Source organism: Phaseolus vulgaris, chromosome 4, assembly GCF_000499845.2.
Source record: "Phaseolus vulgaris cultivar G19833 chromosome 4, P. vulgaris v2.0, whole genome shotgun sequence".
Taxonomy (NCBI): Eukaryota; Viridiplantae; Streptophyta; class Magnoliopsida; order Fabales; family Fabaceae; genus Phaseolus; species Phaseolus vulgaris.
In genome coordinates, this window is record NC_023756.2 from 38874697 (window position 1) to 38937359 (window position 62663).

The 62663-nt window shown below is 32.5% G+C and overlaps 3 protein-coding genes and 1 pseudogene across 17 annotated transcripts in view; 1 reads left to right on the forward strand and 3 right to left on the reverse strand.

Annotated features, from left to right (window-relative positions):
* Nucleotides 1-6845, forward strand: part of LOC137837603 (mitogen-activated protein kinase kinase kinase YODA-like) — a 7633-nt gene extending 788 nt beyond the window's left edge. Inside the window, exons 2-12 of the mRNA XM_068646635.1 lie at nucleotides 530-1281; nucleotides 1655-2392; nucleotides 2507-2594; nucleotides 2732-2794; nucleotides 3024-3184; nucleotides 3300-3375; nucleotides 3759-3818; nucleotides 3910-4017; nucleotides 4187-4432; nucleotides 5383-5474; nucleotides 5577-6845. Coding sequence (XP_068502736.1) covers nucleotides 731-1281; nucleotides 1655-2392; nucleotides 2507-2594; nucleotides 2732-2794; nucleotides 3024-3184; nucleotides 3300-3375; nucleotides 3759-3818; nucleotides 3910-4017; nucleotides 4187-4432; nucleotides 5383-5474; nucleotides 5577-6084 — 2691 coding nt within the window. The 5' untranslated portion in view covers nucleotides 530-730 and the 3' untranslated portion in view covers nucleotides 6085-6845. The remainder of the gene's footprint in view (nucleotides 1-529; nucleotides 1282-1654; nucleotides 2393-2506; nucleotides 2595-2731; nucleotides 2795-3023; nucleotides 3185-3299; nucleotides 3376-3758; nucleotides 3819-3909; nucleotides 4018-4186; nucleotides 4433-5382; nucleotides 5475-5576) is intronic.
* A 2146-nt stretch (nucleotides 6846-8991) lies between these two features.
* Nucleotides 8992-17086, reverse strand: LOC137837604 (short-chain dehydrogenase TIC 32, chloroplastic-like). Of its 14 annotated transcripts, none has more exons than XM_068646640.1 (8): nucleotides 16872-17086; nucleotides 15896-16127; nucleotides 15654-15733; nucleotides 15199-15352; nucleotides 14713-14809; nucleotides 12732-12819; nucleotides 11077-11136; nucleotides 8992-9326 (listed from the first exon to the last, which is right to left on the reverse strand). In XM_068646640.1, the coding sequence occupies exons 1-8, from the start codon at nucleotides 16975-16977 to the stop codon at nucleotides 9253-9255; spliced, it is 891 nt and encodes a 296-aa protein (XP_068502741.1). In that variant the 5' UTR covers nucleotides 16978-17086; the 3' UTR covers nucleotides 8992-9252. The 14 variants fall into 14 exon arrangements, with proteins under 14 accessions (XP_068502741.1, XP_068502742.1, XP_068502748.1 ...); XM_068646641.1 differs by having other exon boundaries at nucleotides 14731-14809; nucleotides 16872-17083; XM_068646647.1 differs by having other exon boundaries at nucleotides 11040-11136; nucleotides 14731-14809; nucleotides 16872-17083.
* Nucleotides 17087-24116: 7030 nt separating this feature from the next.
* Nucleotides 24117-27062, reverse strand: LOC137837606 (thioredoxin-like protein HCF164, chloroplastic; annotated as a pseudogene).
* A 4108-nt stretch (nucleotides 27063-31170) lies between these two features.
* Nucleotides 31171-51889, reverse strand: LOC137837607 (short-chain dehydrogenase TIC 32, chloroplastic-like). Of its 2 annotated transcripts, XM_068646651.1 has the most exons (9): nucleotides 51396-51889; nucleotides 49193-49417; nucleotides 46607-46838; nucleotides 46391-46470; nucleotides 46031-46184; nucleotides 42083-42161; nucleotides 33485-33569; nucleotides 31787-31854; nucleotides 31171-31601 (listed from the first exon to the last, which is right to left on the reverse strand). In XM_068646651.1, exons 2-9 carry the CDS (start codon nucleotides 49296-49298, stop codon nucleotides 31434-31436), a joined length of 972 nt encoding a protein of 323 aa, XP_068502752.1. In that variant the 5' UTR covers nucleotides 49299-49417; nucleotides 51396-51889; the 3' UTR covers nucleotides 31171-31433. The 2 variants fall into 2 exon arrangements, with proteins under 2 accessions (XP_068502752.1, XP_068502753.1); XM_068646652.1 differs by lacking the exon at nucleotides 31787-31854 and having other exon boundaries at nucleotides 51396-51851.
* Nucleotides 51890-62663: the final 10774 nt, after the last annotated feature.

The following is a 62663-nucleotide window of genomic DNA, read 5'->3' on the forward strand; positions in this document are numbered from 1 at the left end:
CTGATGTGAAGTAGTGGATGTTGTTGTCTAACTAATGCCTTAAAGTTTCGGAGAGTTTTAGAATCTGCATTCAAGATTTGTACGGCAAATGATGTCACGTTGCATTAGTCTATACTGATTAGGAATAGGAAGGTTAGAGGTGTTTAGACTTGACTATATTGCACTGATACAGTATTAGGTTTTGGGCTTGAGATTCTGGGGCCCAAGGGTTTGCTGATGGAATTATTGATTTTTGTTAGTTAATATGTTGTTGTGTTGGATCCGGTGTAAGATGTTTCTCTATCCGAACACCTGTTGACCAACTTATTGGAAAAAGTTGATAGTTAGTTATAGGGCATAAACTAGAGAATCGTTGGATTGTTAGTTTATGATATCATCTTTTGGAAATATATCATTCAGGAGAGTGTTGTCATAGTTTTACTGGTTAAGATTAGATGCATATGTAGAAGAGTTTGGATTCAATATGTACAAAAGTTGTGAAAATATTGATTTTACAGTGATTGAGTATATGTGTTATTCTTTGTTGCAGGGTTTTGGAACCATTCAGTCCATAATTTCTATCTCAGACTCTGTAGTACTGCTTTCGGAATTATTGGATTCTTCATTTGATAGGGTTTTGGTCGGATTGTAATGTGTGTAACTCCAGATAGTGACTTGAAGTGATAGATATTTCAAACTATCAATGGAATTAATTTAAGAAACTTGTTTACGGCCTATACAAATTGCAAATATGCCTACATGGTGGGGGAAATCATCATCAAAAGAAACCAAGAAGAAAGCAAATAAGGAAAGTTTTATCAATACATTTCACCGAAAATTTAAAATCCCATCTGAAAGTAAATCCAGCAGTAGATCTGGAGGATCTCATAGACAATGCAATGATTCAATTTCTGAGAAAGGGGCTCAGTCTCCTCTTGAATCAAGATCTCCTTCACCTTCCAAAGTGGCAAGGTGTCAAAGTTTTGCTGAAAGGCCTCATGCTCAGCCACTACCACTTCCTGTCCTGCACCCATCAAATATAAGCCGAGCAGATTCTGAAATTAGCATATCAGCTAAATCAAGACTTGAAAAAGGCTCCAAACCATCATTGTTTCCACTACCAAAACCAGCATGCATGCGTGGTAGGCTGAACCCTGCCGATTTGGATGGAGATCTGGTCACTGCGTCAGTCTCTAGTGAGAGCTCTGCTGACAGTGATGAGCCAGTGGACTCTCGCAATCGTAGTCCTTTGGCAACAGACTGTGAAAATGGGACTAGAACTGCTGCAGGAAGTCCTTCCAGGTATACTCTACAAGCATTAACTATAACGTGCTTCAAGATTGCATATTTTGTTGCATATGCATGCCTAGGTTGTGTATTTTTAGACGTAGAGAATAGATAGATATAGTTGGTTCATGGCATGTTATCAAAGTCTCAGTTCAATCTTTGCTGCCCCATTCTATGAAAAAGTTGAATTTCAGCACAAGGTAGGGGGCCAAGGAATTATCCATGCATGAAGTTCAATGGTATATGAGGGTGTATTGGAGATATAACATAAAACCATTCTTGATTCATCCTCTTAAGCTTAAGCTTTGGGATGGCTAGTTCATGAAATTTATGATTACTAGCAACTAATTTTATTTTACTCATTTTGGATGTTGGCCTTTTTATGAAGCTCGATGCCCAAGGATCTATCATCTACTGTTTCCCAAATAAATTCAAGAGAAACCAAAAAACCGGCAAACATTCTGGGTAATCACATGTCTTCTACTTCACCAAAACGGAGGCCTTTAAGCAACCATGTTTCAAATTTGCAGATTCCTCCTCATGGTGCCTTCTGCAGTGCACCTGATAGTTCCAAATCAAGTCCATCAAGAAGTCCGTTGAGAGTATTTGGCACAGAAAAGGTGTTGAACTCTGCCTTTTGGGCTGGAAAGCCGTATTCGGAGATCAATTTAGGTGGATCTGGGCACTGCTCAAGTCCAGGTTCTGGTCACAATTCTGGACATAATTCAATGGGAGGGGACATGTCAGGACAGTTATTTTGGCAACCTAGCAGGGGTAGCCCCGAATATTCTCCTGTACCTAGTCCCAGAATGACTAGCCCTGGACCTAGCTCTAGAATTCAGAGTGGTGCTGTTACACCTATTCATCCTAGAGCTGGGGGAACACCCAATGAATCACAGACAGGACGGGTTGATGATGGAAAACAACAGAGTCATCGTTTGCCCCTTCCTCCTTTAGCAGTGACCAATACTTTACCTTTCTCTCATTCAAATTCTGCAGCAACTTCTCCATCCATGCCAAGAAGTCCAGGAAGAGCAGATAATCCAATAAGCCCTGGATCACGTTGGAAAAAAGGAAAACTGCTTGGCAGAGGCACATTTGGACATGTTTTTGTTGGCTTTAATAAGTATGAGTTTTACCTATTATTCTTGATTCTACTTTAAAGATTTTTTTTTCTACTTTTAAATCCACTAATATAGGCATCTTATACATTGGTTGGTTAAAATATTTTCATGTTTAGGGAAAGTGGTGAAATGTGTGCTATGAAAGAGGTGACTCTGTTTTCAGATGATGCCAAATCTAAAGAAAGTGCTAAGCAATTAATGCAGGTAAATAAATATCCTTTTTTGACCCTGGAAGTATTTTGTTGAATGTGTAATCCTTATTCTCTTTGGAAATACATTTGTTTCTATTTCTGTTTCAAATTTAGTGTAACTTTGAAAAGCTAACTCCTAGATTCTCACAGGAAATTACCTTATTAAGTCGATTGCGGCATTCAAATATTGTGCAGTATTATGGTTCTGAAACAGTAAGTTCTCCATTTCCTTTTTTGTTTGCAGTCTGTTTATATTAGCTACTTGTAAGTGATCATGATTTATTTTGGGTTTTTGTTCCTAATTTCTAATGCTTGCATGATCATCTAGTTACAAGATTATTAGTTGGTTTATATATTTACCTAACACCATAATATTGGAAACTTGTCTACAGTTTGTCCTTTTAGTCTACTTATAGGTGCTGATGAATCATCCCTTAAACAGGTAGGTGACAAACTTTACATATATCTGGAGTATGTCGCTGGAGGCTCCATATATAAACTTCTTCAAGAGTATGGACAATTTGGTGAACTAGCTATTCGTAGTTTTACTCAACAAATTTTGTCAGGACTTGCTTATTTACATGCTAAAAATACTGTCCACAGGTGAAATAAGTCACATTCCTTTTTGAAACTTTAATTATACCAATGATTTATAATGACTAGCTTTCTCTGCTTCTGAGTTCTGATATCTATCACTTAAATTGCTTTTCTTGTAAAGGGACATCAAAGGAGCAAATATACTGGTAGATACTAATGGTCGGGTTAAGTTGGCAGACTTTGGCATGGCAAAGCATGTAAGCTTGAGGATAAAAGTTATCCTGTTTATTTGCTTTTAAGCTAATTGTAGGATATGAAAAATTGGTTTCTGTTGCTTGTGAAATTATGTATAAAGATTTAAAACTTCCTAATTCACTTATTCAAGAGAGTTTCTAATTTCAGTGAGGTTTTTTTCATGTTTCTTTCTTGTACTTTTTTACCGTTTTTTGGAAGATATCTTTCCTGTCCCACCTCCTACCAGTTTATCATGCATGACTTCAACTTGAAAAAAGATCTCTAAGAATCCAGAAGACATTGTTTTCCTGCTTAATTGCCATTTGATATCACATCTAGTATATATAATTGCAAGTTTGCATGATCCATCCTGTTCTCCCATCTATTAACCTGCATATTTTTGCAGATAACAGGGCAATCATGTCCATTATCATTCAAGGGAAGCCCCTATTGGATGGCTCCTGAGGTAGTAATGTTTTCTGTTAGTTTCAGTACTTTATAGGTTCAATTACATCTTGCTTTTGATGACATGATTGCTTGTCGTTCTGATATTTTAGGTTATCAAAAACTCCAATGGTTGCAACCTTGCTGTTGATATATGGAGCCTAGGATGCACAGTTTTGGAAATGGCCACAACTAAACCTCCTTGGAGTCAGTTTGAAGGGGTTAGTAATTTTTGTCAATATATTGGAACTTTTAGCTAGTTTTTTTATATTCCATTTCCCCCCTATTATTTTATTTAAGTTTGTTATTTTCATTTATAAAAGCGTTGATGATATTTCTTGTATTTATGTGTTGACTTGATGTTTATTGTCTTTGCATGTTAAAAAAAAGGTTGCTGCCATGTTCAAGATTGGTAATAGCAAGGAACTCCCAACAATCCCGGATCACCTATCTAGTGAGGGAAAGGATTTTGTTAGGAAATGCCTACAACGGAATCCACACAATCGCCCTTCTGCAAGTGAATTATTGGACCACCCTTTTGTGAAACATGCTGCACCTTTAGAAAGACCTATTCTGGGTCCTGATGCTTCTTCAGACCCAGCTGTATCTGGGATCACACAGGGAGCTACAGCTCTGGTAGGGAAGCTACTGCCAACATTAATCACATAAAAAAATTGTGTATTTTCATATTAGTGTGTGGGATTGCCTGTTTCTCTTGCATTCCATATCATGCATGTGTTAAATATTTGTGTCCCCTTATTCCCCATTGCGTATGATAGGAATAAAATGCGAAGCCATCTCCTCTCCTACTTGAAAATGCTGACATTTTTGTGCACTTCATGCATTCAAATTCCTTGTTTGATGAATCATTTTTCTTGGTATAGATAGTGGCCTTTTATAGGATCTGCTTGGATAAACTTTTCCATAACTTCTGGTAGAAAAGTATTAGGAAAAATGGAATAAAAACTTTTCCCTCCCTCTCCCTTTGGCATCCACCAATATATGTCGTTGTCTTGGTAATATGACTGGTCAAACTCTAAATGGTCTTTTTTCAGCTGATAAATTTCTATTTTGGAATCATGACTTAATAATAACTTAGACTTTTTTATGTTACTGTTTGGAGAAAAGGATTCATATTCTTGTTGATTTTTTATGTTACTATATGGAGAAAAGGATTCATATTCTTGTTGAAATGTGTAAGATTTCCATTAATGCTTCATCCTGTCATTGATTCCCTTGGAAGTAGAGAATAAAAAAGACAGGGCTAGGTATAGACAACTAGAGAAACGGTACAAAACCATTTACTTTCTGCAAACTGTAAGATAGATTTTTTCCATTAACATGAAGTAAAGTACACGGAGGTTGGAGGGGAGACGAACTACAGATGAAGAATGTTGTCGTCAGAAGAATTGTGGTTACGATTTCCTACAAGCAAAATAAATTTTCTTATCTGGGTGTTAATTCGAACTATATTTCAATTGTATAATATTGGAAAATTTTGCTGTCATAATGGAATGATCTTTGAAGTTTTCTTTTATGGTTTCTTGTCTATCCTTGTAATTATTGTGGTTGTGATACATTTTCAGGGTATTGGACAAGGAAGGAATCCCTCTACATTGGATTCAGATAGACTTTCCCGTCATTCTTCTAGGTTTTTGAAAACTAATCCTCATGCAAGGTCTCTCTCTCTCTCTCTATCTCCCACCCTCACACACACACTGCACACACAAGGTTGCTGACCATTCCTATGATGATCTGAAATTACTTTATCAATCTACAGTGAAATCCATATTCCGAGGAATATATCCTGTCCTGTCTCACCCATTGGAAGCCCACTTTTGAGGCCAAGATCTCCGCAGCATATGAATGGTAGAATGTCTCCCTCTCCTATATCCAGCCCTCGGACTGCTTCTGGTGCATCCACACCTCTCAACGGTGGTAGTGGTGCCATTCCATTTAGTAATCACTTGGTTTACATTCAAGAGGGTCTTGGAAACTTGCCAAAGTCCTCAAATGGTGTCTACATTATTGGCCCTAATCATCATGACTTGAACGTTGACATTTTTCGAGGAATGCAACAGACGTCTCACATTACATCAGAACCGGTTCCAAGTGAAAGTGATGTTCTGGGGAGGCAGTTTGCACGGTCTCCTCGTAGCGAGCCATATGATGTTCAATCAGTCTTGGCTGATCGAGTTTGTCGGCAGCTGCTGGGGGATAATGTGAAAATCAACCCATCCCTTGATCTAAATCCCAATTCTTTGCTCAGCTGGGCTAATGGGTTATGACATGGGGCATTATCCTTGGCCCACCTCTGTGAGCAAATCTTTGAAGTTTATCAGAATGATCCATTCATTGTTCTATTTGCTGAGGAAGTAATTGTAAAATAGGGAGCCAAAGCATAGGAGAATCAATGTAATAAATTTTGATCGGAGAATAGGGGAGCTGAGGCACATTATTCCATCTTGCATGGTTTCTCCCTCAGGCATATGGAGTTCAGAACCTTTCAGGTGAAGTGCCAAACTAAGCCATAGGATGAAAATTCTTGACATTTTGATTTGTCTATATCAACCGAAGCAAATGCTCACTTGTTGCAAAGAGGAGCTTATGTTTGAATGTAGAATTTTCAAGATACAGCATCAGTGCGTGGATTTCTCTCTGGTGTCTGAAATATGAGAAATGATAGGTTTAATGTTAACATTAGCTCAAGGAATGAATTTTTCTAATCACATGTATGCAGTTCCTTCAGTTAAAGAATTCATGCAATGACAACTGTATCTTTTGGAACATCATATAGATGCAAAAATAGTGAAATTGGTGCAAAATTTAGCTTCTAGACTATTTTTTGGGAGGTGATATTGCTGTACAGAATATGGGAGACTGTATTGTGATTCTGCATTTGTTGATGGGAAGCCAAGGATTTGTAAAACCCATATATCTCTTGACTGCATGCTCAGATGTACTAATGTCATTAAATCCTTCTGCTGGATTTATTTTGTACATTATTTTTTGAAGTAAAAATTGAAGATGTGTTTCGATATTCTCTCAACTGGTTTATGCAGTACTTATCTAATATGGTTATTCTTTCTAATATTATTTTCCCTGTAGTGATTTATCTATTAAAATCATGTTTAAGTTACGAAAATTTTCAAATAAAATCTTTATAACTTTTAATTGGAATCCTGAATAGAAAAAGGAAGTCTTTTGAACAATTTGAGAACTTTCAATTAAGTTCTTAAACTATTTTTTTAATTGGAATCCTATATTAAAAAGTTAAGTTCATTGGATTAGTAAAAGTCTTTTTAAAACCACAAAAATGTTAATGTTAAGATTTTAAAGATCACAGGGATTCAATTAAAAACAATTATATGTTCAAGGTTGTAATGAAAACAAATTTTAATATAAGCTTATTTAAAAAATTCGAATGGTTCAGGAACATTGTTATTTAACTTAAAATGTTACAATTTGTATCGAAATTATTTTAATATTTTCTTCGAGTTTGATTGGATTGCATTTATACCGAGGTACGTACTCATACTCGACCGCTTCTTCCTGCACCTAAGCCACCTCCATAAATTTTAAAATTTCTAAAATTACCTATTAGTAATGGTTTATACCTAATTAAAAACTCAAAAATTACAACTTCTAAATTATAAAATTACCTATTAGTAATGGTTTATACCTAATTAAAAACTTAAAAATTAGAACTTCTAAATTACATAATTTGAAACCTATTTAACAGTTCACAATTACCGGATTATGTAATTCAAAAACTATTTAAAAAAATAAACCTACCATATTACATAATCCAAAACTAAAAAATTACCACTTTCAGATTATGTAATCCAAAACCTATTTAACAACTAACAAAGTCGGATTACATAATTTGGAATTTATTTCAGAAAATAAACCCACCAAATTCGTAATCCAAAACCTATTTAACAACGACCAATATCGGATTATTTAATTTGGAATTTATTGAAACTTTAAACCCTACCGGATTACGTAATTCAGAAGACAAAAGTTACAACTTTTGGATTACATAATTCATAACCTATTTAACAACAAACAATATCGGATTACATAATCTAGAACTTATTTAAAAAATAAATCTACCGGATTGCGTAATCCGAAATCTAACTAAACGCTCACTGGATTACGTAATTTGAAACCTATTTAATAATTTAAAACTACCAGATTACTTTATTTCCACCAAATTCAAATTAAAAAGAAAAACCATTTAAACTACTAACATAGTGTTTGGAAGAGAAATGGGATGAGAGGTTTAGGCAAGAGAGGATGTGGATAATTTTTTTTTCCTAAAACTCCTTTTTTTAGAATACATTTTTGAATTAAGAAAAATTCTTTTTTGGAATGTATTTTTAGATTTTGTGTTATGGGTTTTCTTTTCCATATTTTTTTTTATTTTAGAATTTATTTTTTTAGCATGAAATTTTAATTTTTAAATTGTATTTTTCAATTCTAGATTTTTAAATCCTGAATAGGGGATAAATTTGGAAAATTTAAAAGGTAATAAGGTACAAGTTCAAATTAGTATGGTCCAAGAAGAATTTGCCTCATTTTTATTGATTTACTGATTGATCCCTTATCAAAACCATGCAAAAAAAAAGAAGAAAAGAATAGAACTTTCCTTTCCAATGACTTGCAACCTCCAACAATGAACCACCCTATTAATTTCATGCTGTAAAATTGAATAAAATTACTTGCTTGTAGAGATACTTGTAATTTGAAAAAAAAAATATAGATTCCAATATATAAGACTTTCTAAAAGGGATGATGGGAGCCTTATTATTAGTGCAAAAGAATATGTTCAGCAATAACATGATTAATTCTCAAATGTGCACACCACAGACAAAGTTGCGTTACTTTTAAGCCATGTGATTCCGCAGGTAATTGATCTTGAGCCTGACATAAACCATTAGTTAATTGAAATTGGAGCATAATCAGACATGTCACATTAAGTCTAGCTATGATAAATTATGATCTGAGGTTTTGTATCTAACATGTTCAATTTCTATCCATAAAATAAAATTAATCAGATGTTAATTAATTAAGCGTAGTTATCATTTGGTGCTTCTTTCTCTCTTTTGACTGTCATGTTGTGGGATCATTCACTTCCTAGTTGTAAGATATTTGAGTTACTCACAGAAAAAACAACAATAAAAAACAGCAAATAACTGTAACAAAAAACACAATCAAATACATATCACCTACAAAAGTGCAGTTTATTTAGAGACAAGATCAGATTACAAGTATATCTCAATTCGGTAATGAGGTACTGTACAAGGGAAAACTCTAGTAGTGATTTTTAATGGATCATTGTCCCTATTGGTTAGGTAACATAATATCAAGATTTGACCAAATTTGAGCTATGTTCCCACAGTTTCCTTGCCAGCTCTGGATCAGCTGCTTGTGAACTTGCTTCAGCTAAGTTACTATCTCCAAAGTAACGGCCAGTCAACCCTTTCAATTGTGGATGCAATGCAACGTAACATGTAGTTGCTGCTCCCTATGTTCAGAGGAAAAAATGTATATTAGGTGATACCAGCTACCAAGAAAAACCATACTACTCTAAGAAAACTATATGAAAAAACAAACATTTTGCCTTTTTCATTTCCACAACTGGTCATATAAAGGCCTGAATACATTATTCCTACAAACCAGTCAAACCCATCTGTCCATTTTGGGTAATAGAAAAGATTTCTAGCAAACAACTCATGGTGTAGGGCTAATATAGTCCTTTAGTGAAGTGGGCATAAATATACTCCAAATTGGTCTATTATGAGTGCCAAGTCCACTAACAAGACTACCTCCATGACAATAACCAGTCCTCAAGTTGATAGAAGGTCAATAGTGTGAGGTGGGAACGCCTTGAGAGGGCCAATAGGGGTAGATTGGATTGGGATTAAGTTATGCCATGGTTGGGATTGGGCTAGATTTTTGTGTGTGGATAGAAACGTAAGGGAGGTTATGAGACTATTGGGTGGGTGGTGGATAGAAACCCAGTTGGACTCTAGAGTAAGAAGAGTTGTCCAACTGAGAGGTGAGGATCCCTAAAATAAATGTCAGGAAGTAAGTCTTTATTGAGAATTTATCTATTGCATTGAGAAATGAAAAAAAGATTGTGTGTAAAATATCTTATTTCTCAATATGTTTGCACTAACAATCTTTCTACTAAACATTGAGACTTATTGGTTGTCACAAAAATTCCTGTCTCAGCCTAAGAAGCCATGAAAGTGAACAATAGACTCAAATCATGAGAGGAGATGAATGCATTAGAAAGAAACTCAACATGAGATTGTTAACAAATCAAGAGGCAAGAGGGTTGTAGGACGTATGTTTCTTGGAGAAAGTCTAGTAGCATATATATAAGCAAAAAACAAGATAAAGTATTTCATTCTAGTACAGAAGTTAAATTTCAAATCTTTGCTCAAAGTGTATGAAAGACTTTGGATGAAAATCATACTAGATAACTTTAAAATAAAGGATGACATCCTTATGCAATTTATTATGATAACAAGTCAATTATGAGCATTGTCTACAATCCATAACAATGGGATAGACTCAAACATAATATTGACACAGAGGTCTTGTGGTTAGAACCCATTTCCCAACAAGACTTGAACATTTTTACTGAGAGGCTTCCCTAGGGAAAATTCCAGGATCTTCCAGGTATATTGGGAATGATCAATATTCATTTACCAACTTGAAGGTAAGTGTTAGAAATAGTGGATTATTAGGATAAAAATCTCTCCAATATCTCCCAAGTGATTAGGAGAATATATTTTTAGAATCTTTTCATTCATTTTGACCTACTTTTATTTCCTCAATTTGAAGAGTTTGATTATTACAAATATAGATGATAGGAATGTAATTGGTATGGTTGTTATCAATAAAATAATTCTTTGTTTTCTTACATGGTTCAAGTGGAACCAAATAATTAATTAAACCAATTAAAAGAAGCTTTTAGGAGTTGTAACCATTTTCATAAGTAGTTTATAAGGTCTAGCCAATTTCCTTGTACTTGTTTACCAGAAAATTGTGCTGTATTAAATTGTAATCTTATAAGGGAGAACTGGACAAACCAGTCTCAACAAAGATTTTTCCTAGTGATAACAAAATAGAGTTTGTCTCTCTTTTTCTTTGGATATAAAATATAATACATTCAAATTTCCTCCACCTTTTTTTATTATTTCATGTAAGTAATAATAGTTTACCTCACCTAGTCAGATAAGGCTTTATTGTTGGGTTTCAAATACCTAATCCGTTTACCTGCTGAATATTTTTCATCACATATTTACCAAGTAGACCAACAACCACTGCATAAAATAGGAGCAAGCTGTCAATATAACAAGCTAAACAACAACATGCATGCATATCTTCAGATCTAAAGAAAAAAGCAGGCAACACCATCATATGTGATATATTTAAGATAAGGCATGATATACAAATATAAATTAGTGAATAGTGTCATGGGGCCTAAACCAACCTGTTCCACCCCCTCCCCGTGTCCTAACATCAAATGATAACCACATGACCATGTTTTTGACAGGTGAAATTAGTTAGTTTGGTCATCTCCTAATCTATACAGTTTTCAGTATCAGACCCAACTAGTAAATGTATATTAAGAAGAAAGGTGTTGGAGATCCCACATGAACTAGAGATTAGAGTCTTTCATTGTATATAAGTGGGTACAAACATCAACCTCATGAGCCGGTTTTATGGGTTGAGTTAGGCTTAAAGTCCACTTCGTATTATGGTATCAGAGTTATTTCGAGCCTATCCGAGCGAGTATTTGTTGGGTTTATAAGGCCACCCACTATCGGGCCGCTATCGGACCACCCATAATATATAGTCACACGCACGAGTTGACAGTCTCGGCGTGAGGGAGGTGTGTTGGAGATCTCACATCGACTAGAGATTAGAGTCTTTCATTGTATATAAGTGGGTGCAAACCTTAACCTCATGAGCCGGTTTTATGGGGTTGAGTTAGGCTTAAAGTCCACTTCGTAATAAAAGGTAATGAGAAAGATGAATCTTATGTATTTTATGAAATTAAGAAGAATGTACAGCGACACTGCGATTCTGTTTATAAAGATTTTACACTCAAAAAAAGGTTTAATTGATCGTTTGATCCCTATACTATACCTGTGTCAATTTTTCGTTTTAATCCCCATATTTAATCCCTATATAAACATTTTCTTTAATATTTAAGTCATTGTTATCAGTTTTCTGGTGGTGTAAGACTGCCTCAAAATGAAGTCATAAACACTAAAAAAATTGCTCATAAAGGGAGTAAAATACAGAGATGTTAGGTATAGAAACTAAAACAAAAAGTTGACCGAGGAATATAACAAAAGATTAATTAAACCTAGAAGAAATAAGTAAGAACTGGCCTAAAGTGTCAACTGAGCCAGCCTCCATTAGTTAGGTCTGTCAGATAGTCTTTAGTTTCTCTCAAATAAATAGAAATAAAAATGTAATTGAAGGCCATGGTTAGAGTTAGTTTTGGGTGGGACAGACCATACTCAAATTCTAGGAACAATATTTATAATTCACTAAGATCTTCTTTAGGAACCTGCTGTTTCAAGAAGAGGGTATAATAATAAAGATTTCTTCTCTTTATTTGTTCCATACTGTCATGCTAGATTCATAACAGCTGACATATCTGCACACAGTTTGTCACCTAACCTAAGAACTGAATTAATGGATGCTTGACAAAGGGTTATGATGGAAACCTCAATAGATATAGAAATGTTTTTTTTATTATCTTGGACCTAATCAGAAAGATTTTAGCCTAAACGGGAGAACCTAAAAATTGAAGTAAAACTATATGGACCAAAAATGTAATATAACATGTAGTGTCAGATGTAGTTTTCACGTACAGATAAAGCACCAAAGTAAAAGGAGTTACCATCTATTAAACTGTGATAACGAAATAGATTGGTGGCAATTGGTCCTGGGCTAATTGAGTTTGCAGTTATCTTTGTGCCCTCTTCCTGCTGCAAGTAAACACCAAGTAGCATGGTGACTGCTCTATTGTATGTCGATTTAAACTTTTGACAGTGATGATACTTTCAGAAATAAGAAAATGTTTTTTCAAAATAACAGAAACAGGTGCAACTTGTGATTTGGAAAAACCTCATAGATTTTGTTTATGATTCACTACTAATCTAAACAGATATGCTCATGGATGTACATGAATTATTTAGTAAACTATCATGCGGAACATCTTATTTAGCCTAGGACATCTTGACCTATGTATATAACTAATTCTTATTCAGGGACTTGACATAAGGCACCAAACATGTCATTAACCACTTACACCATATCATATTCTCCACAAAATCATCCATATGTATTTTGTTTGAGTTGTGACACAGGTGCATTCATATATATTCTTCTGGCTTAGATCATTTAGTGCGTGAAGCAAACAATTCACGGGGCAGACTAGCAGTTAGATCATGCATAAACTAGAGGTAAAGCCAAGTTGAGACTTATGTTATATCACATGAGCTCATTTTACATGTCAAATCAAAATCAGAAACGTACATAAAGAAAATAAAAATTGAAGCCACCAAGGCTGCATCCTCCCTCCATTTTGAGGTTTGGGGAGTGTTGAATGCATGCAAACTTGCTCCTATGAGCATAGAGGCTACTTCTATCAATTGTTGTTATGCTAAGGTTCACCCTCCCATCCCCATTTACAACCTAACTGATGTACAATAGTAAGAAACTCACTTATGCTTTGTTTGAATTGGATGATAGAAAGTGAGAGTGAAAAATGAAGGAAACAATAGTGGAAAGAGAGTGAAAATAAATAGAACGTAAAATATATTTATTTATTATTAATAATTTTATTTTCTTTTGTTTATTATTTTAATTTTATTTATTTTATTATAGTAAATAAAAATAAAAATACTAATAAAATCTCAACGATATAATTGATTATGTCTCGCTCATCGGTTTTCACAACTTTTTGGCCCTTGAAACATACATAGTGTAAAAAAAGTCTTTTAACATTTAAACAAATCACAAAAATGGTCTTGCCAAAAATAAAATGTCAAGAAAAGGTTGCCTAACCGAAAGAAAGTAAATGGCCTTCTAGCATAAGAAGCATTAATGGGAAAACTCTTAATTTGCTCTAAAGACAAGCCAGTTTTAAAAAGTCAAGTCAAAGAGTCCAGACCAACCAAATCATTGCTACATTCCAAGGTCCAAGCAACCTAACAGCCAGCTAAAAAGCACCCACTTCTATAGGCTAAGATCTTATATGTTGCATAACCCATTTTTTAACAAACTTGCAATGTCAAAGAGGAAGATAATTCTACCTTGTATTGTTCAAAGACAAAAAAGCTCACAAGTTACAACACAGAATTTGTCTCTCCTTACATACAGCAATAAAGCTTTAAGGTGTTATCTAAACAAAAAATGCACTGCATAACAAGTTTGAGTGAGCCAGAAAGAACCTTTTCAAGCTGAACTCAACCTTGTCATCACACTATCCTCATTACCCTCAAAATCACCACAATCCTAGCACACGGTTGAAAGAGATTGACACCTTCCTCATAAAAAGTGGCATTCACCTCTGGTCATTAATATCAGAGTGATACGAAATAAGAGAAAAGGTAACTTGTTTATCAATAAACACCCTGAGGAAAATATCTTACAATCCCCAACTCCAGTTTAACCACTCTTAAACTGTTCTTACATATGATAATTGCTTATTACAAACTGTTGGTTTCAGTAGTCCATCTCCACAACCATTTTCTTGATAATCTAGTCCCCTCACTCCTGCCTCCCTCCTCTCATGTTTTCTTTATTTTGCTGGGTAAATAAACAGAATAATAAATACAGAAAAAGACTACTAGAAGAAATAACACATAATCAATAACCTCAACTAAGTTGGTCACCTTAAGCCGTCTGGCAAGCTCATTGGCATGCAAAACATTGGCAAGCTTTGACTGCCCATATGCAGACAAACTATTATACCTGTACATTGATAAGAAAAAAAAATATTGATCACTTAATATAAGTTTGGATGGAGGGGGGTTTGGAGGGAAAGCAAATGAATGACTACTTTTTCAATTCAATTTAACTTAAGATTTTATTATTTGAACATTTTTAAAATAGAAAAACTAAAATTAGATATTACTATGCAATGCTATACTTTTACTTATTTTCATAAAAAAAATAGTTTTACCAAATTTATAGATGAAAAATTAATCCCCTCTTTCCCTCCAAAACCCCTCCATTCCAACATATCATTAGTTTCAGAAACAATTAGTAATTACCAATGAAAAGGGGGTGAGCTGAGGGGATAACATAAAGCTAAAAACTGTCAACAGTACTAAACTTTATGCCATTAAACATATTGTTACCCTGATTCATCATTAATTTTATCAAATCTAATCCCTTCAGGATATGATAATTTATGACGTCTTGATGAGACATTCACGATCCTTCCCTCCTTCCTTTGTTCAATAGCAGTCTGTTTCATTGTTTCAAGCAATAAGTTTGTCAAAAGAAAATGACCTGCAAGGAGGGACCCATATATCTCAAATCCCCTAGTAAAGGAATAAGGTAAAATATTTATGTAAACAACTCAATTCTATACTATAAATAATTTCAGGTAAAAAAATGAAATGAAATTGATAGAATTTACAAAATTCATAAATTTTTTAAATTATCAAATTGAGATAGGGAAGTATACTCAGTATCTTTTTACATGACAATTTGAAACAATTATTGTTTTAAGCCCAATGAGTATAACAATCTATCAAATTCAATATTTGTGTGTGTATTTTCTTTGGACAGTTTAAGATGAGATTCTGACCTATATGGTTTGTTGCAAATTGTAATTCTATGTTGTCTTTGGAAAGCTTGAATGGTGTTGCCATGATTCCTGCATTATTACTTTGAATAGAAACTTAATTTTCAGTGTATGCAAATACAACAGCTTACGTTGAAATTTACCATCTTGCAATCTTCAAGCAAACAGCATTTTGATGAATGGTTAAAGTCACACAGAACACCAAAACATCCATTCAAAAAGTACATATGACAGTAGTAACATACACAAGTATATTTAGAGGAAGACCACAGGATTTGAATTGTGCTGCAAATTTCCTAACTGATTCCAGTGAGCTAAGGTCCAGCTCCATCATGCCAATTTTTGCAGTTGGGTTATCTCTTAGTATCGTTTCCTTGATCTCCGCACCAGCTGCCATATTTCTGATCCCCATAACAACATGGACACCGCGTAATGCAAGAACACGTGCAGTTTCAACACCAATTCCACTAGTTGCCCCTGCAATAACATGTATCACACAATGATAACAAGTCACTTGCCTAAAAAGACACAAAAAAAAAGGACAAAAATTACCATAAATTGAGCACCATGATGATGAATTAATTCCGCCAACATGTATTTCCCAAATCTACAACAACATACTTGACACAGCCACTCAACTAAATAGCAATAGATAAAAATGCAATAACTTTTTCATCCTTATCCGCAACCACAATTGTAGCCGCAACATCAAGGTTTCTGGGGTTTGGTCACAACTACAACTATGATAGCATCCACCCGCATTTTATTCACAAATTTTCACAATATCAAGGATTCTGACCAAACCGCTCAATGATTCTGGAAAAACCACCACTGCAACCGTAATTGACAACGTTGTTGACAAAACATAGGAGCATAATTCTCCAACACTCATTCAATACATGCAAAACCATGCAAACATGTCTCAAGCATAATCATCAAGACAAAAAGTGTGACGTTCTGTTCAATAACCATCAAGAGAATAAACCTATAGCATTTCATGATCTTCTTCCACTCTGTTCTCATTCTAAACAAAACAAAAATCCCAACCTAAAAGGTTGAAATATGGAAACATATTGGTTGAAAACAATATACCCATTTAAATAAAGTTTACATTTTTAAAAGGGCAAACTTCCATCTCATATGAACAACAATCCAATGATGAGTAAATTAAGGAAGAACAGAACAAATAAAGGACACCCATTTCCATTAGTCACGATTAACCTGTAACAATGGCAGTGAGGTGAGAGGCATCAATCCCTTGAGTAACTTCCTCAGCAGTAGAAGAAGCTGAGAATCCTGAAGGTCCTTTTCTTCCCAACCACCACATTATTTTCTCTTATCCTTCTCCCAAGTGAAGCTTTAATTTCATATTGTGTTGCGTTTCACTTTAATTTCTCACTTCAATCAAAATCCTACTTCGCAAAATCGTGTTCATTTTACCTACAAGAACAAAATAAACGTCTTTGAAAAATTCTGAATTATTACAAAAGATAATTATTTTATATCTTCACATAAAATACTAAATTTTTGAAGAAAATATAACATTAAATGAGATTTTTAACTAAGGTTTAATTTAACTTTTTACAGCACATTTTGTCATCTTTCTGTGAATTTTGTTACCAAATTATGAAATTTACATACTCTACTAATTAATTTTTTAAATTTTATGCATTTTGTTACCCAAACTTATATAGTCTGAATTGTTTGAGTGTTTATTAAACGTGTAAGACATTTTCAATTTGTTTCTTAAAAATTAATAAATTAAGAATAAGTTCTTGAAAGATTTATTTGTTACATAGAGTCTATACGATCAAAATGTCAACAAAATTCATGAGCTAGAACCAACTCGTGGGCTATTTTTAAAGTAAAATCTATTTAAAATTAAAATAAAAAAGTCACTTAAAGAAGATCTTTATACATATAAAAATATTTATTTAATTCAAATTCAAATTCAAACCTAGTATGAGAAAATCGATTAGGTTAGACCGACATCATCTTAAGCTGGTTGAGATGTGTCCATGTCAAGTTGAGTCAAGTCAAGTTTAAGTTAGGTCAAGACGAATCAGGTTTAGGTCATGTCAAGATGGATCGTATTTAGTTGAACTTGATCCAGTCTAGGTCTGCTCGAGTTTAGCCTCACCCAAGTCATGTCAAGTCAAGCTAAGCATGGGTTGAGACAAGTTAGGTTGAACAAAGTCTAATTTTGGCCAGGTCAAGTCAGGTTAAGACGAGTTGAGTCGAGTTGAGCTCATGTTAGCCTGAGTTGAGTTTGGTCCACCTTAGGTTGAGTAGATTTGGGCCACATTGAGCCAAGTTGAGTTGGGCCCAATTCGAACCGAGTCAAGTTGATCCCACATCGAGTCGAGTAGAGTTGGGCTAACATCAAGACGAGTTAAACCTATGTCGGATGTGGTCGTGTCTGTTGAACAAGGTGCTTTGATGTCTCAAAATCCAAGTGGAAAACTTGAAAACCTTGCTGATGTGTGTGTTGTTTAATTGTTTGAAACTTGTTAATTCACTTCTTAAGATGATCCAAGGTCAATTGAATCTTTACCTTTTTGAAAAGATGGATTTTCTAAAAGGGTGTGAAAATTGAAATGTCGAATCAAATGGTTGTTTGACATTTAATGGTTTTTAAAATGGTTTGGAAAAGCTTAGCTTTGTTTAGGCTTTGTTATCAAACAGATTCAACCGGTTGTTTCGATAAATCAACTACTTGTTTTTGTGAAAACCTTAACAAAATTCTGTTAAGTGGTTTTAATTTGTCTTAGATTTAATTACCTTATTCATCTCTACATTTGGGGACAATATTCAATTTAGTACACTGATTTTAAAAAAAATCAATTTGGTCCCTATGTTTTTTAAAATGTATCAAAATTGGTCATTTCCGTTAAATCTCACCTTATGGCGTCAAGTGTTGCTTATGTGGCAGAAAGAGTGTTTATGTGACAGCGAAAGATGTTTATGTGGCAGAGAAAGATGTTTATGTGGAGAGAAAGGTGAGATTGAAAGTTATTATTATTATTCTTATTCTTATTCTTATTCTTATTATATTATTATTATTATTATCGTTATTACCTCTCTCTCCACATAAACATCTCACTCTGCCACATAAACATTTTCTCTGCCACATAAGTAACATTTGACGTCGCAAGGTGGGACTTAACGAAAAGGACCAATTTGGATACATTTAAAAAACATAGGAACCAAATTGATTTTTTTTTAAAACCATTGTACTAAAGTGAATATTTACCCCAAATTTAGGGACGGATAAGGTAATTAAATCTTTGTTTTAAATGATTCCAATAACTTCTGATTTTTGATTTAACTGATTTGACCATTTGATTCGAGTATATAAAGGTTTTTTTACGCTCCTACGCATTAACTAAGAAAGAGAGATCAATCAAAAACGTTTTTCAAGATTTCAAAAGCTTTGGATCATCTCAAGTGTGTGGAATAGAATTGAGTTTTGTACTTTTAAAATTTAAGCTTTGATTTACCCAGGTGTATTCTATTCCTCTTCTTCTTCATTGTATTTTTGTATTGAAGTGTAAGGCAATTTCAGAAGGTAGTTTTGGAAACTGTGTTGGATTGCCAAAGAGTGGTGTGTGTTTTGAAGGGTTCAAGATCATCACTCTTGGTGTGTGTTTTGTAATCTAGAATTGATTACATATTGAATTTTCAATGGTTAGCTGAGGACTGGATGTAGCTCTTGGTTAAGAGTGAACCAGTATAAACATCTTGTGTGATTCTCTCTATCCCTACACTCATAAATTGTTTTAACATTGTTTTTCAATTTTGTTGGTATAAACAATCGGTTGTTTCGTGAAAACAACTCGTTGATTTTTTGGAATCAAACTTAAAACAATTTTTTTGTTGGTTGAACAAAATTTTCAATTAATTGATTCTTCATAGCTTTTAACTTTACCTTCAATCTTTGCGAAAATATTCCAAAAACAATTCACCTCCTCTTGTTTAGGTCTCTAATTCTAACAATTGACATCAGGAGCTGAGTTCTTGAAAGTCACCCAAGTTTTCGATCCTAAAACCTTTTTAAAATGGTTGAAAAACTACCATTTCGGGAGGGTGCTTCTATAAACATGCAACCTTTGTTTTGTGGACTGAACTATCAATTTTGGAAGGTTAGAATGAAAATATTTGTTGAATCGATTGATAGAGGAATCTGGGATGCTATTGTAAATGACCCTTTTGTACCAAAATTTGAAAAATATGATGTTTTAATTGAATAACCTTGGTCCCAATGGACTAAGAGTGAAAGTAAAAGAACTCAATATGATTGCATTGGAGAAAACATTATCACTTCTGCTTTGAATTCTGATAAGTTTTTCAGGGTCTCAAAATGTGCTTCTACAAAAGAGATGTGGGACATCCTTGAGGTTACCCATGAAGACACCACTGATGTAAAGAGAGCAAGGAAGCATGCTCTGATTCAAGAATATGAAATGTTCAAAATGCTTAAAGGGAAAACCATCTCAGATGTGTAGAAAAGATTCACCCACATAGTGAATCGTCTCATCATCCTGGACAAGATCTTTGAAAGGGATGAGATGAACATCAAGATTCTCAAATGCTTGGATAGATCTTGGCAACCAAAGATCACTACAATTTCTGAATCCAAGGATTTAACAACATTGACCACAACCTCCTTGTTTGGTAAGTTAAGAGAACATGAGCTTGAGATGAATCAGCTTAATGACCAAGAAAATGAAGAAAAGCATGTGAGGAGCATTGCTTTAAGAGTTATTGGTCATAAGGATGGTCATGACTCAAGTGAGTGCAGTGATAGTTAAATTATTAACTTGCTCACAAGGAAGTTTAACAAATTCTTGAAAAAGAACAATCGGGACAAGAATCATTCATCAAACATGTATAATAGTAAGAAAGTGAATGAATTCAATTCTACAAAACTATACTTGTTTTAGATGTGGTAAACAGGGTCATATGAAGGTCGATTATCCAAACAATGAAAGCAAGGAGAAAGGGACAAGCAAGAAATTTGAAAAGAAGGACAAAGCAAGAAGGGCCTATATTGCTTGGCAAGATAATGATGATTCTTCCTCTAGCTCATCATCAAAGGAAGATGAAGAAGTCAATTTGTGTTTAATGGCAAAGGAAGAATCTGAATCAAGCAGTGTAAGTTCAAGCACTTCCATTAACTTTGAAAATTATAGTCAACTTCTTGAGGTCTTCGAAGAGACTCATGAAGAAGCTAATAGGTTGACCCTTTTTAATAACTGGTTGAAAAACTTAAACAACTGGTTGGAAAATAGAGTCAAGACCTTGGAAGAAGAGTTGAACAATTCAAAAACTGATTTTGAAAATTTGAAAATGATTTACAAAAACTCTTCTTGCAAGTGTGATTCTAGCTCTTGTGAAAACTGTGAAGCTCTTCAAAAGAAGGTCCACTATCTTTAAAAAACTGTGGATAAGTTTTTCAAGGGCCAATCAAATTTTGAAATTGTTCTTGCATCTCAAAAACGTGTTTCTGGAAAAGTTGGACTGGGTTTTAATCCAAACAACAAGAAAATATCAATTTCAAAACATTTTTCCAGTTTTTTTGAAAAACAAACGATTGTTTTATCGAAACAACTGATTGAAACGTGCTTTTACTACATGAAAATGAGCCATATTGTTAGATTTTGCAGAGTAAGAAGGTTTTCTGTTTCCAAAGGTGTTTTGAAGTGGGTTCCTAAAAATTCTAAAGTTCCTAATTTCTTAATTAATGCTCATGGACCCAAATTTGTAAGGGGATCAAATCTTGCTTCTTGATCTTGTTTCTTGCAGGATTCTTCGATGGCAAGCCAACACCTATGGTACCTGGACAGTGGATGTTCCAAGCACATGACAAGGATAAAAGCAAGTTTGTCAATCTACTCCTCAAGCAAGAAGTCATGTGACATATGGGGACAACAACAAAGGGAAAATTCTTGGAAGAGGAATCATTGACAACAAGAATACCTTCTTGATTCATGATGTGCTATTTGTGAAGGGTCTAAAGCATAGCCTCCTAAGCATAAGCCAACTGTGTGACAAAGGTTATCAAATAACCTTCAAACCCAACACATGTGAGATAAAGCTACTCAAATCACAGGAAGTTTATTGATTGGACTTTATGAAGAATTATGCAGAAGAAGATTATCAGAACACCATTATGCAGAAGTTGGAATCATGTTCAGAAAATCAACCAGTTAATTCTGCGAAACAACCAGTTGAAATTCTACATCAGGACGATCTTCCCAAAAAATGGAGAATTCCAATAGATCTTTCTGTGGACAACATTATTGTACAGATTGATTAGGGAGTCTCCACTTGAAACTCTATTTCTAATTACTGCAAACACTTGGCTTTTGTATCTTAAATTGAACCTAAATCCATTTGTTATGCACTTAAAGATGAAAAGTGGGTTGCTGCCATGCATGATGAGCTGAATCAATTTACTATAAATGATGTGTGATTTCTTGTTCCTAAAACTAATTACATGAATGTCATTAGAACTAAGTGGATGTTTAGAAATAAATTGGATGAATCTGGTGTAATAACTAGAAACAAAACTATGTTGGTTGCTAAAGTGTATAATCAAGAAGAAGGCAATTATGCAATTTATTATAATAACAAGTCAATTATGAGCATTGTCTACAATCCATAACAATGTGATAGACTCAAACATAATAAAGTTGATAGACACTTCATCAAACATAATATTGAAACAGAGGTATTGTGGTTATAACCCATTTTCCAACAAGACTTGAACATCTTTACTAAGAGGCTTCTCTAGAAAAATTTATCAATATTCATTTACCAATTTACCAACTTAAAGGGAAGTGTTATAAATAGTGGATTATTAGGATAAAAATCTCTCCAATATCTCCAAAGTGATTAGGAGAATATATTTTTAGATTTTTTATTCATTTTGACCTATTTTTATTTCCTTAATTTGAAGAGTTTAATTATTACAAATATAGATGATAAGAATGTAATTGATATGGTTGTTATCAATAAAATAATTATTTGTTTTCGTACATGGTTCAAGTGGATTAAAAGAATTAATAATGATGATAACATTATAAATAATAGGTGGTTTGTAGTGTATTGGAGAGGTAAATGAGAAAATAGAAGTAATTTAAAAAGTGTAAATAAAATTATGGGAGAAAAATAATAATAGTAATTATAATAATGAAATAGGAATCCTAGAAATTATAAGAGTGAAATGGTACATATAAAATGTGTACTACAAAACAACTTATCTATTTATATATAGTTATAATATAATTATAAATTATTATTATCATTATTATAGAGAAGAAATAAATGATTTCTAAAATGCACGAGGTTAAATAAAAAACATGATCATGCAAGTAAATAGTAATTTAAAAAAAAAAACAATATGGTAGTCTTAATTTTGTAATAGTAACTTTCATTCCAACTTACTGTTTTTTACAATATTTGTCTCTGTTTTTTTTTTATCAAGACAATACATTAAATAAGGAAGTCTTTCAATCCTTTTACAGATGAAGAAAAGATAAAAACAAAACCAATAATGTTTAAAAAAAAACATCTGTACTGTTAATAAAAAAGACAAATTCTTCCTGCACCCAATCTTTTTAACCTACAACTATACAGTTTTAAATTTCCAAAAATACCTTTTATAATAGAAATAAAAATCTGGAATTAAAAAAAATACTTTCCAAAAAAGTAAATCCAAAAGAAATTATTGTATTCTAAAATAAAAATCCATAAATAAAAATAAAAAACCCAATCTGAATAAAAAATTTCACAATACAAAAAATTCGTTCTGAAAAAAAAATCCAGAAACATATTCTGAAAAAAAGAGGGTTCGAAAACATATTCTGAAAAAAAGAGGGTTCGAAATGTATTTTTATGTGTCCTCCTCCATTTTATTTAAGGGCATTTTCGTCTTTTCAGGAAATTGGGTGCATCGCTGGTGCAAGAAGTAATTGTCATAAAAAACCCTGTGACCAACACCTACAGCAAACTAAAGATCCAACACCTCAACGTCCCACTGAAAACTACTTGTATCATATACCCTTTGAGCCTTTAAAAACTGACACCCATCAAAACATCCACAGAAAAACTCAAAGATCAGAGAAAACCCTGCAACTTGTTTGTTGTAACCACTTCAAAGCACAGAGAAGGAGTAAATCCTTTGCAGATCAGATCAGAGACAATATTTATCTCTATAGTTTTTAATTTTTGAATAAACCTTAAATTTGATATTTTGTAACTGTTTCTCTCATTATTAATTTTAATTTTAATTTTAACTTCTTCAGAATATAAATGATTCTTCAGACATGCTTATGTTTAAACTGAATATAGTGGTGCTTGTGAACTCAGTATCTACGAGCCAGAAACATATGGACAGATGAAAGGAGATGAGAAATGCGACCATGGCATAGACAGAGGGAATAAACGATGAAATATAGGAGATGAGAAAAGAAGAAAGATAATAAACTCTTGTATAAAATGTAATTCAAGACATCTACATCAATAAACAATCAGTGTGGCTAACATGCACTAACTCATCATCCATCATTTTCATTTTGGTTGAGGGCGCTTCATTTTGAGAAGATGGGAGAGTCCTGCAATAACATGTAAACGACTACTCGGGACACCTGTTTTTGCCAATGCCTTGCCATTGTTGTCAAGAAGCACAAAACAAGGAACATAGCTAACATCATAATTAAGGAGCTGCAATAGAAATATTCAAAAGCAAGTCAGCAAGTAGTATTCCGTCAAAAAAATTATAAAGGCCTCAAGTATCTTAATTGAAAAATGTATTCTACTTTTTAATTAAAATGTAATATGTTCTTCCGTATCCTTCCAAAGAACTGTAATATGCCCATTCATCAATTTTATTAGTATTTGGTGATAATTGAGATGTCCAAGGAAGCAACATTTGCTGCAGTTGAAAGGTAAGGTTAAACATGGAAACAATATTTGTTACAAATTACAATACATAATCCAATACAAGATACCGGGTTAAGGACAATTTAAGCAGCAGCTGGATTGCAAATAAAATTTGCATGGTTTGCTTGCATGTAGAGGTAATTCAGAAAGAAAGAATAAAAATAAAAAAGCCAAAGCTACACAGATGAAGAGTCAAGAATACAATACTTCTTTAAAGGGATATAGTGACCACAATCACATTTGAAGAAAACAGACTGGAAAACAGGTCTGCATCTTGAAAAGGTTTATTTCATTTTTTCTTTACCTATGAATGCACATACAAGTTTATTCACTATCCAACAGTTAATGATGTTTTGCAAAGGGAATGATTAAAGTGAGAATTTCATAATTTACAATCTCAAGACTTAAATGGGTACTTTTATGCAAAAGAAGGTACCTCAGGTAGCCAATTGGGATCCTCCGCATCGGCCATGACAATATTGACCCAGTGAGAGTTCTTCGGAAACAAATTTGAGCAAGGAATTGCAGAGCCTGCACTTAGGTGAGTAGAATTCCACCAAAGTTGCCTCCTTGCCGCTCGTCAGAGCCGAAGCAAATGCTCTCTGCTCTGCCTCTGACTGTGCCAGAGTCGTTTTCTTCTTCCAACTAGAAACAGAGTTTGCAAAATTGAAAGCAATTAAACCAAGGTTTTGGAGAGATTTCAATGGCCAAGGACCCTCAAACTTGCAGGGACTAGGACCAGAGTTAAGGCTTGCGTCACTCCATGGCCATTTTAGGCAAAACGTAATTTGTTTAGGTTTAGGAATAGGAACCAAATCCATCCATTTTGCTTCGGGCATCATATACAACGAGAACGATGAAGGATAAATGAGGCAATTTCTCCCTGCACCATATCATTTAAGACATGTACCCAATCCAAAATTTAAAACCCAATAATGATATATAGTATGATCTACTAACGATATAAAATATAAAAAGTTATCAAACACAAAATAGTGTGAAATTATTATGTTAATTTATAGTATTTGAATGCAACTTTTATACGAAGTATCCTCTCTACTATTTGAGTTCTATGAAACTCTCACGAGTCTAACAACCTTATCAGTCAGCACTAGCATTTTGCGTCACAGGTTCTCAAGGATCATTTACAGACCAAAGATGTAAAGGCAAGATGTAGTGTCAGAAACACTTAGCAGCAGCCAGAAGCCACTACCAGAAATTAAGTGACAGCAACCAAAAACTTCATAAATTTTAAAAAAACAGATATTAGATAGACCAAGCAGGATTAAAAGTTTATATATTTCATGTAGGAAGGAAACACCGTTAGCAACAGACCTGTTGGATAAGGAACTAAAGAACTGAGTATGAATAACCGAAAAAATCTAAAACTTCATCATTAGTCATTTAAAAACACAAAATTACATGACATAACCTATCATATGAACAAAAAGGAGAACTTTCATAGATAGTGATTTCTTTCTGATCCCTAATCAGTTTGAGGGGGTCAAATGGATTAAAAAAAATCCTAATTAGCTGCATAATACTGGATGAAGGAGGGTTAGGTTATTAAAAGCGGGGATTTGACACCTTTATAAGAGCATTATTCCATAACACAAATTAGGACAAACAATTTATATCACAAATTTTCCATTAATCAGCAAAATAGAAACCAGTTAGTAGATTAATCATTACTGCAACTTCAGCAGTAAAGTTTTAATCTTTAGGTAAACCAATAAAAAAAATCATGCAAAATCAATAAACACCACAACTTCAATAGCAACAGTTTGACCACCTCCAACTTACTTTTATCTCAATAAACTCAGTTTGTTATCATGCTTGAACGTCCCTCGGTACTCTTCTCACATAAGTTTTCTAGTAAACTTAGTTTCAGCTCAAAACAAAATCAAGATTGCTTTTAAAGTAAAAGTAATTTTGATTTGTATTTACAAGAGCAACATGAAGTACAAGTTTTTTTTTATCAGTACTGTCCAAACAAATTTTATTTTATCCACTTACTTTTGAACAAAAAAATATTCAATAACCGAGTTAACTCGGTAGTAAACTCGATATTTGAATAAACTCGGCAGAATCGGAGTGAACTCGGTGAACTCGCTCAAACTCGCGAGCCTGCTTTGAGTTGGCGAGTTCAACTGGGTTTTCGTTTTAACGGTGTCCTTCTGAACGGAAATATTAAATGAAATAAACTGACCTCTAGGGTTTCGCGTTTCGTTTTCGTTTGGTTTCACTTTGCGTCTTCTGTGGAGTGGTGCGTCTTCTCTGAACGAGTGCGGCGGTGGTGGCGATCGAGCGGAGTGGTCGCGCGGTGATGGCGGTTAGGTCGCAGGGTGGTGGCGGTTCGTACGCGGCGATTGCGGTGATCGCGGGTTGCAGGTTGACGGTGGTGTCGGAGGTGCCGTTCATCATAAAGGTTAGGGATGGTGGTGTGGAATTAGGGTTCCATTGTTAAGTGGTCTAATCTAGGGAATTAGGGTTCTGTTTTTATTTTATTGGGCTGCACAAGATGGGTTCCAAATTGTTGTTTTTTTATTTAATTGAGGTGTAGATTTTTGTTTTGTTTGGAATGGTCTTTTTTTTTTTATTCAGAAATCTTGTTGCAAATTTTTTTTTTTTGGCAGCAATTGAATTTGGAACCGTGTATTTTTTTAAGAAATATCAAATTCAACTGAGGTAAATCCAAGTATATCTTTTATTTTTAATAAAAGTAAAAATACTTTACGAAATAGATCAAATATTAGATGGAAGCATGAGATAAACATTAATGAAAATGGTAAAAAGGTGAAATGTAATTATTGTCCAAAGAGTGTGAGTGGAGAAATATTTAGATTCAAGCATCATTTTGCTAGAACTAGGAAAGTCTCTGAACCTTGTGCTGGTCAAAGTGTTCACTTAGATGGAGGAATAAGAGTTCCAACTCTAGATGTAGATGATGGAGCAATAAGATGAAGATGAAGATGGAGATGGAGATGATGGAAGAGAGGATATCATTAGAGGATTGGACATAGAAATTTGACATTTGTCCATTTCTAATTATTTAATTTCTATGACTTGAACAATTTAACTTTTGTAGTATTTGTATGAATTTCTTTATTTGAGGTACTTTGAAGTTATATAATTCTTATTCATGACTAAATGTAGTTATTTATTGTTAAAAAAAATCATGTAAAGTAAACTCTTACGACTCTACAAGTTGAGCCTACAAAACTCCCACGAGTCTACGTAGACTCTTGAGTTTGACAAACATAAATCACATTATAGTATACTCATTTTCTATCAAACTTAAGTTTCCGACAAACTTTTGATTCAAACATGTGTTTGCATGCTTTAATCCAAACATGCACTTGTCATCAATTCAATAGTAAAGTTTTTCATCTTTAGATGAATCAAAAACAAAACCACGCAAAATCAATAAATCACGCAACTTCAATAGCTTAATAACTACTTAAACATCAGTAGTATACCCAAAAAATAATCATGCAGAATAGATAAACCCCACAACACATATTTCAGGGCATATAACTAGATTTCGAGTGCAAAAATCAAAATTCGATAAACACAAATATACCAAACCTGAAAACCCCAACAGTTTAATCGTTTCAATTTACGCAATACCTTGTCACCAACACGAAATTGATATTCAATTGAAACTAAATGAACAATAGAACTTACGATATGGAAGAGGTTCAGAAGCCAAGGTCAAAACGCAAAAGGGGTAGTCGTTTTGTTCTACCTCGTCGTTCAACAGTGTTTTTGTTTCGGAGCAAATAAAAAGAATACCTCCCTGGTGCTCTCAAAGCCTACATCGTATTTCCCCTTTCTCGCCTTTGAAAAGAAAATTTACTTCAAGCCCTAAAAAATTGTTTGTTTTGCAAATAATATACTATTTTGTCGTGGAGTATTAACACATGATGTTTGATGCACTATTCCTTTATTAACAAATAAATTAGTCATGGAAAATTCATTTTTGTTGAACCAAGTGGTGTTCAAGCTTTGAAGAATCCAAACCCTTTGAAGGATGTTGAATGCTAGGCTGTGCTTGCTGTTGCTGAGCTGTCTTAGATAGGATCTGGGGTAGATTGTTTATGTAATCCACTCTTGATTGAATCCAAAGCATATGCACTCTCAATCTTTTTAAAGAAAAGTGTTTTTCAAACTAAGTGAAAAACAACCGATTGTTTTATACTTAGGAGTTTTTAGAAAAGGTTGAAAACTGTTTTTCAAATGGTTGAGTTGTTAAAACCAAAACAACCGATTGATTCGTGGAAACAACCGATTGTTTGTTTTGGTACCATAACAGAAAAATGGTTTGTGCTTTGACTGAGCATTAACTGATTTTCTAACTGTTTACGCTCCAGTTTTTAATGCTTTGATCAATCCTTAAATGCAGTGAAAAGTTTGTTAAGATTTGATAACAAACAACATCTTTGAATATATTCAGAAAAACAGATTTGAGTTTTAAGAACTAACACAAGATTTTGAGATTTTCAAAGAGTTGAGATTGCTTAGAGATTGAGATTGATCAAAGAGTGTGAGATAGGATTTCTGCTTGTATTGATTTCAGAATTGTTTCTGTAACAAGTGTAATCCTTGTATCTGTTGAACAAGAATCTTTGTGTGTTTGCTGAGAAGTGTTGTGTGTTCTTGAGGGGATCAAGATCAACATTCTTAGTGTTGATGTGTTAGCTAAGAGAAGTGTGTTTCTTGAGGGGATCAATGTCACTTTCTTGGTTGTGTTGTAAGTGATCTAGGTTTGATTGCTTAGTGGTATTCCTCAGTGGTTTCTGAGAAGACTGGATGTAGCTCTGGGTTTAGAGTGAACCAGTATAAACATCTGTGTGCATTCTCTCTCTCCTTAATTTCTTTAAATTCAGTTTTGATATTTGCAAACTAGTATAAACAACCGATTGTTTCTGCGAAACAACCGATTATTTTTCTGGTGCTGTTGTTTTTGCTTTGAGTTTTTGGAAAACTGAATTCTTTATCATTTGTTTCTCGAGATAATTTCATTCTTGACTTAAAAGTTTGCGAAAACCCTCTTTAAACAATTCACCCCCCCTCTAGTTTAAAGCCATCCTTTCTAACAATTTCCATTATCATTCCTAATTATTTTTATTGCAACAAAATTTTCCAAAGTTTTAACAACTTCAAAATTTTCTTTTTAAAGAAAAATCCACGTGTACCTCGAATAGTCATCAACTATGGTCAAGAAATATTTATGACCATGAATTGATGGTATTGAGTATGGTCCCCATACATCTACATGAATCAATTCAAAACATTTTTTAGATTTAGATGTACTAATAGGAAATGAAAGTCTTTTTTGTTTTGCAAAATAACAAACATCACAAACAATAAATTTGTTATATTTAACAAAAGGAAATTTAGTCATGATAACATCAATACGTTTGTTGGAAACATGCCCTAAACGAAAATACCAAAGGGTTTCTAGATCACTAGCACTAACATTAACAATATTGATGGTATGTGCATATTTGATGGGTTTGATTTGAAGTTTTTGATAGGATGGGATCCTCAATATATAAAGTCTATCTTGCATCTTAGCTAAACCAATTGTTTTCAAGGAACTTGTCCTGAATGTGACAAACATTAGAGTCAAAGGTGAGAGCACAAGATAAATTATCAATCAATTTTGCTACTGAAAGAATATTAGAAGTGAAATAAGGAGTATACAGAACATCATTTATGACTTGATTTTGATTGAGAAGAACACTTTTAGAATAATTAGCAATGACTTCATTTCCATTTGATAATTTGACATGAATAGGATTAATTTGATGATATGAAGTGAAATGAGTTAAGGATAAACAAATGTGGTATGTAGCACCACTATCAAGAATCGAAGGACTGAAGGAAGAAAGAATTTTATTACTAGTTTGTTGTCATGTTGGAAGGAATAACAAAAACTTGATTAGAAACATTACCATTAAATTTGGACTGTTGTAAAAGGAAGGCAAAAGATATAAAAATGAATATTTATTTTATTTTATTTTCCTTACATAAATCAAAGCAAAGATTATGAATATATACAAGCAGTATACTCATCCTAGGTCTAGCTAAGGAGACAAAATGTAAAATAAAGAATCAATAAAGACTAGAATAAGAAAAAACAAAATAGATGTTATACATATGTACAAAGAGAAATAACTAAGAATTAGAAAAAACAAAATTAATATTAACTTCCTTCTAGCAGCATTATCCATATGCTTTGTTATTAATTTCTATCGTTCTATATCTTTGATAAAAGCTTTTCTTTCATATGTAGGTTTGAAAGAGAGTTCAAGAACATATGTGTCCTCTATTTTATATAATTTGTTATTATTAATAAAAAAAAATTAGTATAATAAAATCGGTTGATTTCAATAAGAATGTTTAAATATTATTTAAATATATAAAATTTTACTTTTAATATATATATATATATATATATATATTATACATATATTAAAATATGAAGGAATACAAAATTAAAGATGTGAAGGAATACAAATTCTTCTAGAATTATAGAAATTATTCAAATAAATTATAAAAGATGAGCTAAACATGACAACTCACAAACTTTACGCAATTATAAAAATATATCTGACAACATTTTCAATGTCAATGAGGGCTTTGCAATAACATTTATATACATATCATTTGTGTAAAATCCACTCTTATACTCAAGCCATCAAACTTTAAGCTTGAACAACACACACGACTCTCATAAGAAATAACAACAACATATGCAGATTAACATAACTACATCATTGGTATTTTTATTTACTAAAATGGTATTCCTTTAACTGACCATTGGCACTTTTATTTATTTTGCTTAGTCAAATTTATGCTAAAATCCCATAGCTTCTTAGCCAAATCCATGTCCCTTCCCTGCAAAGAAGCTTCTGAAACATTATTATCTGCAAAATATTTGCCATTGAATCGACTCACTTGTGGGTGCAATGCTAAATAGCATGTTGTTGATGCTCCCTATCATCATGTAAAACACAAAAATAGTAAGAAAAACTTATATTTAATAGTTAAGAACATAAAATTATATAATTTAAAAAAAAGCAGAAATAGAAAATTGGGTTTTTCTGTAAAGATAAGAGTTTTCAAGTAAATGTTTTTTTAGTCTATCTATATTCTTGGATTATTATCGTGATTTAACTTACTTGCTGCACATTTTTCACCACATATCCCTCTAGCTTATTTAAAATTGGACTTAGCATACACTTTAAACCTGCATAAACCATACAATATGGATATAAAACTCAACATTTATCATTATGGATGGTAGACATAAGAAAGAAAAGAAAGAAGGCAATGAGTTGATACTCCAAGTAGAAATGTTAGAGCTATCTTTACTTGGTTCAAGAATAACAGAACATCTAAGAGTATAATTGATTGGATATTTGTGTTTCAGAAATGGTTGAATGATTGTCCATATAATAAGATTTATGTACTCGATAGAACCATATTAGATCATTTCCTTACTTTTCAAGAACACTAGTATTGATTGAAGACCCAAATGTTTAAGGTTATGCATTTGTGGCAGAAGGAGAGAGGATTGACAGTTGAAATGAAGTGACCGTATCCATTACAAAAAATACTATTAAATAAAAATTAATTTCACATATAAAAATAATTAGTTACATGTTAACTAAAGTAGAGATATTTTTATAAATTAAAAAATTATTGATATCTAAAGTAGTTTATTATTAATAAAAATTTATAAAAAGTTTATAAATTGGTATATGATCATAGTTACAAAAGTTTTAACTAATAATTACTTTATATTTTAAATTAGTTTCTATTCATTTTTTTAAAGGCTAATTTAGAATCTAAAATATTAGTAGCTAAAACCATGGTAGCTAATTTAGACACTAAGTTAGAAATCATTTTATAATTGTTTATTAATAATAAAAATTATTTTAGATGTTAAATTTTTAAGTCTCTAAAATAGTATTTAATTTAGTCAATTTAGTGACTTTTTTTTTTTTTCTAAATTTGATTATTATTTAATGATTTTCTTGTAGTGATATATTATGAAGGAGAAAATGAAAGAATTGAAGAAGAACTTTGAAGTGTGAAATAGAGACAAGTTTTGGAACATAATAAAGATACAATAGAGAATAGTTCAAAGAACAAGTTATTTGGATAAATTTGACGAAGAAGATAATATAGGACAAAATGGGTCGAAGGAGAAAAGGGAGCTAATGGTAGAATTAAAAAAAAAAATAGTTATAGGTATGAATGTTGATCAAACAAAAAGCAAGAGAAAATTGAGTTACTAAAAGAATTCAAACACAAGGTATTTTCATGCAACTATAAATTAGAGGTGGATTAAAAATGGAATAAAAGGTGATTCATAGAAGGAGTATGAAGCGAGGAAGTTAAGAAAGTAATAGAGAAAATAAATAAATAAATAAAATAAAAATTTAAGGAGAAAGAAGATATAAAAATAAGGCTACAAGGTGAATAAAATACATTAAAATAGTACATGAAGTCTTGTCATATAGAAAAATATTTGAAGTATTTTATTTATATATTTTTTTTAATGATAAAAGTGATATAACTATAAAATAATTACATGTGAATTGTGTTTGGAAAGATGTAGACTATTGTATTTACTAAGTTTGAATTCAATAAGTAGAACAACGAATTGAAAACAATTAGCTTCATTTTCCAAGCAATATTAATTGATTATGTACAAAATATAAGATTATAACATCAAAAGTACATATATTAAACTTTTGGAAGATAGTTAAATGTAGAACATTATGCAGATATAATTTAATTATTTAACAATTTAAACACGGTTATTATAATTTTCATGTAGACTATTAACTTTATAAATATATTATAATTACCTTTCAAGAGTCGATTATGAAGATATATATTTGTGGAAACAACTCCTGGATGAAGAGAATTGGCAGTAATATTTATTCCATCTTCCTGGACAATTGCAATATTGAGCAAGTGTTATATTTAATGCATCATATTATTTTTTAATTTAAAAAATTACATAAGAAACCGGAAGAACAACCAACTGTTATATGTTTTCATTTATTGTCCTAACAATACAATTTTTCAAATATAGAAAATAAAGTCTTATTGGGTGATATTTTTATTGCTAAAAATTAAAATAAATATTTTTTGTCAAATAAAATGGCCTCTCCCTCTAAAAGACCAAAATACTAATTATTAACAATATATAGTTTTGCCAAATACTTGTTAATAATGACCTACTGAAAGGATATGCAATTTCAACATAAGTAACATAAAATTTAATTTAGTTTCAACATGAGATTTGACTTGTCCAATCCTCAGGTAGTCAACTTGTACCATAATTATACAAAGGTTGTTTATGAATAAAAATGACACTCGTATTTATCAGGTGTATATATTAGTGTTTTACCCCAACTTATTAAGTTCTTGTTAAAAATTGTTATGATCATTCCCCTATTCTTACTAGTCTTGCTAGTAATTCTTTGAGGAAGGTTAGCAATTTTCGTTTCTTTTCTATGTGGCTTCAAGACGCTTCATGTAAGAAGCTTATTCATGATTCTTGGGCTAATAAGGTTGTTGGTTGTCCTATGTTTATTTTACATCATAAGTTAAAAAGGTTGAAAGTTGAGCTACGTGACTGGAATAAAAATTCTTTTGGTAATGTTCACAATGCAGTTCTTCTTAAATAGGGTCTTCTCCTTGGTATTCAACAAACCTTAAAGACTGCTAGTATGTCTGATATTGATGGGCTTCTCTGTCAAGAAAGGATCGCTAAGGAGGAGCTTGATCAGGCTCTTCACTGTCAATATTTGTTTTGGAAAGAAAGGGCTAAAATGCTTTGGTTTAAAGATGGGGATAGAAATACTGCTTTTTTCCATGTTGTGGTCAAGAGGAGAAATAATTCTAGTGGGATTCATCGTCTACGAATTGATAATGTTGTTACTGAGGATCCTACACTCATTGAGAAACATATTTTGGACTTTTATAAAACTCTTTATGTTGTGTCTATTTCTCATGATCAGGATACAGACAATATGGAAGATTTTATTGGTACTTATATTGTTTCCTCTGAGGAGAATATGATGTTGATTAAGTGTCCTGATTTTTTAGAAATCAAGAATGTTGTTTTTAACCTTAATGGTAATAGTGCTCCTGATCCTGATGGCTTTGGTGGTGTTTTTTATCATTCTTGTTGGGATATTATTGGGACAGATGTTTGTAATGCAGTCCAACAGTTTTTTAAACAAAACTGGGTTCTCCCTGGAATGAACAATAATGTGGTATCTCTTATTCCTAAGATTCAGGGTGCTGAATCTATTAAAGATTACAGGTCGATTGCTATTGCTAATTTTAAATTTAAGATTATTTCCAAAATTTTGGCAGATCGGCTTGCTCTTGTGGATGCCAGAATTATTTCTCCTAATCAGTATGGGTTTGTGTAGGGTAGACAGATTCAAGATTGTATTAGTATTGCTTCTGAAGCTATTAACTTGCTTTCTAAAAAGGTTCACGGAGGCAATGTGGCTTACAAAGTTGATATTCACAAAGCCTTTGACACTCTAAGTTGGAAGTTTTTACTATTAGTTTTGTCACGCTTTGGTTTTCACCCCTCGTTTGTCGGTTGGATTAGTACTATTCTTCGTCCAACTATGCTTTCTATCAGAATAAATGGTAGTTTGGTGGGTTTTTTTTCCTTGTAGTAGAGGTGTTAGACAAGGTGATCCTTTGTCTCCTATACTTTTTTGTCTTGCAGAGGAAGTTCTTAGTAGAGGTCTCTCAAAGCTTGTGAATGATAAGAAGATTCTACATATGGCTAGTCCACAAGGTTTTCTCACTCCCTCTCATATTTTATATGCGGATGACATTTTTATTTTCTATAGGGCGGATAATAAGTCTCTTAGAAATTTGAGTAATTTTCTTAAAACATATGGTGATTTCTCTGGTCAATATGTTAATAATTCTAAGAGTAGTTTTTTCACCATGGATAATTCTACAAGATTTGTCACCAAAATTCAGCGTATTCTTTCTTGTAGTCATGGTTGTTTGCCTTTCACTTATTTAGGAGTGCCTATCTTTGTTGGTGCTCCAAGGAGTCGTTTTCTTCAACCTTTGGCTGATAAAGTCAAATTGAAGCTAGCTTCTTGGAAAGGTAAATCTCTTAGCATGATGGGTCGGGTTCAGTTGGTCAATACGGTGATTACGGGTCTTCTAGCTTATAGTTTTAATTTGTATAAATGGCCTGTTTCTCTTCTTAAACAAGTTGAGCAGTGGTGTCGAAATGTTATCTGGACTGGTGATATTATGAAAAAAGGTATAGCTACTGTTAATTGGGATACGATTTGTTCTCCCCTTGAGAATGGAGGTTTGAAAATTATTAACCTTCACCATGAAAATAATGCATATCTTCTTAAGCTTGCTTGGAACTTTGCTTATAGCAACAAGCCTTGGTCTTTGCTCTTGAAAGCTAGGGTCCTTAAATCAAAATACGAGTTTTGAATGGTTTATAGATCGTCATCTCTTTGACCTAGAATTAAGCAGTTTTATTCTACTATACTTGATTATACTTCTTGGACTGTTGGTACAGGTTCTCTTATTAATTTTTGGAATGATAAATGGTGTGCTACTACTTCTTTAGAAAATATTGCAGGATTATCTTATGGTGCTAGTATTCTGGATACAGTCTCTCAGTTTTGGACAGGTGGTGATTGGAATATTCCATTGTCTTTACAACATATGCCTAATCTTTTTAGTCATATCATGGTTATGCCTAATCTCAGTTTTGCTCTTTTTAGTCATATCATTCTAGATGAGTTTGGTCGTCTCACTCTTAAATCAGCTAGGACTTTTTTCTTGGATCCAGGGGTTTCCTGTGGTTGGGGTAAATTTATTTGGTCTTCATATATTCCGCCTTCCAAAACTTTTGTCCTTTGGAAAGTTTTTCATGGGCGGCTTCCTACAGATCAACATATTCAAAATAAAGGTTTGCATATTTGTTCTATGTGTACGCTTTGTGAAAAGCACGAGGAATCTATTCAACATTTATTTTTTGAATGTGCTAATGCTTTGCGCATTTGGAGTTGGGTTCGACACATTTTTCCTACTTATCATTTCTCTAATAAGGATGATCTTCTTTCTTTTATTAAGAGTGATGGTAGTTCGTTGATTAAATTAATTAAGCTAGCTGTGATAACTTTTTCTATTTGGATGATATGGCGTATGAGGAATTATGCTCGTTTTCAGGATAAGATTCAGGTTTCTAGGGCTATTTTGGTTATTAAAGATTTAACTTGTCTAGTGGGTAATTCGTCTAAAGCTTCAATGAAGAATGATATGTTCGATTTCAATGTGCTCACGGTATTAACACTCGTACTGGTAAAGTTCTACGTCCTCTTCCTGTTAGATGGGAGTTTCCTTCACCAGGTTCGGTTAAAATTAACACTGATGGGGTTGCTAGGGGATATCCTGGTCTTGCTACTTGCGGAGGTATTTTTCGTGGGAGTATGGGGGAATTTATTGGAGCTTTTTCTGCGTTTCTTGAAGTTCAGACTGCTCTGGTTGCTGAGTTTTATGGGGTTATACATGCTATGAAGGAAGCTCAAAAGATGGGGCTTACTAATGTCTGGTTGGAATGTGATTCTGCTTTGGTTTGTGCTGCGTTTACTGCTAGGACAAATGTTCCTTGGATGCTTCGTAATCGATGGAATGCTTGTCTTAATTATTGTGGGAAAATTAAGTTTACGGTTACACATATTTTTCGTGAAGGAAATGTGTGTGCTGATAAGTTGGCTAATTTAGGATTTTTTCATAGAGAATCTTTTCTTTGGTATAATAGGCTTCCACCTTGTTTGTTCTTAGAATTCTTTATGAATAGGTATAATCTACCTATGTATCGTTTTTGTTAACATATGGGTTTTGGTCTAGTCCCCCGTATTTTTGTATTTTCTTTCTTTTTTCTTTTGTTTAATAATAATTTTTTCATGTGATGGTAAATGATTGTTGTTACTTGAGGTGTCAGCCTAGCTGAGATCTTAAGTTGCATAGTGATGCCTAACATGAAAGCTTTTATTTTAAAAAAAACACTAATATATACACTTTTATGTAAATCAGTAGCTACTTTACTTGGTTGCGAGATCCTTCATTTTATACAAACCTAAAAAAATGTTAGGACTAAAATTGATAGAATATTAATTACTAGAGAATGGCTAGATGTATAGGAAGCATAGTCTTTTCAAGACAGAAATATTTTAGAAAGTAATAATATGTTGAAAATCCTGCAATATATAAATTACAAACTAAAAAAAAATTGTTTAAATATGGAGTCCATAGTAAGAGATTGATTTTTTTTAAATTGTAATGTGTGATGTCACAATTGTAAACTGATATCTTTTTCTATACATTGTCAAAGTTAAGGATGAGCAAAAAATCCAAATTACAAAATCCAATCCATAATTATCCAAATCCATATTAGTTTTAATCCATTTAAATGGATTTATCTCAAATACAAATCCATATTTTTGGATTTTAAATCCAATCCATTTAATTGGATATAGATTAGATATAAATTTGATACATTTTTTTATTATCCAAATTGCATTTTGGGTTGAATTTTGACTTGACCTGATCTAGGTTGAGCCAAGACAATCTGGGCCCAGGTTGAGCAAAGTCGGCTCAAGTCCACATCGAGCCGAGTCGTCTGGGCCCAAGTCGAATCGAGTCGGTATGGGCCAAAGTCGAGCCAAGTCGTTTCGGGCAAAAGTCGAGCTGAGTCAACCCTAGGCCAAGTCGAGCTGAGGGGCCGATATTGAGTCAACCCGAGTCGGTCCGGGCCAATATCGAGTCGAGTTGGCCAAGGCCAATGTCTAGTCGACCCAGTCCAACCCCATGTCGAGTTGAGTCTTTCGGGTTCGATATCGAGTTGAGTAGGCCCAGACCGATATCCAGACGATCAGGCCACGACCGATGTCGAGCCAAGCGGGCCCAGGCTGGTGTCAAGCCGAGCGGGCCCAGGCCGATGTCGAGCCAAGCAAGCCAAGGCTGAAAATGAGTCGCGCGGGCTCGAGTCGATGTCGAGCCGAGTAGTCCCGGGCCCATGTCGAGTCGAGCGGGCTCGGGTCGTTGTCGAGTCGAGCAGGCCCTAGTCGATGTCGAGCCGAGTAGGCCCAGACCGATGTCGAGCGGGCTTAGGCCTTTGTCGAGTAGTCCAGACCCGGGCCGATGTCGAGTCATCTAGGCCCGGGCCGATGTCGAGCCGAGCGGTTCCGGGTCATGTTGACCCATCTAGGCTCGGGCCGATGTCGAGTCGTCCGGGCCCGAGCTGACATCGAGCCAAGTGGTTCCGGGCTGATGTCGAGCATAGCGGGCCCAGGCTGATGTCGAGTTGTCCGGACCCGGGCCGATGTTGAGTCGTCCGGGCCTGGGCCGATGTAGAGTTGTCCAGGCCCAAGCCGATGTCGAGTCGTCCAGGCCTGGGTCGATTTCGAGTCGTCCGGGCCCGGGTCGATGTCGAGTCGTTCGAGGCTGGGCCGATGTCGAGTCGTTCGAGGTCGAGCCGATGTCGAGTTGTACAGGCCCGGGATGTCGAGTGGTCCGGGCCGAGACCAATGTCAAGCTGAGCGGACCCGGGTCGATGTCAAGCCGAGTTGGTCCGCGTCCAGGTTGAGTTGGCTTAGGCCCAATTCGAGCCAAGTTAGTTTGTGTCCATATCAAAATGGATTTTATGTAATTGACAAAGTGGATTTAATTTAATTAACAAAGTGGATTTAATCTAGATTTAATCTATTTTAAATGAATTTTAAAAATATCCAAATAAATTTGATCTAGCTAAAATGGATATGGATTTTAAGTCCAATCCATTTATTTGGATTTGGATTGGATCTAGATTGGATTTTGAAAAATCCAATCCATGACCACCCTTAGTCAAAGTAACATTTTTCTATTTCAGATTATTGTCTTATTGTTTTGGTGGACCAAAAACAAGATTAGAGATATAAGTCTTTTAGGATATTAGATGGTTGGTTAAAAGTAAACAATTTTAAAACTTTTGTAGAGATTGAATGAAAAACTCTCTAGCAGCAAGGTGCTCTAGGTTTTGTCTTAAAAGAGAAACTAAAGGCTTTAAAAGGTAAAATAAATAGTGATTTCAACCCTTATGCAAAAAATACAGGTTATTAGTGTATAACCAATCCTATAGTCCAACAAATAACAAAACAACAACCCAATAATAATAAAATAGTTGTGTTACAACCTTTAAAACTGGTCCAAAAGGGAAACCAATTACACATTCCTACTATATGTTTTCACAATACGAAGATACCTACAACTTAAATCAAATAAGTTATTTGTAAATCACATCAACTTTGTGAAATTATCCTATCCTTTTGAAGACAAAAAGATACAGGAAACAATGTATCATATTGTGAGCATTAATGAACGATACTCAAATGTTACGAGAGAAATTAGTGAGATAGATAAAATTGGAGGAAGTACAAAGGCTTAGAGTTGAGGAATATGAAATAAAAGGAAATTGTAGGAAAAAGTCTAGAAAGTGACTACATAGTGTGAGTCTCTGGAACAGTGATCATACAAAGCAAATGATGAAGAATAACATGATGATCTAAGAAGAAATTTGTTGTGTGATGATAGTGCTTAGTGCAACGGTGCAATTATTCGTAGGACCTACTATGGTGCGGTATGTAGAATTATATGTTGCATAATGGTCGACTAACTGGTGCAATATTTGCAGCCAAATAACGAGGAAGAAACAGTGTCGTAAAGGTTGTCTTAGTTGCGGCGTACCACCCTATCACACCGTAGAATTGGACTTGTTTTTTTCTTTGTTTGTTGGCTTGGTTCACGATCCCTATATCAACATAGTCCTAGAAATAACAATGTTGGATACTGATAAAAAAGGAGTAAAGTGTTATACTTCAGACAAAGAAATCATGTCTCATAGATTCTTTTGTTTGTAATGTTTTTCTAATGGATCAATTCAAGGGTTGCTTATGGTCTACAAGGTTGGATGGGAATATTAGTCTGGGTCTAAGTATTTTTAAAGATTGTGTTTGGTATTAATGATGGAAGGTCCTTGTTATTTTTTTCCTACAATATTTCTTTTTGCTACTGGAAGAGCTCTTATTAGGATTCTCTGATTTTGTTTTGAGGATCATGTGCAATAGTTTTTGTATAAGGGTTGAAATATCCTTAAAATACCTCTATTTATTTATTTTTCTATGCTGATTAAAAAAAATGTGAGTCTTTGTAGAGGCAAAAGACAAGATTTATATGGCTTGAAGAAGAGGATAAAGAAGCAAATCCATGGTTACAAAAGTTGTAAATCCAAGGAGGTTGGGAGTAATAATAAGTGTCAAATTTCAGTAATTTTTCATATTAAAATATAGACACTTATGGATATTAATTGCTAAAATAAGTATAAAATAACCCTTAATTTATGAAATTATACTTTTTACATATTTTGTGATTTTAATTTAAATAATAATGATTTATTTCCAAATTTGTGTTAATTTCATGATTCCAAGGAAGAATAGGGATAACTGAGAAAAAGGAGAATATACGGTGCTAAAAAGGGAAAGTTGGAATGCACCAGTATCACCAAAGCTGCCCCAAACTCACAAAAAGACAAGACACCACTAGTGGATCTCGCTTAAGCGAGCTCATTCTCGCTTGAGCGAGCCTATTAGCGCCTAAGCGAGAAGTAACTTAAGTCCAAGCAAATTAGGTTAAATAGGAGGCTTGAGGCATAATCCTAGTGTGCAAGATTGAGAGGAAAACACCATTGAATGATTTGTAACCCAATTGGGAGAATAGGAGGTGTGAGAAACATTAGAGGAGGAAGTCGTCAAGGAGAAACATCCTGGATCTTCTTTTGATGCTCTCCCTGCTTGTAGCAGTCATCATGTGTGGTTAATTCTATCCTTTGGGATTGAGACCAATCTGTTCAAACTCTTATGTATTAAGGTGATATCTAAACATAATATTATGTTCTTAATTGATGTTTGGTATTAACATTTTGTTTGTAATGCTTGGTTTACCATGATCTAAAATCTTAAATTTGTCTGGAAAGTACTTTTAAGGTTCTGACCTAAATGATAATACTTAACATATTTGAATGCTAGGAATGAATTTGAAATGTTAATTGCTATCAACGTCTGATCTTAATGATAAGTTGTTTTTATAAATATGCGAGGAATCAATATTTAGAAAATATTTTAATAATTTTATATGCAAGGAATCTTAATAACCACTCTTTCTTAGGGATTTTTAGTATATGCATATAGAAATTAAGTTTTTTATCTTTTGATTTTTATAAAATGGTTTGGTACTAATTGTGGTGTCCATTGTTGATAAAAAAAAAAACTATAAACAACAACATTGTTTCTTCATAGTTAAAAAAAATTATTAATTAATCAATTGAAATAATGAAAAATTTACTATGGTAAAACCTTGAAACGTCTTGCAAGTTCTTTGGCATGTAAAATGTTAGCAAGCTTCGATTGCCCATATGCACGCCAATTGTTGTAACTGCACATAAGAAAGTAAATGAATTATGAAAAACACGAATATTTTGTCATTATAATTCTTGTATGTTTGCATGCTTATATGTAAGAATCATAACTGATTGATTGTAATAAGGTTAAAGTATCTATAAAATACTATATATTTATTTATTAATTTTTTTTGCTGTAAAAGAATGTTTACATGCTGAAATATTTTTTTCTTAAAAAATATAGAAATATATTATAAATGATAAGGAAATGATTTTTGTGTAAGTCATCAATAAGTATTAAGAAGTGAATTTTAAGCCTAACTCAACCTCATAAAATCGGCTTATAAGGTGAGGTTTGCACCCACTTATATATTATGAAATGTCCTTATCTCTAGTCAAGGTGGGATCTCCAACACACCTCTTAACGCCAAGACTTGCCAACTCATGCACGAGACTATATATTTATGGGTAGTCCGATAGCGGCTCGATAGCGGGTGGTTTGATAAGTCCAACAAACTCTTGCTAGGATGGACTGTAAATGGCTCTGCTACCAAATTAAGAATTGGATTTTAAGCCTAACTCAACTTAATAAAATCGTCTTATAAGGTGAGGTTTGCACCCACTTATATATTATGAAATGTCCTTATCTTTAGTTGATGTGGGATTTCCAACAATAAAAAATAACGGTTGGTAAGAAAATTACCACAAATAATGAAAATTGATATTAATGGTTATTTTAGTTGTGTACATTAGGTCAATCCTAATAAAATCAATTTAATTTCATCAACCAAAAAACATACACTATATTGATGTTTGCTATGCGACATTTTAGTTGCCTTTAAGAAAGCTGATGTTATTTCTTTTCTGACTATTATAGCCAAAAAGTCATGAATCTATTTTATAAACTTTTGTATAAGAATATTTATAAGAGAAAAGTAAGAATAACATATTAAAAATGTATTCTTCATAAATTTAAATTCATTTATGCATAAGTAAATTTATAGAAAAATTTTCATATAACTTTTCCAAATTTTACTTTTAATTTATGCATAAATTATTTTTATCTTATATAAAAATAAATTTATTTTTTTACTTTATATATTTGTTTTATTATGATTTTTACTAAAATACTCCTATAAAAAAGTCTCAATAATCAACATGTTATTGGTATTGATATTCAACTAAATTTTTTAACAATGTTTTGATTCAAGATTTGCTAAAGAAGAAACAATATTTAGGAGAATGGACATGTTAAAAGTGATTAATCAACTTTTTTTAGAGTAGATAATTTTAACTGAATATATAATATAGTTATAGAAAAAAAATTAAAATTGTTAACAATGACTTCAAAAGGTTTTGTTAAGCATGATGTTCATTGTGTTTGTGAAAATGAGAAAGTTTAAGACGTGAAAGGGTATAAGATGTGGAGGTTGGAGTTTGAAGAGGCTGGATGCTTTGTTAGTAGGAACTTCACATTTGACAAAACTCAAATGACTATTATAGTGGGAAGGAGAAAATCCACATTGAAGGGATCCTTCTAATGATGGATTAGACCGTCTAGAGGTGCCAAACAATGAATCATTAGACAATTTAAACTAACATTTCTATCTCTTAGTCAAGAAGGCCCAAATGTACAGAGGTTGAGTCTGACTATGAACTTGTGTGTGATATAGAGAGGAGGAGGATCAAACATGCACAAAGGTTAGGGCATGTTGATTTTATCAGCTATACTTTGACAACAACTAAAGAGATATACAATTCAGATCCTAGAAGCTTCCTAAAGGAGGCTATAGATTATGTATAAGGTTAGCAATGACATCTTGGCATGGAGGAGAAGATTGAATCTCTGAGGAAGAACCACACATGGATGCTTGTTGATCTATCGAAATACTAGAAGGTGTTAGGATGCAAGTGGGAGTTCAAGAAAAAAGAGGGAATATCATGTGTGGAAGGATAGAGGTTCAAGACTAGACTAATGGCGAAATGGTTTAAATGAGTCAATGAGGTAAAGTATAATAAGATATTCTCACCTTTGGTAAAACTTTTTTCAATAAGGATTTTGATGTCTATTATTAACCTATACAATCTAGTGTTGGAACAATGAGAGGTGAAGACAACTTTTTTACATGGAATCTTGGAGGAGACCGTCTACATACAATAACCTGGAGGGGTTTGTTGAAGAAAAAAGGAAGATATCTCTTGAAGAAATTACTTTATGGCTTCAAACAGAGTCCAAGGTAGTGGTACAAGGGATTTGAAGACTTCCTAAGGTGGACAAGGTTCTAGAGGAGCAGTTATGATAACTACGTCTACATCCTAAAGAAGAAAAGTATATATTTATTTTTGGTTTATATCTAGGCAATATTCTTATAGCCAACTAATATGAAAATGAATTGAAAGATTTTAAAGAAAAATTAAGCTCAGAGTTTGAAATAAAGGATCTTGGTCACGCAAGGCAAATACTAAGAATAAAGATACAAAGGGATTAAACGGTTGGAATATAACGTCTATCTTAGCAAGGAAACTTGCAGAAGGTGGTTGAGAGGTTTAGGAGGCATGAATATAAACTTATGGGAAAAACTTTGGGACATCACACAAAGCTCTCAAATACCCAAGCTCATAATATTAAGATAGAAATGAGGGAGATGAAGACTACTATATTGTATGGGATGATCTGTAGCAAACCATTTGGAACATGCTATTAATGTGGTTATAGCATTCATGGTAGGTCCCAAACTGCACATTGGGAGGCTTTAAAGTGGCTATTGAGATATTTGAATAATGGAACAATATCGTTTAACCTAGACAATTTATGCATACCAAAGTTGTTATAAAGTAATTTGTAAACGCTAATTATACAAGGAATGTTGATACCAAAAAGTCACCTCTGCGTATCCTTTTACATTGTTTGGTATTGCAATTTTTTGAAAATACAGTTTGCAATTAGTGGTGGTTTTATCTACTACCTAGGAAGAGTATATCGCACTCATACAAGAGGTGGAGAAGTTATAGTGATTGAAGGGGATGATTGGAGAGTTGGGTATTGTGTAGGCTTGTGTGACTATTTATTATGATAGCCAAAGTATCATACATCTAGTTAGTCATTAGATCTACCATGAGAGGATGAAACAAATAGATGTTAGACTGCACTTCGTGAGTGGCATTGTTGAGTCTAGGTAGGTTAGAATAGAAAAGATATCCTTGGAGGAAAATCCTACATATGTTTTACGAAGTCCTTCCTAAGGTCGAGGTTTAGATAGTGTTTGGAGTGGATTAATTTTTTGTTAGAAGAAAAAGGAAGTTGATATTGGAAGCTCTTCCATAATTTGGAGTAAAGGTGGAGATTTGTGATGTTTTGGTCTAAATCATGTGCAACATACAATCTTCTGTAGAGATCATTCAGGTGATTAGATCATCTGATGAAAGAGAGCAGAAGACCATCTACTAGAGACGGTCTAGGAATGGTTGTAACAGACCATCTAGTGCAAGCATTTATTAGGCTTAATTGTCTTAATGATTTTTTATTATTCCTTTATTTAGGTTTTATATATCAATATCGTTATGAGTGTGGACTGTACACTCTAAACTTATTAGACTATGTGTATAGAACCTTTTCGTGTTAATAAAAGTGTTTTATTTGTTCTTCTTGTTTGTTATTGTTGATAACCTAACAATTTCAACTTTAAAGATCACTCTCCAAATATCCTTTTTTTTGTTTGAGAAGAGAAAGAAAGTTTAGGAGAATTTTAACGAGGGAGTGTTTATATTTCAATTTTAGCACCCTTTCTCATAAAAGCATTAACATAATTGATACTTACTAAAAAAAAATCTTTTACACAACTATCATATGGTCATATGATTGATTCAAGATGAATCTACTTCATAAATTTGAACTACATTTTACCTTGATGGATCATTAATTTTCTCAAAATGGATTCCTCCACGATAAGTAAATTGATGACCTGTTGAAGATACATTAACAATTCTCCCTTGTACCTTACTTTCTCTTGTTGTTTTCTTCATATTATCCAACAACAAATTTGTTAGATGAAAATGACCTGTGAAATTATGTTGAAAAAAATGTATAGATTGAGATTATTTTTAAAATTTCTCAACTTTATAGAAAGAACAAAGTTATTAGACATTTTATGGCAAAGGGTAAAATGAATATGCATATATTTCATATGATAATTACTTATAACCCCAAACACACCCAGTATCATAAAAGAATAATGTAATGAAACTTAGATAAATTAAAAAATACCTAAATAATTTATAGCAAATTGAAGTTCAACGTTATCCGTGGATAGCATGAAAGGGGCTGCACAAATCCCTGCATTGTTTCTTAGAATTACAAAAAACAAATAAATTATTATTATTATTACTAAATTATTTCAATGAATGATCACGATTAAGTATTTGGAAGGATATATGAAATAGTATATGAAAGAAAAAGTTTAATAATGTAGTTGGTGCTTACATCAGAATATTCAATGGAAGACGAGTTGAATTAAACTCAGTTGCAAAATTTTGAACAGAGGCCATTGAACTTAGATCTAATTTCATCACATCAACTTTAGCTGTTGGAATTTCCTTAAGTATTGATTCCTTCACATTATTTGCATCAATCATATCAATTACTCCCATAATCACATGCACACCACGCAATGCAAGAACACGAGCAGTTTCAGCACCAATACCACTTGATGCACCTATTATGGTTTCAAACAACAACTATTACAATTAAAAAGTGTATGTATGCAAAAAAAAAAAAAAAACAATATCATGGAGTTTTTTTTTTTTAATTTGATTTAGTATATATACATTATCAAAATTTAAAATCATGAAAGTATAACATTTTCTTAAAAGATAGTCTTGTACCTAAGTTGCATAGTTAAACTCAGTTAACAACTAAGCAATTTTGGCTAACCCTCAATTGTAAGGTTGAGGTAGTTTGTTTTAGGTTTTAGACCCAGTTTGAAACAGTTGCTCCCTACCTTGTTCAATAATTTCCACTTGCGTTGGATGCATATTGTTTTTCTAATTAAGTGTATGTCTGTCTAAAAGCTGATTTAATTAAGTTTTAAGTTATTTAAGTATTTTATAATGAGTTTTTATTTAAAATAAATTGTTTTATTGAGTATTTAAAATTTTTATATTTTTCATTTGTGTCATTTAATTTTTATGGGAATTGGGTAACACGTACTTGTATTCACGTGTTAATACATATGAAGATTTATAGTTAATATAAAACGATATTATGATTTATGTAAAACAAGAAGTAACTTGTATTCATTTCATTGAAAATGTGTTGGATAAGAAAGTTTTCATACTCTCTTATGGCTTTCATGTCATCATCTACAATGACCAAATAACCGTCGTCATCTTCGGTAGGTTACAATGATGATGATTTCTTGGTCATTGTAGATGATGATGTCGGCGTCATCGGAGAGCATAACGATCTCAATATCTAACACATTTTCGATGCAATAAAAGTCACTTGTCATTATACATTAATCGTGATATCATTTTATATTAATCACAAAATATCACATCTTATTTCATTACACATAAAGACGAAAAATTAATGGAAAAACTAAAATAATAATCATGTCACTTAATTAAAAAAAAAAATTAAATAACAGACATTGAATTGGAAAATATAAAAATTATGAGTACTCAATCAAAGAAAACAAAAATAATAAAAACTCAATTGAAAATACTCAAAGTTATAAGGAAGTTGAAACTTAACTAAGCCTAATTTAATTAGATAAAAAAATTCACCCTTTTTACGAAATTAAAATAAACCAATTTTAGTTATTTTCATTTTAAACAATTTTATTTTTAAAATTTTGTATTTGAATAAAGACATTTAAAGTTATTAAATTTATAGTATTTCAAACTATTATCAAATATAAAAATGTATTTTCCTATTAAATATTTTTAATAATTAAAAATACTAGTTAAAGAGTTTTTTAATCAAGGTCTACAAGCTTTTTAAAGTTGACTTAGAAAAAAAAATGTAAAACAATGTAGATTAGGTTTCTTTTACAATACTAGTTAAAGTTTTTCTAAGTTGTTTCAAGTGATATTAATTAGAGTTATTTTTTTTTTGGCATTGTTAGAATGAGTTTTTGGGATAACTTTTCAATTGATAGCAGCTAAATAACCCAAACTAACATTAACTAACAAAATCTTAAACAAGTTAATGAAAAATAATTTCTAAATTAGTATTTAATATTAATTATTAAGATTTTACTTACAAAAATGTTAATTTTAAATTAATAATTAATTAATTAATTTAATTAAAATTAATTTAGAATATAAAATAACTATAACTAAAATATTAATTAATGTAAAATTTTAATTTATAAATTATTTTATTATTTTTTATTAATAATATAATTTTTTAAAATTTATAAAATATTATCTATTTAGTCAATATAGTTATTAATTATTTTTAAATTAGTTATTTAAAATGAACATCTAATTAACAATTGTATGTAAATAATATAATAATATATACTAATATTTTAATTTAAAAAGAAAACATATCATTAAAATAGTAATATAATAAGTTACCAAGGTATTAAAGCTCTATTTTGAAATATTTGAAATTTATTATTTATATGCATTATTATTTTTTATTATATTATAATACATTTACTCGTGAAATGGTAGCATGTCTCTCCCCTTTCGCGTAAAAATCTGGGACGATGGCTTGAGAATACCATGAAAGAAGCTTACTATCGACTTTCTTTGAAAAAAGAGTGATAATTAAATGCAGTCTCTCAAGTAAAAATTTCACTGCATTAACTCATTACTCAAGGAAATGATCCAGTGAAATTTTAACAGGAATTTAATTTTCAATGACTAAATTGGAGAGACAATATGATAAAAAAGTATTTCAAATATTTGTTTATTAAAATATAATTTTCTTTATTTATATTTCATAAGATAATAATTATTTGTTTACCTTTTTCTTTACTTAACATGTAATGATATGAAAAAAATGATGAGTGTTGAATAGAAAATGAAAAACAGTGAGAAAGAGAAAAAGAGCGACCTGTGACAATTGCAGTGAGAGCGGTAGCATGGATCCCTTGAGTAACTTGGAGTGCTGTGGAAGATGATGAAAACCCAGAATCTCCTTTTCTACTCAATCCCCACATTTTTCTTTTCTTTTCTTTTCTCTCTCAAACTCACTATTTCTCTATCTTCTCTATATTCATTGCAGGAATGCAGGAGCAGTTGCTGATATATATATAAATATATGCGTGTGCAAGAACACCTACACAAATCATAAATGTTAGAGTTAGATAAATTAGATTAAACAATTTATAAAAAAATTTATAAAACAAAATCACTATCAATTAGATTAAATTTATTTTATCAATTAGATTAAATTCATCTCGATTTGGACCTTGGCAGACTCACTTAGAAATGGACCTGGACCCACTCGACTCGACATGAAACTTAACCGACTCGGCTCGACAAGGATCCAGACCGACTCGGCTCGACCTAAGCCTGGATCGACTTGGCTCTACATGGGCCCGGTGTCAACTCAAACTTGGTCCGGGCCGACTCAGCTCGGCATGGGTTCAGCCTAACTCTACTTAACATGGGCACGGGCTGTCTCAGCTCGACATAGGCTTGGGCCCACACAGCTTGACATGGTCCTGGGCCGACTCGACTCGACATGGTCCTGGGATGACTCAAATCAACATAAGACCGGGCCTACTTGGATCAACATGGGTCTAGGTTGACTCGGCTTAATATATGTCTGGTTGACTTAGCTCGACTTGGCTCAACATGGGCTCGGGCCGACTCGGCTCAACATCATCCTGGGCCAACTCAGCTCCGACTCAACTCAACATCGGCACGTGCCGACTCGGCCCGACATGGGCCTGGATCAACTCGGCATGACATGAGCCGGGGCCGACTCTACTCGACATTAGCTTGGGCCGGCTTTGCTCGACATGGTCCCAGGCTGACTCGACTCGACATCGGTCGGGGCCAACTCAGCTCGACATAGGTCGGGGTAGACTCGGCTCGATATAGACCCGGGTCAACTTGGCTCGACTTGGGCTTCACTCATTTTGACTTGGGTCTGGGTTGACTCAGCTCGACTTTGGCCTGGGTCAACTCTACTCGACTTTGGTCCGGACCGACTCGGCTTGACTTTGACATGGACTGATTCGGCTCGACTTCGGCCTTGGCTGACTCGGCTCGACATGGACTCTGGCCGACTTTGCTCAACCTGAGCCCGGATTGACTCAGCTCAACCTAGGTCCAGTCCAAGTCAAAATCCAACCAAAATCCATTTTGGATAATCCAAAAATATTAATCTATATCTAATTCATATTCAATTAAATGGATTGAACTTAAAATCCAAAAATATGAATTAAAAGGAATATAGATTTGGATAATTATGAATTGGATTTGGTAATTTGGATTTTTAGTCCACCCTTAATTATAAGTTTTAATTATTTTTGTTCCTGATATTTATTTTCATATATATATATATATATATAATATTAATTTACAAATAAAATTTTACATAATTTATAATTAAAAACTATAAATAGAAATAACCCAATCTTTTAAAAGCAAAGATAAAATGTTCAGTTTTAAGTTTTTTTTAGTCTAACTTGAGCGAATATTTCTCACTTGAGCAAGAATAGGTCACGTCCAAGCAAGAATTCTCTTACGTGAGCGAGATTGAACCCGAGAGCACCCCAAAATTTACCCCATTTCGCTTGAGCGAGATTCCGTCTCGCTTGAGCAAAAATGGACCTAAGAGCACCTCATATTTTCATTCTATTCTCGCCTAGGCGAGATATGCAGAATTTTTTTTGTAAAATATGATATATTTTACATTTTCACCCAAACATTTCCATTCAAATTGTTATGTTATCAAATATACTAAACCAAAGTAACAAATTTTCTGCTAGAGTTGGATAATTATTCTAATATAGCTATTCTATAAATCTATAAATCAAACTCAAAATAACCAATACTCAACAAACATTACCCTTTAAGTAATTCATCAAACTATTCAAATACATTCATTTACTTATTCAAATAAAAAACAATATAATTTTGCAACATCTATCATATCTACAATTTTACATTCTAATATCAATCAAATTCTAATATAATTAAACAAACAATCTTGCAAGAAAAATTGAGATTGGTGACCACGTCACCCCCACATCCAGATCTTCTAGCCTAGGGTTCTATTGGAAATTTAAATTAGCTTCCCTTACCTGAGTTTGAGTAGGTGCTCACTAAGAGTTCCAAACCTACCAAAAGGTTAATGGTAAGTTAACCTGCACCACAGAGGTCCTGATAAAAGAGTCTGATCCTGAAGTTAAAAGAGTCTGATCCTGAAGTTAAAAGAGTCACATGCAAGGGCCTATACTAAAGGCAAATCTAACCACATCAAAATTGACTTAAAGAAAAAATGTAGCAAAAGTGAATTAACTCGGTCTAAAACTCTGATTGGAGAATCTTTTAGTATTCAGTGCTAAAAATCCAGTGACAGGCTCCAATTGTCATTTTGATGACAAAGATGTTCAAAAACTTAAAAAAAAGAATGATGAAGAAAAAAGAAAAAGGTTAGAGAGAAAAATTTAGGAAGAGGAAAGAAATTTCAAACTTGGCCACCACTAATACCAAATAATGAAGAGAAAGAAAATGAATTAATGTGGCAAACTTTCTTTGCCTTTTCGGTTTGTGAGAGACTTTATAATTAATGTCTAATTTTTTTATATTATATTATTATAATATAGTATACATTATTTTGGTGTGTACCCGATAAATACCTATAAGTTTCTTAATCTTAGTAGTTAAGGCTTTGAGTAATTAGAAGTATGGGATTCTAGTGAGGTTTACAAGGCTTTCAACCCTCCCACCACAATCTTAGTAGTTAAGATATAAAAAAAATAACTACATTTATATAGTTTTCAATGTTTTATTTTAGTTTCTTAAACACATGACTATTAGGGTATACGGTTGGTCGCGACGAAAATAAAGAAAATAAAAAGGAGCGAAAATACAAAAAAAATAAAAAAAATAAGAGTTTTGCATTGGCAAAATAAACAACAAGCATAAATTTAACATTATTATTATTATGTTTTGTTAGAACTTATATATAAACAGAAACTATGTGTTAAGGCAGTTTGTTATATGTTAATTATTATTTATAAAATATTTTTTTATTAATTTATAATTTTGTGTAATTTTAATTTTTCAACATAACAATTTAATGTGTAGCATTTTTCATCTATTTTTTGTTTTATTTTTTTTGAAGTATATATTATTGTTTCTTTATGTACTCTCAAACAAAACGATAAGCAGCTATGAAGGGGAACTTCTCAACTACCTTGATATCAACTACCTTTATATCTTGGGAACTTCTCAACTACCCAAGTTGGTTCATCTTCATAACAACTGACACTTACTTCCATCACTCTTTTGTTTGTTTCCAGAAAGAAAGTTGTTATACTTTAATATAGTAAATAATTTATTTTTAATGTAAAAGTGATTTTACTTTTTATTACTATTATTACTCTATCAATATTTTCATAAATAAATAAATAAAGTCTCTTTTAATGGTCACATACAAATTGTTTTAATGTAGAAATCAAGAAAATTTGAATGATTTCTTTTAAACAATAAAAAAAAAGGTATTTTAAAAGCAAAGATAAATATGAGATATTCTTCCAATTTGACATATGTAGATTATGAAAAAGAAAGCATTAAAACCCACAATATTTTAATATTATTATATTTGGATAAGACTATGATATAAGACTGATTTGTCCTTCTCCTATCAGAATTGGAGTTTGACATCAATAGTATGTATGAATTCACATTTAATTGTATCAATTATTAAGTCGATTATTGAGACTAGTGGGTGCCTTTATATGCTTTAAGAAAAATAAATACTAATAATGATAGTTATATTGAAAAAATAGGTGTTGCACGGTTAAAGTATATGTTTTAAGAAAAAAAAATACTAATTACATTAAAAAAAAATAATTGTGTATATTTTTTCTTCACTACTTTTCTCTTTTACTAGCTCTTTTTTTTTCTCATCACAATTGCAACATGTTTTTCCAATACTTATTAAATATTTTCTTTTTATCTATATATTTGTTTTTACTTTTCTTTTCTTTTTCTTTCAATTTTTTCTCATTTGTTAAACAAAATCTTCAACAATGAATTTGTGATATGAATTGAGCTGAATGCAATTGTAATACTAGTATTTGTGATAAATTAAAAATATTTGAAAGTATAAAAAATCTCATTAAATATCAAGATTCGAAACTCCAATGCCTCTAGTGATGGAAAATATCGTCTTTGGTCTCCAATATTCCAAAGACAAATGGTAGATTCTAATCAGATTTGAGTTTTAGTACTCTTCATAGTAGATGGAAGCAAGTCTTTTGTCCAAGCAAACAATCTCAAGAAACCAGAAGATAACTGCAATGAACCCATCCTGAGAGCCCACCGCATGTCTTCTAAAGAAGAGAACTCAAATTTTGATAACAATCTTGACTTTACCACAAATTTTGTAAAAATCTTGACATTACCACAAATTAGAATTGGCTACTTGATAGAATTTCCAAGAAGAAATTGAAGGAAACGCCAACGTCCACCACCAAGTTGGAGAATGAATGACCACCCACACAAACCCTAGCCGCACCAAAACCCTTTAGAGGAGAGAGAACAAAGTAAAAATCTTATCTCCAAATCTTAGTTATGTTCTCTAATATATTTATTTGCACTACATTGTTTTTAATTCCCACTATATTTTTCATTTATTTCTCACCATTAGAATATGAATTATTTATTTATTGTAGTTTTTTTTATCTTCTCATATATCCATTCAATCATTTAATTAAAAATAGAAAAATTATAAAAAAAAACACAAAATTATATTTGACTATCATATCACGGTAACACTCACTCATGTAAAATAGAATAATTGTGTTACGTCTTCAAAGTTGATTAAACAAGCTGACAAACAAATGTGTTAGTAATAAATTTGTGTGTTTCTTGGTCGTATTTGCACCTCCCCACAACTCACTCTTAGCCTTGTGATTATGCCTTGCACCATTTTCCCTCCCCATTGAGCTACCGTAACTACCTCATAATCTTGTGACTCATCTTAAGGAGGCAAATGCTCCCTGCACCCAATCATTTTTAACCTGCACCCAACATATTTTTTTAATTTCCAAAAATGCCCTTAATTCCGGAAATAAAAATCCGGAATTGAAAATAATATATTCCGGAAAAATAAATCCGGAAGTAATTATTGAGTTTCGGAAATAAAAATCTGGAAACCAAAATTAAAATTCTATTTCGGACAAAAAAATCCGGAATTGAAAAATAATACATTCTGGAAAAAAAAATCCGGAAAAGAAATAATTGTGTTTCGGAAATAAAAATCCGGAAACAAAAATAAAAAATCAATTCCGGATAAAAAAATCCGTAATGTAAAATTTCGTTCCGGAAAAAAATATCCAGAACACATATTTCGAATTTTTTTTTTAAGGACAGTTTCGTCTTTTCCGCTAAGATCGGGTGCAGTGATATGATGCAGGAAGCAATTGCCTCTTAAGGATGTTGTCATTCCCTATCATGTTGTCGTCACTTGCATCCACTTTTTATCATTGTTATTGTTGCATGAATATGAATTTGGTTTATTGTCTTAGTTGGATAAGAGGTGGGTAGAATAATGTACATTTTATTCTAATGAAAGGAAAATAGTTTACTTGATTACCATAATATTATTTTGTAAATCATTTTTAAATTGCTATCATTGGCTTAGTTACTATAAGTTGTCAACCTTAATATTATTTGTTATGGTAAAAAAATTATTAAATAAAAGTTAAATTTAAAATTAAAAAATAATTAATTATTATATTGATTAAAGTATATTATATAGAGATTAAAAAAATATTAATATTTATATTTCTATTATTGATAAATAATTGTTAAATTAATATTTAATTAGTTATTAACATTTTAGTTGAATCTAAATAACTAATAACTAAAAGCTTAGTAGGTAATTAATTTAAAAACTATTTTTCAATAATAAAAATTAATTTAAATATCAATAATTTTCTTAGTTTCTAAAATAATATATGATTTAATTAATATAGTCATTAATTTTTTTAACATTTTTATTTAATAATTTTCTATTGTTAATATTATATCAAAAATAGTAATTTATTTAAGAAATTAGACATTTTAAAAATAAATATAAAAGGTGATCTCGCCGGTTGACTTTGTCGCCAATTGACTCTGGTGACAAGTTCTAACTCCGTCGGTCTCTTTAGGAATTTGTTCTATCTCTCGTTGCTCTGGAATGTGGCTCCGTTGAAACAAAGGGGACCCTACCTATTGATTGCACTTTGACGATCAAGTCAGGAAAGGGCTTACTAGAATTTAAGAAGTATTCAGTTTCAGTCCAGAAACAACGTATCTTTACCTAGGGTCACAAACCCCTTTTATAGCTGATCTCTTGTAACAACTTTCTCTCATGAGAATCTAATCTCAACTGAAAGCATACTCAACAGGAAAACATTATATTTATGGGCGCTCTCTCTCAAGGTGCTGCAATAGAAAGGAATCATATCTATAAGGAGAGCATAAAATAATAACAAAACAACCACCTGCTAGCAGGGCACCAACTTATGCGCCAACATCAGGAGAATATTCTGCTTACGTGGGCACCCTACTCATGGTGCAACGTTATCTTTTGTCACGCATCCAACTTAACCACTATGTGCCCTAGAACACACATACCTAAGTTAAAAGAAACATTTACTTGACCTAGACACCTTATGTACTATTCGTACCCCTAGGTTCAAAAATACCCTTCACTAGTAAGCTCGTTGTGGCATAATTAAAAAATGTATAAAAATGTTATTTTAATTATGCCACAACGGGCTTACCAATAAAACTAAGTCAGACTCATGACCCGCACCCTGAGCCAATAGTCGAGCTGACCTACTCACCCTGTGTACTGAACTCCGATTACTGAGCACCGTGCACTCTGTCCAGTACAAAAGGTATGGTTTTTTTTTTTTTTTTTTTATATTTTTTGTTTATTTCATTAAATAAAGCGTTGGTTGACGTAATACGTCTTTTGAAAATCTAGATCAACGTAATTTTTTTTTATTATATTAAGTAATTAACTGAAATAAAATACATAATTTTTTGCTCCATTCATATCTATATTGATTCCCAAAAATAATATAATTTAACCTAAACAATTAACGTAAATAGCTATTTTTCACTTTTCTTTATCGGCCCCATTTTTCACTAATTACTTTTGGAACTCATTAAAATGGATAAATAAGAATGAGAAACTTACTAATATTTAAGTATTTATTTATATTAATATTTAGTTCAATTATTCAATATCTTTTTCCTTACAAATAAGTATTTTTTCTATAAATTATTATTATTATTTAATTAATATTTTTAGTAAATAACTAAAAAGTTCTTTTAGTTAATGTTTATTTTTTACAAAAATGATTATTAGATGAAGATCTTATCGCAATTGTCAAACCACTGTTAAGACCATATGTGTATGTAACTAGTCATAATAAAGTTCATATATAAAATACTTGTTATATTTTTAAATAAATTCTAGAAAAAGTTTGAAATACTTGTTATATTTTTAAATAAATTTTAGAAAAGTTTGAAATACTTGTTATATTTTTAAATAAATTTTAGAAAAGTTTGAAATACTTGTTCAATAAATGAGAAATAAAAACAAAAAATTAGATGGATAAAATTACTTAAAAATGAATGCCCTTGGGTTCAAGTATCACTTTGACACGATGATCTGAGTTGGAAGATGAGACTGAATCCACAATTGTGTGATTCATGCATTGCTTGAAAAGTTTAGACACTTTGATATAGTTACTAGCTTTAGTACCTTTATAATAGCCTTATGTTGCAAAGATTGAAAATCAAAGGGTAGAATTAACCATACATGATTGCTGTTACAAGCAGGGAGAGCGAGAAAAGAAGATTCTAGATGTTTCTCCTTGACAACTGTCTCATCTTGGGTTTCTAACACCTCTTAATCTCCCAACTGCATTCCAATTCATTCAATGGTGTTTTCCTCTCAATCTTGTGTGTTTAGGATTGTGTCTCAAGCTTCTTATTTAACTTAATTGGCTTGGGCTAAGTGACTTCTTGCTTGGGCGTTATTGGGCTCGCCTGTGCGAGTTGCACGAAAAAAGGCCCAACGCTTATGGAGTAATCTCGCTTGGGCGGTATTGAGCTTGTGTGAGCGAGATCCTCTGGGGGTGTCTAGCTTAGGCGAGTTTAGTCGAGCTTTGGTGAGTACTGGTGCATTCCGGCTTTCCCTTTTTAGCTTTGTATATTCTCTTTTTGCCCAATCATCTCCTTTCTTTCCTAGAATCCTGAAATTAACACAAATTTGGGAATAAATCATTTTTATTCAAATTAAAATCATAAAATATGTAAAAAGGTATAAATTCATAAATTAAGGGTTATATTATACTTATTTTATCAATTAATATCCATAAGTTCCTATATTTTAATATGAAATATTACTGAAATTTGGCATTTATCACTAGCGACCCTTATTAACCAACCAACTACTCAGTTAAAGCAGCCGCTTAACAACTAGTGACCCTTACCGATCGAACAACTACTCGGTTAAGGCCACCGCTTAACAACTAGCAACTCTCATTAACCAACCAACTATTTAGTTAAGGAATTTGTGTGGAAAAATATCATCCATCGCTTCGGGATACCTCACGTCGTCGTCACTGATAACGGTCGACAACTCATCGACTGAGGACTCGCTGAGTTCTATGAGAAACTTAACATTAAACATATCACAAGTTCGGTGGAGCACCCTCAAACCAATGGCCAAGCCGAAGCTGCTAACAAAATAATTCTCAATGAATTAAAAAAGAAACTCAACCCAGCTAAAGGCAAGTGAACCGAGGAGCTTTTTAAGATCTTATGGGCTTATCAATGTACATCGAAGTCCACAACTCAGGAGGCCCCGTACAGTTTAACCTATGAAACAGAGGCTATGAACCAATTGAAGTTGGAGAACCTTCTCTACGACGACAAACATTTGGCCTAAACCTCAATAAGGAAAACCTATTGGTCGGACTCGACCTGATCAATGAATTCAGAGACAAAAACAGAATAAGAGAATAAGCTTGCAAGATTCAGGCGACAAGACAATACAACTCAAAGGTGACATCTCAGAAGTTTCGAAAGGGAGACTTGGTATGGAGGATGTGCATTGAAGCTCGGCGAAACGAAGGTAAATTCTCAAGCAATTGGGAATGATCTTTCTGTATTCAAGACACAACGGTCGGTGAAGCCTATTATTTAGAATTTTTATCAGTCAAATATGTACTAAGAACGTGGAATGACACTCATCTCAAATTTTATTACAGTTGAAAATCTAAATAAAATATTGTACTATTTCCTTGCTCGGTTGTTTTATCTCTAAGGAGGGTTTTCTACTGAGAAGTTTTTAACGAGGCACTTTAAAAATTATGTTTATTTAGTAGATACTACATGCTATTGTCATAAATGCAGGATCACTCGGTTAAGGCATATGCTTAACAACTAACGACCATTATCAATCAAACAACTACTCGGTTAAGGCAACCACTTAACAACTAGCGACCCTTATTGACCGACCAACTATTCGGTTAAGGCAATCGCTTAACAATTAGCGACCCTTACCGATCGAGCAACTACTCGGTTAAGGCAACCGCTTAACAACTAGCTAATGACTTTTCTATGGCAAGTGCACCTCGTTTTCTAAAGTAATAATTTGTCCCTAAGGATGGATATCAAACCCACAAGGAATAGTTGAATAATCAAGTAAATATTCACTAAATAAAAAATAGAATAATAAAATTTGTTGGACTTTTTTAAGATTGCAATGATTAATAAGAAAACAAATCAAAGAGTTTGTTGTTTCAATTGAGAAAATAGGTATTGGGGTTCATCTTTCTCAATCTTTTGTATTTTGATTAGCATGACAATATTGTGTCCTCTGATTGATATTGATGTCTGTATAAAAATCATTTTTATCGATTCCTTGTATATAAAATTATTAAGATACTTCCTAAATATCGATTCTTCGCATATTTATAAAAACAATAAGAGGCCTACCTAGTATACTTTTCAAGTTGAAATTAATAGAAGAAGAGTTACTCTGCACAAATTGTGTGAGGTGTTAGTGAGGTTTGAATTCTTCTTAGCATTTAGGTCTTCTCTTGTGAGTAATTAAGAGCTCTCAAGTGGCGGCTAGCATCACTTATCTTGGAGGCCAACCACACTCCAAGTGGCATGTTCCACTTCTCAAATCCATCACATAAGCTTTGTCCTTCATTCATTCCTTCTTCCATTGTCATTCCATTTTTACTCTTTGTTTTTATGTTCTTGTTTTGTTTCCTTGTATCCATTCGGTAATTCTATTTGGCTTTCCTTTTCACGTTCTTTAATTTCGCACCTATTGGCATCATGTTCACCTTGTAATTGTCTTTTACTTTTGCTTTTGTGAAGTGAACCTTCACATTTACTTAACCACTTGGTTAAGTTTGTGTCTAGTGGGGATCTTCTTAGAGTTCTCACCATATTCTTTCTTAAAATCTCAATCTAAGTAAAGTGTCACACCAAAAATGAACAATCCTAAAATCAACTCACATCACATCTTCGTTCAACTCTCCATGTAAAAAGACATTCTTTTTGTCTAATTTTTTCAGTTCCCAATTATAGATAGAATCTAAAGAAAGAAGGAACCTTATGGTAGTCATCTTTCCTACTGGAGAAAAAGTATCAAGGTAATTAATGCCTTTTGTTTGTGTGTATCCCTTTGCTGCTAGCCTTACTTTATACCTTTCAACTGTCCCACAAACATTATATTTTATTTTGAATATCCATTTGCAACCTATGACTGTTTTTTCCTTAGGCAGAATAACAGTCTCCCATGTTTGATTTGACTCCAAAGCAAATATCTCACATTGTATATCTTTTCTCCAACAATCATGTTTCACAACTTCAGAATAAGTGTTTGGCTCAACATGTGAAGAAAGAAATATAACAAAAGATATGTAAGAAGGTGATAAATTTTTATAAAACAAAACAAAATTCAAATAATATTTAAATTTTAAAAATGGTACTCATGCAAACATGCTACTAATTTAAAATTTTATTGTGTCACGATCTTCATTGAGATTTTGGTCTATATGAGAACAAACTTCTTCTGGAACCTCAATATCTGATTCACAATTACTATTACTATTATTTTCAGCATTATCACAAGGTGCTAGAATGGCTTGTGATAGCTCACTCAAAACAGGTTGATCATCAGTAAAAAAAATTGATCATGAATGTTAGGATTGTTAGTTTCATTTCTAATATCTTGAACTCTTTGATATGGAAAAACATGTTCATAGACGACAACATCCCTAGACACAAAAATTTATCTGAATTGAATATTCAACAAAACATATCCTTTTGTCCCCCTTTTAAAACCAATAAAAACCCATTTTGATGCCCTTAGATCAATTTTTCTTTTGTTTGTTGACAAAGTGTTAACATAGCATAAAGATCCAAACACCTTTAATGCATTAAAATTTGCTGCAGTTTTGTAAAACATTTTATGAGGAGAAGAACAATTTAAAACAGGTGTTGAAAGCATGTTTATAATATGCGCAACATGTATCGCGAAATATGACCCATAAATTTTGGGTAAATGAGATTGTATCATGAGAGTTCTTACTACATTTATTACATGACCATTTTTTCCTTTTAACTATGCTATTTCGTTATGGAGTATTGACACATGATTTTTGATGCACAATTTCTTTATTAAGAAATAAATTAGTCATGAAAAATTCAGTCTCATTATCATTTCTTATTATACTTATTGATGTCACAAATTATGTTTGAACAAAATCAACAAAATTTTCCAAAGTCTTAACAACTTCAGATTTTTGTTTTTAAAGAAAAATCCACGTGTACCTCGAATAGTCATCAACGATGGTCAAAAAATATTTATGACCATGAATTGATGGTATTGAGTATGGCCCCCATACATCTACATGAATCAATTCAAAACATTTTTTAGATTTAGACATACTAATAAAAAATGAAAGTCTTTTTTATTTTTAACAATGACAAACATCACAAACAATAGATTTGTTATATTTTAAAAAAGGAAATTTAGTCATGATAACATCAATACATTTGTTTGAAACATGCCCTGATTGAAAATGCTAAAGGGTTTCTAGATCACTAGCACTGACATTAACAATATTGATCGTATTTACATATTTGATGGGTTTGATTTAAAGTTTTTGATAGGATGAGATCCTGAGTATATAAAGTCTATCTTGCATCTTAGTTGAACCAACTACTTTCAAGGAAATCTTGTCCTAAATGTGACATATATTAGAGTCAAAGGTGAGAACACAAGATAAATTATTAATCAAATTTGCTACTGAAAGAAGATTAAAAGTGAAACAAGGAATATACAGAACATTGTCTTTGACGTGATTTTGATTGAGAAAAAAACTTCTAGAATAATTGACAATGACTTGATTTCCATTTGGTAATTTGACATAAATAGGATTAATTTGATGATATGAAGTGAAATGATGTAACACCCCGAAAATACATCTAACTATTTAAAACGTTCTACGTATTTCTATACAAAATTAGAGTTTTTCAAAACATTCCTAATACATGCTTAGGACATATAGAAATACAAATATTTACAACATAAGTTTCAAAGTCAACATCCTAAAGCTCTTCAGACCCTCCGACACCTGTAATATCATTTGCTCGTGTACGTAGTACAGTCATCGCAGTTCAAACACAACAAGAAAAGCAAGGGTAAGCTAGTGAAAAGAAATTGCATATCATATCTAATTCTTGCAAAAAGAACCAACCAAACAAATCATTTATAAACATTTCTTTAAATGTTGTCATGTAAAATTTCAATATCAATTTCATCATTCATATAGACCACACTTGGATCTATTTTCAATTACAATCATTGGATTTCATTTCAATCCCACTCCAACTTCCGGAAGACTCATTAAGTATGCCCCTACCAGAGACTAACACCTGATCCAAAGATTACCAGCGAATCCAATAGAAAGGATCAGGGTAAGTTCAAACATCCAATACCGAGTGTCTACAGTGGGACCTGGTGTGTATGAACTCCCTCTCAGCTCCTCACCACCTAATATCTTAGTCTACATGACTTAGATCATTAGTGAAGCCAGAGGATCTTTGTTAAACATAGGCTTTTCATACATAACGTACCACCACCAACAACTCATACATTATCCCAAATGTATGGCATCAATTTCATACTATTTATATCATTCGTATATAATACATATCATTCAATCACATAACATTTAAAAATTCATATCATTCCAGAACTTTTCCAACATTAAAGACAATATTTAACTATCAAACTATCAAAATAT

Coding starts and splice junctions, on each gene's coding strand:
- LOC137837604 (XM_068646637.1), bottom strand. CDS start 16,977: ATGTGGTGGTTGGGAAGAAAAGGACCTTCAGGATTCTCAGCTTCTTCT. Junction 15,353..15,653: donor ATTTGCAACAAACCATATAG/GTCAGAATCTCA, acceptor CCCTCCTTGCAG/GTCATTTTCTTTTGACAAAC. Junction 11,137..12,731: donor TTATCACAGTTTAATAGATG/GTAACTCCTTTT, acceptor TATTTTATGCAG/TGGTTGTTGGTCTACTTGGT.
- LOC137837607 (XM_068646651.1), bottom strand. CDS start 49,298: ATGTGGGGATTGAGTAGAAAAGGAGATTCTGGGTTTTCATCATCTTCC. Junction 42,162..46,030: donor AAAATTAATGATCCATCAAG/GTAAAATGTAGT, acceptor TCTTATGTGCAG/TTACAACAATTGGCGTGCAT. Junction 33,570..42,082: donor AACTTGCAAGACGTTTCAAG/GTTTTACCATAG, acceptor GCAATTGTCCAG/GAAGATGGAATAAATATTAC.